We start from the raw sequence: 68,569 nt of genomic DNA on the forward strand, positions 1-68,569 counted from the left end.
CTCCAAAAAAATATTCCAAAAAGTCCAATTTGAAATGAGTTGATTGTTTTAGAGACAAAAATAATGTTATAATCTATTTTTAAATGATCTAAATGAAGGTTTTATGGACAAATAACTCCAAAAAGTCCTATATGCTGAACAGAGTTCATAGTTTTAGAAACAAAATGATGATTAAATGATCACGCATTGATGTTTTACATGGTCAAATTTCAAAAATGTGTTTTTTGAATGAGCTACAAGAGTTTGGTTGTTTTTTTTTAAGGACACAACCGCCACAGAAAGTTCCACGAGGGTCGATAGCCACCCCTCATCGGCTAACTTCCACGACTTCACTGTCACTTTCTGACACCCCACCAAGAGCTGTCACTCACCCACTGACTCCCTCCTGCTCATCCCCACCTTTCTTCGTCTGTCCGTCAAACGCTAAGAGCGCCCCCTCCATCTGTTATCATCTTCCTTCTTCCCTGAGTGCCAGGGGGGGTCGACGGGGGCTGTCCGCAGGCTGGTCATCCCGTTAGAGGCCCATTAAGAGTCCCCGGGCTCTCTGCTGGGGTCATCCATATCAATACCTGCATGTGATGGACACAGGGCCCCGCCACACACTGCGCCGCCTGCGGGGGCCTCCTGGCAGGGGCCACTCCGATGCGGACCTCCTGTCAGTGCACCCGTGCACCGACGTGGACAAAGCAGCGTTTGAAAAGGCACACTTCCTTGTTGTGTCGGCGCCTTTGACGCCATCGCTCGTCCCCTCTGGAGCACATCTGGCCTGCCGGGTCTGCGGACGGCATGCCGCTTCCTCTGGACCCCTGGGAGAGAAAGATGAGGAGAAAGTGGTTGAGGAATGGAGAATGCTTCTAATTATGCTTCCAGGATATTCACTCACTGTAGCAGCTTGTTCTCCATGGTTGAGACTTTCTACAACATGTTGGAGTGTGTCTGTGGACATTTTTGTCCATTTGTGAGGTCAGAGGTCACTTACCTTAAACCTAAACTTCTTCTACACTAAACTTAAACAAGCATTCCTACTGTATATGTCAGTGTTTCTCATTATTTTGATTGAAATACCATGCATCGCTCTATCTGTACAAACCACTGTATGAATTGCTGGCACCGACATTCTGCATAAAATCACCTGATTTTAATTTTGTAATAATTTAAAAAATAATTGTTTAATTTTTTTTTAATAATTTAATTTAATAATAATTTTTAAAAAATTGCTAGTTTATTTGACCTGGACAGGAATTAGCATTGCTGCTAATGCACCAGTCTATTTTTCATCTGCAATTTTCAGTATCAAAAGCTTTTTTTCCAGGCGATTATTATTATTATTAGTAGCAAATATATATGAATAAAATAGCTGAAATAACAGCTACTTTAAACAATTTCCAAGTTAAGTTCGCTCACGGCCATGCTGACACCTCACCAGGGAAAATATATTATTATAAAAATATTAAAAAATTTCAAACAATTACAAGAAAAGTATTACCAGAAAAAGTTCATAATTTTTTGTTTATCATCTTTTTTCTGCTTTTTTGTTATTCCACTACTTCTTTAAAAATGACTTGATTAAGAGGTGCATCGCATTTTGCTATAAAGGTATAAAGCTTGTTTCCATCAAGACGTGTCCTTTGCTGACATGGCTATAAAGCGTAAAAATCACCTATTAGTATAATAAGCTGTTATCTGATTGTTGTTTTTTATAATAATATGCGTGGTTTGATTTAATAAGCACTTTAGAGGCCAACTACCCACTCCTGAAATCATTTAAGCTCTGGTAATACATCACCAATACCCTCATTTCTTCATATGTTTTTGCTAACAAAATGTTTAGCCTCTTCCTCCTTGTTATCCATCATCACCACAGGAAGTTTAAAACAAACATGTCACGTGCGTCCATCTGTCTTGATGTTAGCGGAGAATAGAGGTCTGTTTCCTCATTAGCAGCTTATTAACAGCCGCTGCCCAGCAGAGAGCACTCTCCCTGGAGGACTGGGGGGGGTGTGGGGGGGCTCTGAAGGTGCTAGTGGTGGATGATGGTGGAGGGGTGGGACATTTGAATGCCAGAGAGAGGCTTTTGTTTCCTGCTCTGGCCACATAGACCGGCCTCCTGTCCGGGCCTTTCCAGGGGGGGGCTGTGTTATGCGTGGTCGGGATAAGGACAGGCAGAGTGGAGGGATGGCAAGAGGAGGAGAAGAGAGGATGGATGGAGAGTTGACTGGAGGTCATCCATCAAAGCAGCTGTCAATTTTATAACCCCCTGGAGAGACGCACGGGGAGAGGGGGGCGGGGGGCAAATAGGCCACACAAACACAGGTATTAGATTTCTTTAGACAATTCATTTTTTTGCACTTTTTAGAACGCTAAACATGAGTAACAAATTATTACTATTACTAGTAATACTTTTTATGATAATAATAATAACGGGGCTGCATGGTGGTCGAGTGGTTAGCGTGCAGACCTCACAGCTAGGAGACAAGGGTTCAATTCCACCCTCGGCCATCTCTGTGTGGAGTTTGCATGTTCTTCCCATGCATGCGTGGGTTTTCTCCGGGTACTCCGGTTTCCTCCCACATTCCAAAAACATGCTAGGTTAATTAGCGACTCCAAATTGTCCATAGGTATGAATGTGAGTGTGAATGGTTGTTTGTCTATATTTGCCCTGTGATTGGCTGGCAACCAGTAGACAGCTGGGATAGGCTCCAGCACCCCTGTGATCCTCGTGAGGCAAAGGGGTAGAAAATGAATGAATGAATGAGTTAGTATGTTCTCTGTAGGCGGCATTATGAATTATCCTTACTGACCTTTTTTTAAGTATTGGACTGAGGTTATTTTTAGTGGGCAAAAATGTTCTAAAAATGTGTGAACATAGTGTTAATTTTGCTGGTGGATTTTTAAAGCAAAATGTCTCGTGTCGCCCATTAGCAAGAACACAAAAAAGTAAATCTCTGAGCTGCAGTTTCTCTTCAAATTAACACATCTGTTCACGTGTGTGCCAAACCCGACATGTGTTGACCTCGGGCCCAAGTCGGACCTTGCACGTCTCCTGGTATTTGTTTGCTTTGACGAGGTGCGAGGTCCGCATCTCGCACCCGGGTGAGCGACCATCTGTCAGCCTCGCATGCAATAGGAGAGCTGATTAATAAACGCAACATGACAAAAGGACACGTACAGTAGCACAAATACTCACACGTACGCATAGTACACACACATACATACACACCATCATGGCCAGCTTCCCATGCCGCGCTCGTTTTTAACAAGGAGAACAGCAGCAAGCGGCCAGTTAAGCGTCTCTTTATGCAGCGGTGCTGGTATTTACAGTAGGAGTCAGGCTGAGCTCTGCCAGGCAGCTGCTTAGCAGAGGGCCCGAGTAGACGCCGCCAGCTGCCGGACTGAGAGCCGGTAGTTAAAGCTGTCCTCCAGAGGCGGGAAGGGAAGGCGTTTAGAAGGATCACCTCCGCCGCAGGGTTGGCCGAGGAGCTCGCGGCAAAAATGAGCATCTTGGGATGACAAGTTGGCTGTCTGAATAGTCAACTTGTAATCGGAATCCTAATTAAACTAAGGTAGCTCATAAATGCAAGAAAATTAGGATTGTTAGAAATTTGATTTCTCCCACAAGTCAAACCTAAACCAAACCTTTTATTAAAAAAAAAAAAAACATAAAAACAAAAAAACCTTAAACTGTATTATGGAAAGCAGGAAGTGAACAAATGTAACAGTTACTGATTGTAAAAGTACCAGATGGAGGGGTAGGATTTAATAAGCTTTGCTTCTTCCTACTCCTTTTGGACATGTGGAACTGGGAACTGATTATGTGATGCATTCAATTGTAATCTGATGCATGTTCAAATGAAATTCAACCATTACCATTACTATTACCATAAAAAACGACCTCACTCTGCCAGATCCCCTGACTTCAAGTTTATGTTCCCCCGCTTTCTAGATCTTCCAGATTCTGCACCACTTTCTGCAGTTTTTCCATAAACTTCCTGTTTCCGACCCAAATGGTCTGTTTAATTGACTCCTCCCCCGGCTCTCCTTTAGATACGCCCACTACGCTGTGATTGGTCACACTCCCAAGCGCCCCGGAGGACTTCAGGATACGTAGGGTGCAGTCTGGATTGCATTGACATCAGTAGAACTCAGTGTTAGAAAAAACTCTGCCGAACCATCCAAAACTTCTTTCAGGGCTCATTTCCAAATGTACTAACCGCTTTGGCATTGTTTAACCAAAAAATAAAACATTGTAACAAGATTTATAGGTTAAAAAAGTGCAAAAAGCATCATTGGTCCACTTTAAAAAAACATTTAGAAGGTCGTAAGAGTCATTTGAAAGTTGTTGAAGCACATTTAAAGCGTATTACAGCTAGAATTCCAGCTAGGCTTGGTCATTGTTATTCATTCATTCATTCATTCATTTTCTACCGCTTTTCCTCATGAGGGTCGCGGGGGGTGCTGGAGCCTATCCCAGCTGTCTTCGAGCAAGAGGCGGGGTACACCCTGGACTGGTGGCCAGCCAATCACAGGGCACATATAGACAAACAACCATTCACACTCACATTCATACCTATGGACAATTTGGAGTCGCCAATTAACCTAGCATGTTTTTGGAATGTGGGAGAAACCCGGAGTAGGGTGGAATTGAACCTCCAAGCGTGCTAACCACTCGACCGCCGTGCAAAAAGTAGTACTAGTAATAGCAACTTAACATGTTCACAAATGGCAACGTGGTTCAGCCTTAGCAGACGGTCTGTGCTCTACTAAGTGCTCACCCCTACATGCCGCCTCCTCCCTGCAGACCACCTTACCCAGCCTGCTTTGCAGTGCCAGAGGCGCCAGCCACGTCGTGTCCCGCTGCAACCTCCCACCGTCCCGCTTGAAGAGCGTGAAATCGCCATGATTAATAATTATAATTATCGAGCAAACGTGCCAGCTGCTCTGTGGCAACGAGCACGTCTGACTTATGGTTCTGTAAATGCAAACAGTCATTGTCCATATTCAGAGAGGAAAGGCCGGGGGAAGGGGAGTATGTGGGGGGGGGGGGGGGGGCTTTGGAAGCTCGCCTTCCAAATATGATTTTATCTTCGGAAGTCATTGTCCCTCCTCCCTCTCCTTCCTCGCGGCCATTTGTCTCTTGTTGGGCCCTAGCGCTCACCTAGTCTGCGCTCCACGCAGCGTGGCGTTTTGATCTCAGTGGGCTTCAAAGCCGTCTGGGGCCGCGGGGCTTCCTGCATTGTGCCTGCAGACGGCCTCTCGTTGGCTTTGTTGCAAGCATGGCCTTCAAGTGCCGAGGTGTAAGCCCACAAAGCCAGTGAAGCGGGCCGCCTCGTTAGGAGAAGTCATCAATTAGCTGCTATGAGTGAATTATCCGGAGCTATTAGTAAGCTTGCTGGAAAGCATCCAGCAAGCTTATCGCTACATAAACAACACTGACATGAAGTTAGTGTTACCTGTGTGTGTGTGTGTGTGTGTTTTTGCAGATGTGTCTGTCGTTGACAGAAGCAGACTACACATTAGCTCGCCCATTAATCACCATCAACTCACATCCACTTGCAAGCTCACATGTCTCTCCACACGCCCACCCGACCAGTTGTGACAGCTACTGGCCGCCAACCTGTCCACAGCCTAATCTCATTAGGGTCCTTCTGGCACGCCGGACGCCTCTGCTGAGGGATGCTGCGTGATGGAGTGAAGTAGACAAGGCGTTCAAGCGTATAATGGATGTCTAAATCATCTGGCTGAAACCTCCAATGCTCATTTAAAGCCGCGCTAGCATGCAGGGGAATGTAGCGGTGCATTGATTGTCTACTAAAAGCTATAAACACAGTGACTGTTTAGGTTTTAATTCACCTTTCTGGGAAAGATTAATTAATCTAAGTATTAATTCATTCATTCATTTTGTACCGCTTATCCTCACGAGGGTCGCGGGGGGTGCTGGAACCTATACCAGCTGTCTTCGTGCGGGAGGCGGGGTACACCCTGGACTGGTGGCCAGCCAATCACAGGGCACATATAGACAAACAACCATTCACACTCACATTCATACCTATGGACAATTTGGAGTCACTAATTAACCTAGCATGTTTTTGGAATGTGGGAGGAAACCGGAGTACCCGGAGAAAACCCACACATGCACGGGGAGAACATGCAAACTCCACACAGACATGACCGAGGGTGGAATTGAACCCAGGTCTCAGTTCCAAATGTGAAATTTGTAAATAGTTAATGGTGTTATATTAGTAAATAAATAGTTATTTTCATGTAAAACAACAATTTTTGTGTTGTTTATGCTGGAGCCTATCCCAGCTGTCTTCAGGCGAGAGGCGGGGTACACCCTGGGCTGGTGGCCAGCCAATCACAGGGCACATAGAGACAAACAACCATTCACACTCACATTCATACCTATGGACAATTTGGAGTCTTCCAATTAACCTAGCATGTTTTTTTGGAATGTGGGAAGAAACCGGAGAACCCGGAGAAAAACCCACGCATGCACGGGGAAAACATGCAAACTCCACACATGGGTGGAATTGAATAACCTAAGTATTCGACAGGAATTATGGGTTTCTTGAAATTGTGGGTTGAATTCTGAGTTGTCCGTTCACCACAACATTGGACTTTTGAAGGACTACTCTTTCCTTTTAACTCAGTCTGCACTTTCCTAAAAAGGTTGGATTCTGAGTAGTTGACCACTGAACTGTTGGGAGTTTTGAGAGTTCGCTACACAAGTGTTCGTCCTAAATAATCAGCTGATGTTAACGACTCTGCTCAGCTTTTTGTTTGGGTTCTGGATTATTGTTCTTTTGGATGACAGTTTCCGAAAGTAATGGAAAAAGGACACACAAAAATCACTCAGGAAACGAGAGAAATGCCAAATAAATTTACCTAGCCCCGACTTTTGGATCAGATTTTCCAGGAAATATTAGGTCAAATTCTGAGTTGTATGACTGCTGAACCATCAGGAATTTCAGGGGTTTTTCAGGTTTTGTTATTTTCTTCAACTTTTTTCACAAATTTTCCCTGAAATTTGGGGTCGAATTTTAAGTTGCGCATCGACCAAACCATTGTAACATCAAGTATCTTGCAGGTTCTGGGTTTTATTTGACATTTTCATTAGATTTTCCTTGAAATCTTAGGTCAAGTTATGAGTCGTCTAGCTGCTAAATCAGTAGATTTGTTGTGGTTTTGGTTATTATTTCGGAATTTGAGCTTGAAGTTCGAGTTGTCTGACTGCCATACTAAAAATAGTCCACTGATACAGAACTGACCAAATTATAAAAGTGTAAAACATTTGGGAATTTTTTACCAAGTTTCTAGATTCGTGTTCATCTTTATAACCGAATTTTCCTTGAAATGATAAGTCTGATTGTCCAACCGCCAAACTGTCCGAATTCCGAAGTTGGTGGTGACACCTGTGCGCCAGTCGTCCGCAGGCCTGTCCCACTCTGTCAGTGTTGCAGTGCAGTGTTGTACCTGTCAGCCTGGTTGCAGATGGGCTTTGGCTCCCCCAGGTATGGGGGCTAAACAGCCGTCATTAATCACCACATAAAGCCTCCCCAGCGGGAGATGCCCCAGGTTAGAGCACATCAAGAAATAAATTGGCTGAAAAATGGCTCCGGACGAACGTACCGTCCCCAGAGGAGGAGGCGAGGAAGAGGTAACGGAGCCACGTCCGATGCCGAGCAAATCATCTGTCAGCTACTGAGTCCATGTCTGAATTCTCACAGCGTTGAGCGTCATCCTGCAGGACAAACAATCAACAAACAAAACAGTTTGCGTTCAGGTTTTGCACATTAATTTTCTTTATTTATGTATGCGCATATATGAATGTATGTGAGACGCTATGTAAGAAAAACCCTACTGTGCTTCCTGACAAATACACCACACAGTGGCTCTGTATTAGACCCTGTTTCGGGTCGTGGGGGTATGCTGGAGCCTATCCCAGCTGACTTCAGGCGAGAGGTGTTTTTGGAATGTGGGAGGAAACCGGAAAATGTCAGAAATATCAGCAGAACATGCAAACTCCACACAGAGATCTCCTGAATGTGTGGCCAGCACGCTAACCACTAGTCCACTGTGCGGCCCTCTATCAACTATAAAATGCATCATTCATTTCATTCATTCATTTTCTACCGCTTTTCCTCACGAACGTCGCAGGGGGTGCTGAAGCCTATCCCAGCTGTCTTCGGGAGAGAGGCGGGGTACACCCTGGACCGATCACCAACCAATCACAGTTTATGTTGTAGCATGGTTGTTTGGCCAAATATATACAGTATGGCTAAATTTGTCGCGGGGGTGCTGGAGCCTATCCCAGCTGTCTTCGGGAGAGAGGCGGGGTACACCCTGGACCGATCACCAACCAATCACAGTTTATGTTGTAGCATGGTTGTTTGGCTAAATATATACAGTGTGGCTAAATTTGTCGCGGGGGTGCTGGAGCCTATCCCAGCTGTCTTCAGGCGAGAGGCGGGGTACACCCTGGACTGGTCGCCATCCAATCACAGGGCACATATAGACAAACAACCATTCACACTCACATTCATACCTATGGACAATTTGGAGTCGCCAATTAACCAAGCGTGTTTTTGGAATGTGGGAGGAAACCGGAGTACCCGGAAAAAACCCACGCATGCACGGGGGAGAACATGCAAACTCCACACAGAGATGGCCGAGGGTGGAAATGAACCCTGGTCTCCTAGCTGTGAGGTCTGCGCGCGCACTCATCCGCCGTGCCGCCTAAAATGCATCATAATGATCATAAATCATTATGATGTAAGGAATCATCATTCCCTCACAGTGATGTGTTCATGGTCAATTTTGAGCCCTCAAAGAAATCCATACTAATCTTCTAGTGGAGGTCCTGACCCAATCAAAGTAAAGCACAACCTCCGGTTTTGGGGCCAATAACAAATGAAAAGCTAAATTGGGACACCGATCAGCAGAGGAAATACGCCTGTCGTCTTTAAGCACTTAATCAATCAATCACAACCGTGTCATGTGACTTGTGTAGATATCATAAAGGCTGCTGCACAAAACAAAACAGAGGTAGCGATGAGAAAAAAAAAGACATGAAAAGTGGAATGCGGCCAAAGACAGGTGGAGGTCAAGGACATGTTGTGGTCCAGACCTATCCACCTCCAGAGTCTCCCGTCTGTGGCTGTCCAGTCTGATGATTAATGAGTAGAAGTGAACTGCTGCTCTGTTGACCCCCATCCCACCTTTCACAGCGGCACCTGAGGGCCTCAAGCACATGTCAATACGAGCCGATACGCCATCCCGATCCTCACATCCTCATGCAATTATTGATAATCTGGGATTTTAAGATGTTATTCACGTTATAAGCTACAACTGCCCAATCAAATTTCATCAACAATATGTTCATTATGACGGTTATACTGGAATGTTTACAAGCTGTAATGCCGAGAGCTGTTTATAATATTTTGGTGACCTTCATTCATTCATTTCTACAGCTTATTCTCATGAGGGTCGCGGGGGTGCTGGAGCCTATCCCAGCTGTCTTCGGGCGAGAGGCATGGTACACCCTGGACCGATGGCCAGCCTATCACAGTTTATGTTGTAGCATCGTTGTTTGGCTAAATATATACAGTATGGCTAAATTTGTCACAGGGGTGCTGGAGCCTATCCCAGCTGTCTTCGGGCAAGAGGCATGGTACACCCTGGACCGGTGGCCAGCCAATCACAGTTTATGTTGTAGCATTGTTGTTTGGCTAAATATATACAGTGTGGCTAAATTTGTCGTGGGGGTGCTGGAGCCTATCCCAGCTGTCTTCGGGCGAGAGGCGGGGTACACCCTGGACCGGTGGCCAGCCAATCACAGTTTATGTTGTAGCATTGTTGTTTGGCTAAATATATACAGTGTGGCTAAATTTGTCGCGGGGGTGCTGGAGCCTATCCCAGCTTTCCTCGGGAGAGAGGCGGGGTACACCCTGGACCGATCACCAATCAATCACAGTTTATGTTGTAGCATCGTTGTTTGGCTAAATATATACAGTATGGCTAAATTTGTCGTGGGGGTGCTGGAGCCTATCCCAGCCGTCTTCGGGAGAGAGGCGGGGTACACCCTGGATTGATCACCAACCAATCACAGTTTATGTTGTAGCATCATTGTTTGGCTAAATATATAGTGTGGCTAAATTTGTCGCGGGGGGGCTGGAGCCTATCCCAGCTGTCTTCGGGCGAGAGGCATGGTACACCCTAGACCGGTCACCAACCAATCACAGTTTATGTTGTAGCATCATTGTTTGGCTAAATATATAGTGTGGCTAAATTTGTCGCGGGGGTTGCTGGAGCCTATCCCAGCTGTCTTCGGGAGAGAGGCGGGGTACACCCTGGACCAATCACCAATCAATCACAGTTTATGTTGTAGCATCGTTGTTTGGCTAAATATATACAGTGTGGCTAAATTTGTCGCGGGGGTGCTGGAGCCTATCCCAGCTGTCTTCGGGCGAGAGGCGGGGTACACCATGGACCGGTCACCAACCAATCACAGTTCATGTTGTAGCATCATTGTTTGGCTAAATATATATAGTGTGGCTAAATTTGTCGCGGGGGTGCTGGAGCCTATCCCAGCTGTCTTCGGGAGAGAGGCGGGGTACACCCTGGACCAATCACCAATCAATCACAGTTTATGTTGTAGCATCGTTGTTTGGCTAAATATAGACAGTGTGGCTAAATTTGTCGTGGGGGGGCTGGAGCCTATCCCAGCTGTCTTCGGGCGAGAGGCGGGGTACACCCTGGACTGGTGGCCAGCCAATCACAGGGCACATATAGACAAACAACCATTCACACTCACATTCATACCTATGGACAATTTGGAGTCGCCAATTAACCTAGCATGTTTTTGGAATGTGGGAGGAAACCGGAGTACCCGGAGAAAACCCACACATACACGGGGAGAACATGGAATCGAACTCGGGTCTCCTAGTTGTGTGGCCTGCATGCGAACCACTTGTTGGCCGTGCAGCCATTTTAGTGACCTGTTATGGCAAAATATACATACATAATAACGCACGCACTGGGAAAACAAGCAAACTCCACACAGAGAATCGAACCCAGGTCTTCAAGATCTCCTGACTGTGTGGCCATCATTCTAGCCACTCGCCCACCGTGCGGTGTCAATAAAAATGTAACAAAAATAATATAAAGTAAAAGACAAATAAACAAACAAAAATTGTTTGTCACGATAACAACAAAGATTGTTAAAAACAAAGATAGTCACTCCTACGACCCCAAATCAGGTATGAATAGAGTTTAACAACAAGCAAATCTGGGTGATAACAACTGTGTAGTTGGCTTGAAAGGTGTAATAAATAGATGAGGGTCTGTCAGTGCACATCCCGTGTGACATGCTGTTAAAAGAAGGCCATTATGTCATTTTACAAAAAAAAAGAAAGAGGGAGAGCAGCCAGGTTAAGTAAAGCTCCTCCATTCTTCTTCTTCTCCCCATCAGCCGAACGGTGGGTGTCACTGGGAGATGTGTGCACAATGGAGGTGATCTCTCTGATCTCAGCGCTCCTTTTGTGCTCGCTCGGATTATTAATGTTCATCTAGGAGAGAAGCCACGGCCTCTGCCTCTCTGTCATTTGGCTTTGCCTTCTCCCGTCTCTCTGCTCCGTCTTTTTGTTGCTGAGTTTCAGCACTACAACTTCTCAGGCCTCTTTCGGGCTGCACATGCTCACTGCCTGTATGTCATTTACTCTACTGTATATTTGTAACGTAGCTATATCTGATAGCACTGAGTGTGTGTTTAGTTAAAACCACAACATAAACATTGTACACTCCAACCTCTTAAATTGCATCTGAGTTTATGAAGTGTGGGGAAAAACATTTTTTGGAGTGCAATGCATATGATTTGTTAAAATCATGAAAAAGTAATGTTCTCTTTTCTTTAAGTTAACTTCTTTTTACACTTGCACACGATAAATGAAAATAAACTCAATACTTCCAAACAAGCAGGAAGAGGTTTCACTCTGTGCATTGATTAAGCCCCTAAACCAGGGGTTTCCAAAAACATGCTAGGTTAATTGACGACTCCAAATTGTCCATAGGCATGAATGTGAGTGTGAATGGTTGTTTGTCTATATGTGCCCTGTGATTGGCTGGCCACCAGTTCAGGATGTACCCCGCCTCTCGCCCGAAGACAGCTGGGATAGGCTCCAGCACCCCCTGCGACCCTCGTGAGGATAAGCGGTAGAAAATGAATAAATGAATGAATTCAAAATGGCGCACGTTCACAGAAAGCCATCGCAAAAAGAAATGCTGCTCGATAATACAGTTGAAAAGCCAGCATTTCAAGAAATACTGCAAACATTCGACAGACGGTAAGAACTGCCTGTGAGAAAATACATTGCGTCATCATTCATTGTGTCTGCTTTCTACCGACACGAGACTTCCATTGGTACATTCCTGTACCGACATTCACAGACTTCCCGCTCATTCCCATGTAAGGTCTTTGTACTTTGAAGGTGTGTCGGCCGCTCTCATTTATCAGGCCTTCTGTGGGCCCGCTGCCCCATGCCTTGCTGTGCGATGCTCACGGGGTCAGGCTTCCCTCACAGTGGACTCAGACTAATTATTAACTCGCACGGATTGTCCAACAGTCCTCTGCTCCTCTGGGACAGCTGAAAGTGTCACAAGGAAAAAGGTCATTGACCACGGGGGCAACAGGCCGATGCTGGAAAATGACATTGCTTTCTCAACTCAGGAAGACATTTGCGTTGGTTGGATGGCATGACTAGGCAAGTACGGTAAGGTACGATACAATATGATTACAAAGACCAAAAATAACATAAGAAACCAGGGGTGGGCAAACTCCGGCCCGGGGGCCACGTGCGGCCCACCAAGTGTTTGAATCCGGCCCGCCAGTTGCTTTCTAAGTATTTCAACTTTTAACATACAAAAAAAAAAAATAAAAAAAAAGTAACATTAAATGACATAGTTTGATGTGGTCTGATAGTATTACACTTTAAAATTAGACAAATAATTCAAAGAAAGGACTGCACGGCAATCAAGATAGTAAAATAACATGAGAAATGTCTTTGTAAACCCAGAAAAAAACATATCTTTTAATTTAAAAAATCATAATAATTTTAAAGCTGCAATATTTCTGAAAAAAAACTGGATTGTTATTAATTTTGCAAAATAAAAATTAAAAACCCCATAAATAAATATATACAAACAAATATATGTATATAAAGAGAGAATGCTATATTTTTAATCAAATTTTTAACTTAAAAATAATGTACTTCATGTCGTTGAATGTTGATATAATATGCCCAAAAACATAATCAGCATTAATAACGATCACCGACCCTTCAGGCTAAATGGCCTAAGTGCAAAATGGCTGTGCAATAAATAAAACATAATAAATTCAAATCAAGATGATCATTAAAGTGTAGGTGACTTTCAAAGGGCCTCACCAGCATGCTCGACCCCCCCCCCGTGTGTGACATAACTTGGGAAAAAGTGTCTTCCCTTCCTGGGAAGATGAGAATGTGGATGTTCTCTACATAAAAATCCAGCAGCGCTAACTGAAGCTAATTTATGCTGCCGTCGAGGCATTGTGTGCGCAAAGCGTCCTCAAAAAGAAATTACGCGAGTCGTCTCCAAAGTGCCTCTATATCATATTCGGTGGCGTTGAGGTGGCGAGGGAAGGAAGGGAGGGGGCGCCAGAGGCCGGTGGGTGGTCTGACACAGAAAGGTTAAATATGGTTCAAGCGTGGGCGCTCTCAAAGGGCCGCACTGTTAAAAAAACTAAGTTATGTGCGCCGTACGTCAGGAAAATTGACAATACCGCCACAGCGAGGCACACAGAGAGCGCTGGCCCACGTCTGAACTTCATGCTTGAGTCTCCAAATGGAGGCCAAAGTCACAACATCACTTGTTTTTGCTGGATTTATTGACGGTCCATCAAAGGGGCTGGCCAGAGCAGAGGTGTAAAATCAGCACAATGACCAAGTATAATGGAGATATTCACTTCTTTTCTTTGTGGCCCCCCAACTCTGGTGATAAACTTGAACTCTTCCCTGACACCCAAAATGAACGTAAACAAAAATAAAATCTTAATAAATCTTATGTGTTGGGAACACAAAGTGATGAAGTGAAATGTCGTTCATTGATCATTTATCACTACTTTATATTACGGCGTCAATCATTTTTATTATGTGGAAATAAAGTAAAAATGGGAGCAAAAAGGTGCTCTTATAGCAGGGGCCTCAAACACGCGGCCCGCGGGCCAAATGTGGCCCGCCGGACACTAGTTTGAGGCCCCGGCCTTGATATGAAAGTTTAATGTTAGTGCAGCCCGTTGATATGGATGCTGTATGGTATCATGTACCCAGAAAAAATTATTACATTTGATTAACGTTCATGTTAAAGGTTAAATAACTGTTAATAGTTATCCTCCCTATCCGTGTGGAAGTGGTAAGTTTTTGGCTATTTAAGTTTAAAGGAAATAACTTGAAGGCTACCGTTTAGGTCGCTAGCTCTCTAGTTTGCGAGTTAGCATGTGTCTCAAGACCCTGCAGTTGCGCAATATGTTGTGAATAAAAAGAGTATAAAGGTGACTATAGTCATGTTTTGTCATGTCTACAGGGCTCTAATAATGCTTTGTTCATTTTAATCTGAAAAAAATAATTTGTCTACCCACCAACTATATGTGGTTTTTATTATTTGCTGTTTTATTATTATTATAATTATATTTATTTATTACTGATTGATTGTTTTGATTTTTGATTTTTTATTCTTGGTTGGTTTATTTATTTTTCATCTTATTTTGTGCAGAAAAATAAAAATTAAGATATTTGAGAACAGTGGAATGTTTTATCAGAGCTTTTATTGTAGAAAATCGGAACCAAAGCACTGAATATATTTTTCAGTTTTTAATAAATGCGTTTTTTTTTTGTTTTTTTTGGAAAACCTGATGCGGCCCAGCCTTGCCCAGACCCTAGCTCCAGTGGCCCCCAGGTAAATTGAATTTGAGACCCCTGTCTTATAGGTATCGTTAATAAAATTCCTACCCTAAGGTCTCACTTTCCTATGAAACGGCACTATTTTTGTTCAAGATCCTACTAAGTTAGTAGTAGAGTGGTTGCTTGCATCGTACCAACCCAAACTCATGGCGGTTTTGATTTAAGTGGATAAACAACAACAAAAAAAATAATAATAAAAAATAAAAAAAATAAGTGGATAAACAAGCGCCTTGAGACATCACCATGGTAACAGCAGAAACACTGTTGGCCGGTGTGTGAAGGACAAGAGTCAGTATCAACACAGCTCTATCTCAGTGTTTAGTGTTAAAAGAATGTTCGTATTAGATGGATAAGGAAGGGAAGACAGGATGGGAAGATGCTCCAAAGCCGTGGAGGGGGAGGTCAAAGGTCCCCACACCCCTGCTGCAGCCCTGGTGACGACGTTTGATGTCAGTCACGTAAAGCTTTCAGAAATAGATGCAAAAAACACAAAACGACAACAAAGGTGACACAGTTGGAGTATGCAGAGTCATGAAGATGACGAGAAAAGTATAGGAGGACATCGGCATCCGTCCGTTCATCAGTGAGACACTGAGAGAACATACGATGAAGAAGAAGAAGGTTCAAAGCCAGCGCGGTGGATTCCAAGATGGTGTCTCCACAGGATGTCACAAACCCACCATTAGCATGACAATGCAAAGTGCATTATCATCAAAAGCTAGCGTCACCATTATCATGAAAAATGGAAATCATATCATCAGGGTCAAAGATGAAAGGAATCGGCTTTTATGGAGGTGGAAGGATGTCCGTCAAGTCACCGTACAGCTGGACCCAATAAATCCCAGCCGTGCTAGTGTTGCATTCAAAACCGCTGGGAAGTCGGGAATATCCCGCTTGTACCACTTGTAGCATCTCAGCTTTGTAATACAAGTGATAAAACATGCTAACTTTTTTTTCCACGTTTTTTTCTCTGTGAATATTTTGAATTTATTCTAAGGTGATGAAAAAGTGATGTACTTTTTTTTAAGTTAACTTCTTTTTACACTTTGTACACGATAAATGAAAATAAACTCAATATCGCCTCTCGCCCTCCAAAACAAGCAGGAAGAGGTTTCACTCATTGGCATTGGTTCAGCACCTAGACCAAGGGGGTGGGCAAACTACAGTCACATGACCACATGTGGCCCACCAAGCATTTGAATCCGGCCCGCCGGTTGCTTTCTAAGTATTTCAACTTTTAACATACAAAATGGCAACATGACTTGCAAGTCGAATGTCTTATTTAGTAAAAAAAAAACAAAAAACACAAAACTGTAAAATTAATTTGCGTGAAAAAGCATGCTAATTTTTTTTTCCACGTTTTTTCTCTGTGAATATTTTGAATTTATTCTCATATTATAACTTGTTTTGTTTGTGCGACCAAAGTTGCACCAAGAATCCATGACGCAATTCAGTATCTTTCATTTTTGGGTTTTTATACTTATACGAAAATGTTACTAAAATATGGAATTAATCACTATTTTATGATGCAGCAGTTTGACCCCGGAACAGACCAACTGTGATTTCCTATGGGAAAATGTATCCCAAATACAAAAGGGTGCCGCCAGTGTTTTGTGTGACCTAATCCGAGGTCCCAAATGTCCAACTTTCTTGAACCCGGCATCCCGTACAAGAGCGCACCAATAAATGAGCCCCCCCTCTCCCCTCCTTGTTTTCAGACTGATGAGAGCGGCTGAGAAGCGTCTTGTCCGTCATGCTCCTCATGCGACAGAGCAGGAATGTTGTTTTATTTGTACTTAGCTGAACAGAAAAGTCAGACTTGTGTTATCGCTGGCACAATGAGAGGCGGGGAGAGAGCAGCCTTTCGGGCCCTTTCTTGTTTTCCATTTGAGGCCAAACAGGCCGAAGCCATTGTTGTCCTTTCTGCTAATTAAGCTGTTAGAGAGAGGGGCTGGTCTGACAGGGTCCCGCTTGGCAGGGAGGCAAAGAGTCAATGGGCCCAGAGTGAACAGGAGACATTTATAGGCTCCCTTAAGTCATTGTTTACCCCGCGGAGGAGCCTTTTCAGGGCCGTCCGCCTCTGTCTCGGTGACCTGTACAATGAGAAGAATGCCACTCTGAGAGCCCAGAGACGAGCACAAAGGGCCGCCGGGGAGAAGGAGGATTTCACGGCGCTGGGATGAATCCGGACGCTGCCAAGATTCCAGGGATCACACTTGATGGTCCCTCAGCTACACCTTGTTTGTGTCTTCACATGGTGGAGAGTAGATAGTCGCAAACACAGGGAGGTCCTACTGTCAATAAATGATAGCCAACATGCATAAAGCATAACAACTGTGATTTTTCTCTGAGGATAAGCAGTATAGAAAATGGATGGATGGATGGATGGTTATAATGACAAATGAGTTGAGACCCAATCAACAGCGCCTCTACTGGTTGCAGCCAAGGAGTGTGCTCCATTTTGTCACTAGGTGCTGTCCGCCTTGATTAGGTTCTGCATGTGGGGGCTAACCATAAAAAAATGCCCAGTTGTCCCTGGTTTATCACGGTGAATTGATTCCAGAGATATGTTGAACAGCTCGGAGGAACTCAAAGAGTCACTGCTCCTTCACATCCGGAGGAGCAAGTTGAGGTTCCTCAGGTATCTAGTCCAGATTCCGGGCATGCCCAGCTGGGAAAGGCATGCTAACCATCAAAAACTGTCCAACCAAGGACACGCTGGAGGGATTATGTGTCACAGCTGGCCTGGGAACACTTTGGTGTCCTCATGGTGGACCTGGAAGACGTGGTTGGAGACCTGGAAGTCCGGACTTCCCTGCTGAGACTGCTTCTCCCGCGACCCAGACCCAGATGAGGGGAAGAAAATGGATGGATGGATGGATGGATGGATGTATTATTGGTGACATGCTGACAACCAGAAACTGTCAGACGCCATGAGCCAACTTTGTGTGCACTCAGACAGTAGGCGGGGCGTCCACACTAAACCGAGAAGCCACGCTTACGGTGGTCCCACCTTAAGTTTCTTCCCTGCATTTGATCAGGAAGTCAATACAAATCAATGCAAATTCAGTGACTCATTCATTTTCGACCGCTTATCCTCACGAGGGTCGCGGGGGGTGCTGGAGCCTATCCCAGCTGTCTTCGGGCGAGAGGCGAGGTACACCCTGGATCGGTCACCAACCAATCACAGTTTATGTTGTAGCATCGTTGTTTGGCTAAATATATACATTCATTCATTCATTCATTTTCTACCGCTTTTTCCTCACGAGGGTCGTGGCGGTGCTGGAGCCTATCCCAGCTGTCTTCGGGCGAGAGGCGGGGTACACCCTGGACCGATCACCAACCAATCACAGTTTATGTTGTAGCATCGTTGTTTGGCCAAATATATACAGTATGGCTAAATTTGTCGCGAGGGTGCTGGAGCCTATCCCAGCTGTCTTCATGAGAGAGGCAGGGTACACCTTGGACCGATTACCAACCAATCACAGTTTATGTTGTAGCATCGTTGTTTGGCTAAATATATACAGTATGGCTAAATTTGTCGCGGGGGTGCTGGAGCCTATCCCAACTGTCTTCAGGCGAGAGGCGGGGTACACCCTGGACTGGTGTCCAGGCTAGCCAATCACAGGGCACATATAGACAAACAACCATTCACACTCACATTCATACTTATGGACAATTTGGAGTCGCCAATTAATCTAGCATGTTTTTGGAATGTGGGAGGAAACCGGAGTACCCGGAGAAAACCCACACATGCACGGGGAGAACATGCAAACTCCACACAGAGATGGCCGAAGGTGGAATTGAACTCAGGTCTCCTAGCTGTGAGGCCCGCGCGCTAACCACTTTTCCACCGTGCAGCCCTAACACAGTTTATATTGTGAGCAAAAGCTCCAAAAGCCCCCGTGTGTGTTTAAGTGTGTGTTTGTGTTGTGTTTGCATGACCGCTCCATCTGATGATCATCCAAACGTCTCCGTGTGTCTTCTTGGACTGCATTCACGCCTTCCTCTCTTTCCGAGTTCCGCCCCCGAGATGAATTTGTCATCTTTGCCGCAAACTTTTCGCGTCTCCAATTCCAGGAAGTTGAATCAGTTTGTGCTAACACCACCTGTTCATCTCTCGTCACGGCGCCAACTTTCCTCTCCTCGCCTTGTCATCACGTCATGCAAAGTGTCAGCGCCGTGGTTACAACAGCAGCCCAATTATACACTCGTTTATGTGTTTGTCAGGGGCTTCAAACGGGTGCTGCTTTCTCGGGGCGGCCATATTGGCGAGGTCAGACGCGGCGTCTTTATTACCGAGCAGCCCATCCCTCTCTCTCAGATGAACACCCAAGGAAAGGAAGTGACAAAAAAAGCGTGTAGAATGATAATAATTAAAAAAAGATGACAACTTTGTTCTCTATAACGGTTTGGCTGGGCCGCTGCGTCCGGCTGCTCTGCGGAGCGCGGCAGCATGTGTTTCAGGGATTGTTCTGGAAGGGGGAGCGCAGAAACAGCAGGGAGCAGAAGACAAACAGGCAATTCGTGACTCATTAAACACGGCGGCGGTGGCCAGCACTGTGGAGGGGTGTGAGGACCCCTGTTCCAACTGGGCGATAAAACTCCACCCCCCCCTTCTGTACCAGCTGGAGCGGGCATCTGTCAGCAGCACGCCGCGTCGTGCCACGCCACGCCGCCGATTACAAGCAACAAGGCCGATCTGAGTGGACGTCGAACGCTACTTTTAAAACGACGTAACATTGTCGCCACTGGCTTGCAGGACCGCTGATGGTCTCAATGTTGTTAAGTCTGCCTTCAATCTGTCTTAGCTGGGCGGAAACGAGCCAATCAAGTCGGTTTCTGGCCTGATTTCCAGAGAGCCAGGTGGTCCACCTTAGAGTCTCCCAACAGGCTTTGTGGGTTCTAACTTGATGCGCTAAGAATCCTTTATGTTGACTTACTTGGACTGCATGAGAAGGTTGGGGAGCTTTCTTGAACCACATGGTCATTTATCAACAGCTGTATTGCACAACACAGCAGCAACAGAACCAATGTTGCAATATTGGTGGCGTAAACTAGAAAATGTTTGCTTGGAAGTATGTTATGCTTATTGTGCATCTTCCAAAATATTGTTAATGTTAATTAAAATAATAATTTAATTATTATAATTAAAATAATATTTTAATTATTTATATTATTATATTATATTTTTAGATTATTATAATATTTTTAGATTATTATTATTATATTAAAATAATTAAAATAATTCAGCAAAATATTGCATGGCAAGTTCCTCCATGGCTGCACAACGGTTGAGTGGTTAGCTTGCAGACCACACAGGTAGGAGACCCGAGTTCAATTCCACCCTCGGCCATCTCTGTGTGGGTTTGCATGTTCTTCCCATGCGTGGGTTTTCTCCGGGTACTCCGGTTTCCTCCCAGATTCCAAAAACATGCTAGGTTAATTGGCAACTCCAAATTGTCCACAGGTATGAATGTGAGTGTGAATGGTTGTTTGTCTATATGTGCCCTGTGATTGGCAGGCGACCAGTCCAGGGTGTACCCCGCCTCTTGCCCGAAGAAAGCTGGGATAGGCTCCAGCACCCCTGCGACCCTCGTGAGGATGTCCACCAACTTCCATGTGTTTCCACAGTGATACATTTCAGAAAATTCCTGGAATCCGCCCCAAATGGGTTCTTCGTTGGTCCATGCAACAACTTTCACTCCATAATGCAAACCCAACCCAAGAAACCAACTCAAAACGCCGTGGATGCAATGTCATCAGAATCTTCTGTCGCTTTCCAAAGCTCCACATCAGCACAAGTTTGTAACGAGAGAAAAGTTTGCTCTCGGTAGACTTTAATGACGAGTTTAAAGGCCTAATTAGAGGCCGTCGGCAGATAAGGGCATGAAATATAAATAAGCTGGAGATGCTGCCCAGAGCTCCACGCCGTGACGGTCCACATCGTCTCGGCTGTGAATGTTTAATAAGAATGTGAGGCTAAGCATGAGCCATGAAGAAGACGGAAAGCCTGCCAAAGGGGCGATGTAAAAAGACACAAAAAAAAAGCGGTCAACACTCGATGAAGGGACGACATTAATGCAACGCTGTGTGGGACTGAGGGATTGGGAGTTGTGATGAAGCGTCCCCGCTCCTCGTCGGTGGAAGCCGAGGTTGTAATTCTGACTTTACGGCTCCCTGCGCTCGTATCTGCGGAATATGAAAACATCAGCATATGGCTGCAGACAGCACCGAGGCTAAAGAGTCAATTTCCCTCAAGCAACATTGGGACGGGGGTGACATTCGCTTCCATACTGCCCCCTCGGCCCGGTGTTAAAAAAAAAAAAAAAAAGAACGAGACGGCGATGCAGAGAAAGGACAGATGGTGAGACCCGCTCAGGAGGAGAGAGATTCGGAGTGTTTCAAAGATGATTTTCTTGCACCAGCGGGTCACGGCGTGGTCGACGCGCACTTGACAGGAGTTTCATGTGGCGAGCAGGAAGGCAAAATCTGTCCATCAGCTGCCAAAAGGTTCCGGCTCTGCTCGGGTCCTGGGAGCGCTCTTAGAAACCCGCTGTTCCACACCCATGAATTGAAGCATTTACGGCCTTGCTTAAAATGAGCACTTTCTGGCTCATGCTGCACGTGTGTGTGTGTGTGTGGCAGATGGGATGCAATATGGCACACCTACGCCCGGACAGATGTGGCACAGCACATAACACCGAGTCGAGAGAGGACTGGGAAGCTCTGAAACATCTGGACCTGTGGCAACCTTCACCATTAGCTAACTTCAATAATTTGGATTTGGATTTGTCGCTGGTCTGGATTAAAACCACATTCACACTTTTTAAAAACATATTAGTACTACAGCCACATTTTATAACACTCAATATTTCAACATGACGTGGTTAGCATGCAGGCCTCACAGCTTAGGAGACCCGAGTTCAATTCCACCCTCGGTTTGCAGGTTCTCCCCGTGCATGCGTGGGTTTTCTCCGGGTACTCCGGTTTCCTCCCACATTCCAAAAACATGCTAGGTTAATTGGCCACTCCAAATTGTCCATAGGTATGAATGTGAGTGTGAATGGTTGTTTGTCTATATGTGCCCTGTGATTGGCTGGCCACCAGTCCAGGGTTTTCCCCCGCCTCTCGCCCTAAGACAGCTGGGATAGGCTCCAGCCCCCCTCCCCGCAACCCTCATGAGGATAAGCGGTAGAAAATGAATGAATGAATGAATATTTCCCATGCCGTCCATTGTTAGCTACCTCATATTAACCTGTTTTCTCGCGCTATAATGCACAGAAAAGGGAAAGAAATATGTGTTCATGTTTCACACAGATTCACAGGCTTGTGAAAGATGGGCAAATGTTTTTTAAAAAAGCACACCTTAGCGAAAAACAGCTAGGTGGTAGAAGTGTATTTTATAAGAACTCGACCTGCGTCTCTCCCATTGGAAAACAGGAAGTGAAAAGGCATCTCGCTGTGTTACGCAAAGGAGGTTAGGAAATGAATGGAAATTGTATTGAAATTTAATTGTATTGACTGTAATTGAAACTGTTCAGTTGACAATGTGATAATCGTATTAATTGCATTCGCATGACGGTCACATGGTTCGAATCTCCACTTGGGCATCATACCAAAAACATGCTAGGTTAATTGACGACTCCAAATTGTCCATAGGTATGAATGTGAGTGTGAATGGTTGTTTGTCTATATGTGCCCTGTGATTGGCTGGCCACCAGTCAGGGTGTACACCAGGGTGTACCCCGCCTCTCGCCCTAAGACAGCTGGGATAGGCTCCAGCACCCCCCCCCCGACCCTTGTGAGGATACACGGTCGAAAATGAATGAATGAATGAATATTTCAACATGTTCCAAGTTAGATTTTAACCATAAAGCCAGGTAAAAACACCCTCGAAGGACCAGGGAGGAGTCATCCCTCTACAGTAGGATGCGTCTTCATCACCCGGCCCCACTCTGAAAGACAGTTAAAGAGTCCCACCTACCTCAGTGAGACCTGTCAATCACGTCCCCTCGTGGAATGGAGTGCGGAGGCCCGGCCCAACATGGGCTTGTCATGGCCGGCTGCACAGTGGAACATTCCCACCCCTCGGGGGCCATCCCGGGTCGGGACAGACTGGGACCAGTGTGAGAAATAGCAGGGATGGCCAGTCAAGAGACACATCGGAAAGATGAGAAAAAAAATAAGATTCAGATCGGGTTTTAAAGTTGCATTACTGGCTCGGGATACAAAGAGCCTCATATTTCAGATGATGAATGGATGCATGGTGCTGAAGAGGAAGTGTTCCTTTAATTTAACTTTGCAAAAGTTTGTGACAGCAGTTTAATGACTGGGAAGAAATTTCCCCCCCCAAAAAAAAGATTTGACTGTGATGAAGCTATTTTGTCTCCCACCTGCCGAGGCTGAGATAGAAAAATGTTCTTGGGTGCAGCAAGTTTCTCTTGATAGTTTTCAAAGAAGCAAAGAAAAAAAAAGTTAATCACACGAAGGAGCTTGGAAAGCCCAATTAGACAATCACAGCACAATTCCACAGTAGGGCAAGCAACTAATTAGCCAGCTTGCATTTTGTTTTCTTGCATCTTTAAACACAGAAATGGGATGGTAGCGCCAGGTGGGATTAAATATTAATATGAGTCTATGGTGGCTTACTGCATGGAAAAGAAAGGTGTCGCATATAAGCTTATATTTACAGATAATAGAATCACATGATGTCATGATGTGCTATATATATCGCTATATGGACAGTTACTATGGTACACAAAATGTCATTGTATGGTCATATCACCTCGTACTTCGGTAAAAAATAAAATTTTTTCGACAAAAAATAAAAAAATTAAAAATTAAAAAAACAAAACAAAAATTATTGAGGTGGAAGCCATACAGGTAGTGTATGTAATGGTAATGGTAATGGTTTAATTTCATTTGAACATGCATCCGATTACAATTGAATGCATCACATAATCAGTTCACAGTTCCACATGTCCAAAAGGAGTAGGAAGAAGCAAAGCTTATTAAATCCTACCCCTCCATCTGGTACTTTTACAATCAGTAACTGTTACATTTGTTCACTTCCTGCTTTCCATAATACAGTTTAAGGTTTTTTGTTTTTGTTTTTTTTTAAATACAAATACTTCTTAAAAGGACTGATTTTCCCACCACCGTGAGACCCTGAAAAACCTGTTGTTTTTCTCATTTGCAATAGAAAATAACAGAAATCAGTAACTGTTACATTTGTTCACTTCCTGCTTTCCATAATACAGATTAAGGTTTTTTGTTTTTGTTTTTTTTTTAAATACAAATACTTCTTAAAAGGACTGATTTTCCCACCACCGTGGTACCCTGAAAAACCTGTTGTTTTTCTTATTTGCGATAGAAAATAACAGAAATCAGTAACTGTTACATTTGTTCACTTCCTGCTTTCCATAATACAGTTTAAGGATGTTTTTTTGTTTTTTGTTTTAAATAGAAATACTTCTTAAAAGGACTGATTTTCCCACCACCGTGATACCCTGAAAAACCTGTTGTTTTTCTTATTTGCGATACAAAATAACAGAAATGCATGTTTTTGACATTTACTATCATGAAAAATGCATTGTCCAAATAAAGGCATCTTCTCTAATAGACGGGCTCCTCGTATTCTCTGCATGGCAGCATGCAAAAGTGACAAATGCTTTCTCCCTCAGTGTGTGTGACAACTGAGCACTTTAATTGTATATTTTCATGTATTTTTTTTGTGAAAACCTGACTTTATGCATATATTCTTTACTGCACAGCCTTAGGTCCCATGACAAAAATACCAGCGTGAACGCTGAACACACCAAAGTGCAAAGTACCGAACCACAAATGCGTAAAATGGGACCCAAGCAACAGTTTGCTTTGTTTGCACCGCTCCTTGATAGAACTCCCACACTACTCGCGTCTGCATCCGAGCTGCAGGGAGGGACGCTCTCTCTGTCTCACGCCTCTTTGAATAATTAGTGATGTGTGTCAATATTGCGGCCCATAGTAACCATATGGTGGGTGCAGGCAGACAGGCCATTGTTGGGAGCTGTGAAATATTGTGTATCCCTGCGAGGGCTGGAGCCAGCGGAGGCAGGAAGTGTTGTCGGGACTGACAGGGACATTGTGCGCCTGAATGGGCTGGCCCTCGGTGGCAGGGAGCACCGCGGACCCAGACAGAAAGTCTTGACCCTGGCGAGAAAAGGCCGATTAGGCATGGTGCTGCAGGCCTCTCCTTCATCCACCCCCGTCGCCACCACCTACACCCCTCCTACCCCCTTACACTCCTCACAACAAGGCCACTTAACTCTGCTACGCCTTTTGACTGCAAAGATAAAAACACTCATATATTCATGTCAGCGGTGGAGAGCTCAGTGATGGGAATGTGTGTGTATAATATTGCGCCACGGTGAACCGAACAAACACTTCTTGAGTTCCGCCTAATAGAATAGAGCTAAGTAGATAGTTTTTTTTTCCTCTCTCTGATCAAAGCTAATTAAAAGTGCTGTGCCGCGCACAGATTGGAAATGATGCTGCACAGTCGTCGCATTGCCGCAGTATAATCAGACACAGCCATCAGTTCAGAGGTAATGGGACGCAGGCCAACATTAGTCGGCCACATTAGCAAGCTGTGGAGTGCGGCAATGCCGCGCCGCAATGCAAATATGCCACTCGGCAAACATTTATATCCGACAAATGCTTTACATTGTGGAGGAGGAAAGCGTCGTAAAGACGGCAAAAAGTTAACGGTTCACCAAATATGATCTAGCATGGGAATCCACTTTAGTAGTAACTAAAGCAGGGTTTCCCAAGCTGAGGGTCAGGACCCAAAAGTGGGTCGCAGGTCCTTTTTGGGGGGTGTTTTTTCACCCCTCAAGCAGCCGACTCTTGGTAAATTGCTTTTTGATTCATGTTTGTTGAAATAAATGTGCTCATCTGTGCATCATTATGTACAGTATAAGTCTATATGTTATTGGAAAATATCATATTTCATATACATTTATATATACATTTTAAATGTATATATATTTTTTAAAATATGTGATCATTATCAGTGTGTATATGCACCCTGCGAATGGCTGGCAACCAGTCCAGGGTGTACCCCGCCTCTTGCCAAAAGTCAGCTGGGATAGGCTCCAGCATACCCTTACGACCCTAATGAAGATTAAGGGGCATTGAAAATGGATGGATGGATGCTATCGTTACAGGTACAATTTTAAAAATAATAATATAATTTATTCATTGGCACCTTTGTAAAAAATTTAAGGTCATTAATAAAAGATCAATAACATTAAAATAAATAACTGTAAAATTGTGGTACTATTAGCAAAAATAATTGTGTAAAAAATCTAATAAATTAGCATAACAATCTTTAGTCCTATTTTATGTATTGATATATTTTTATAAATTTATTGGGTTGCAAAAAATTTACCTTTACGTTACTGTATCACTGTGTCAATCGTAATAATAAATAAAAGCGTGTCATGTCCATTTGCACTAAATATAGTTCTATGTCTTATGAAGGCCTATAATATCCACTAAATATTTTACATTTGTACTCCTCTTGATCTCAAAACGAAGCTTGCTTTTTGGTGCTCGGCATCCTTCCCTTCTTTCATCCCGTTCTCTCTCTCTCCCTCTGCCAATTATCTCCCCGTCAGTCTGTCACACTTTGTAGTACAATAAAGGCGTCCTAAATTGATGCCCATCCTGCCTTTATCCCCTTGATAAAGCACAACAATTAAGGCTCATGTCTCTTTGCTCAGGCTCCTTTGATAGCAAACACAAAAAAAAAGCTGTGACCAGGAGGAGAGGTGACGGAGGCTTGCTCTCATTGTCCATTTTTATCCCCCCCCCAAAAAAAAATACATGTGTAAAAACAAGCACTTCACCCACAAAGTGACTGAAATTGAACCACATTTACCGGCAGATAGAAAAGTCATAGTTAAAGTGAATTGAGCAGTTCTGATAGTAGTTCAGGGCGGCACGGCGGTCGAGCAGACCTCACAGCTAGGAGACCAGGGTTCAATTCCACCCTCGGCCATCTCTGTGTGGAGTTTGCATGTTCTCCCCGTGCATGCGTGGGTTTTCTCCGGGTACTACGGTTTCCTCCCACATTCCAAAAACATGCTAGGTTAATTGGTGACTCCAAATTGTCCATAGGTATGAATGTGAGTGTGAATGGTTGTTTGTCTATATGTGCCCTGTGATTGGCTGGCCACCAGTCCAGGGTGTACCCCGCCTCTCGCCCGAAGACAGCTGGGATAGGCTCCAGCGCCCCCCCGCGACCCTCGTGAGGAAAAAGCGGTAGAAAATGAATGAATGAATGATAGTAGTTCATAGTCTCTCTACCAACTGAAAGAGAGACATGGTCTCCAATATGTCCTGGGTCTTCCTGGGGCCTCCTTACCAAATGCCTGAGCCACTTCATCTGGCAATACAATGTGCTTTACATAAATACCATATCCAATATTACATTAAAATGTCCAATATTGGGCACATTTAAACTGTACAGGGGATTATTACAGTTTGTTGCTGCATGCTAGCTATATGCCATGTTTTGTTTGCATTTCTATGTATAATCTATGCAATAAATACCTATATTTGAGGTAAAAACAGGGGGTTTGACACAGACTTCCGATCAAACGAGGTGGACACAATGAGACAGCATTACCGTGGCTTCTCTAAGTGTTCCACAAAGATGAGTTGACTGACATAAACAATGCGTCCTAGTAAGGACTTCCTTTAAAAAAAGGTGGAGTCAGCTCTTCTGGAAGAAGAGTGATTTCTCACCTTTGACCTCCACTTGCAAACAAACACGCCCCTTGGTTTTTTACGACCCATTCAGAACAGCTCCCAAGCTAAATTGATGGGTCGCCAATCGCTACGGCAACAAGGCGAAACAGAAGGTTGCAGGCTTGTTAGAGGTACCAAAAAATGTCAAGTGAAGGTACACTTGCAATGAATATACCGTACATGAGATGTGCAACAGGGACAAAAGGCGAGAAGGGAGGAAAATGAAATTAAATCATTAGTGAGTAGAAGACAAAACAAGCTTTTTAAACACCCAGCTGGATGCTAACAACATTTCTTTAGTGTAAAGGTGTTCAAACGTTTACCACTGATGGCTCCTGTAGTGTTAAATGAAAGATTTTAATTATTTTATAAGGGGTAGGTAATTAGGAATAATATTATTAGTGTTATTACTATTAACATTTTTACACCATTTTCCTTTTGGGACTTTTTAAAATACTTTTATTGTGCAATAAGCCTATAAAAAATGAGTTGTGACCCCCAGGCATCACTTTGGACACCATACTGGTTTAGTTTATATGCTAGGACTACGTTAAAAAGCCGTAGCGTTTCAGTATGTGGAATCAAACTATGGAATGGATTGAGTAAGGAAATCAAACAATGTACAACGATGAGCCAATTCAAGAAACAATACAAGCAGTTGATGTTTGCTAAATACAAGGATGAAGACTCTTGAACCAGTCATGATGTGCTATATATATCACTATATTGACACTTACTATGGTACCCATTATGTCATTGTAGGGTCACATCACCTCGTACTTCGGTACGAGGTACATTATTTAAAAAATATATATATATTCATTCATTTTCTACCGCTTTTTCCTCACGAGGGTCGCGGGGGTGCTGGAGCCTATCCCAGCTGCCTTCAGGCGAAAGGCGGGGTACACCCTGGACTGATCGCCAGCCAATCACAGGGCACATATAGACAAACAACCATTCACACTCACATTCATACCTATGGACAATTTGGAGTCACCAATTAACCTAGCATGTTTTTGGAATGTGGGAGGAAACCGGAGTACCCGGAGAAAACCCACGCGTGCACGGGGAGAACATGCCAACTCCACACAGAGATGCCCGAGGGTGGAATTGAACCTTGGTCTCCTAGCTGTGAGGTCTGCCGTGCCGCCCTATATATATATTATATAAAAATATTAATATGAGTCTATGGTGGCTTATTGCATGGAAAAGAAAGGTGTCGCATATAAGCTTATATTTACAGATAATAGAACCACATGAAGTCATGATGTGCTATATATATCACTATATGGTACACATATGGTACACATCACTATGGTACACATAATGTCATTGTATGGTCATATCACCTCGTACTTCGGTACGGGACAAAAAATTAAAAAAATTAAAAAAATAAAAAACAACTGTATTATGAAAGCAGGAAGTGAATAAATGTAACAGTTACTGATTGTAAAAGTACCAGATGGAGGGGTAGGATTTAATAAGCTTTGCTTCTTCCTACTCCTTTTGGACATGTGGAACTGTGAACTGATTTATGTGATGCATTCATTTGTAATCTGATGCATGTTCAAATGAAATAAAACCATTACCATTACCATAGTGAGTTACTTCTGCTCAATGCCACAAAACTATAGGGTTATGCAGAATTATACTATTTATACTAGTATACAGTTCATGTTTACTTCAACGGTAGTGTAAATTGCCAGTCGCGTTCACTGCTTCGGTTCACATGGTAGTTCATACTGTGAAGGCCGGGCTGCGTCTCCCTCCAGGACGGAGCGAGAGCGTGAGTGAACAAGCGTCTCCGTGCTCCGTGTTACCTGGGAGGCGGCGCCTTGCCACTCAGTTATGTTGCACGGACAAAAGTCCTGACAGCAGAAGTGTGGAGAGAGTGATGAGACCCCCCGCTGCTGCTGCTGCTGCTGCCGTGCCAACTAAACCTGAGCTTCAGAGACTCCTTTCTTGGCTTGGCTTTTCATGTTTCCTGGCCCCAAAGGCCCCGGTGCCTCCAGGGCCTCCGTGCCTATAGTTTACTAACATGCTGCCGTGGTAGGACTAGTTACATATTATTTCAGTATGATTGAAACAATAAGTTGGTGATGGGAACTTGGATTGGACTGGTACTTTTTCAACATGTTACAAAACTTCCTTTGAGGTGGTGCATTATTCACAATGTGTACATTTATGCCAGGGGTATCCAAAGTGTGGTCCAGGGGCCATGTGTGGCCCTTAGCTTGTTTTTATTGGCCAACGACACATTGTAGAAATACAATTTAACAGAAAAAATACTAATTAATAAGAAAAATAAAGCAAAAAATATAAAAATGTAAAAAAATAAACTGATATATTGATATAATATTGATGATTCATCCGCATGCTTTGCTTTGCTGGAGTTTGGACGCCCTGATTTATACCCTATCCAACATTTTGGAGCCAGTTGCATTAAGTTCTGAAAGCGATGAGGTGTAAAGTTGGTCTAAAACTGTCATTGTTTATAAAAAGGTGGTCGAAATATTGATATCAAGTATACCAAAATGGTTCTAATTTTGCATATTTAACCTGGTAAGCTCACTGCAGTTCCTGATCCGTCCTTTGACTAACAACACAAAAATCCTAGCCTATACTGCCACCGTGTGGTTAGTAGTGGCAATGGGTTTTCCAGTGATTTGATAAAAGTATTTTCACATTGTTGCCACTAGAGGGAGCCCTCTTATCAACGCTATTAATCCCAGGCTGTAAAAAACTATAAGGTTAATTTGAATCTCTATTTAAAGTGAGTAAGTTTTCATATTAGTGCTCTTAAAAAACAAAACAGACTTCTCACAGACTGCCACAAGATGGTGCTGTGCTTCTCTTTATATATTCTATACTTCCTAAATGTCATTCCTAATCCCCTGGATGGAGCCAGATATGAGGGGATGTCCCGGATCACCTGGTCCAACAGCCAGCCAAATCCAGAAGTGAGAGTAAGGTTATTTCAGGCTGTGCAGCTTTTATGTTCTTATCTGTTTGCCCACCACTTGTCCTTGTCTTCCTCTTTATGGCTGTGTCAATAACGCCATGTTGATATATCTACTTGTGTCTGCGTGTGTGTTGTAGGAAGGTTAAAAAGCATTCTGTGACTATCTGGTCCACGGAAATTCCCAGAGAAACAATGATCATATAAGATGGAAATGTACACCAATTGGACACATCATTAGGTACGCCTGTTAGCGTGAGTTGTGTAAAAAAAACACTCTGCTTTTGCAAAGGTAATTAATGTGGTTGTGGAATTGCATTGCATCATATTACTGACATATTTGGATCTTCCAATAAAGGACCCCGCCCTGAGGTTCCTTCCTGCCCGACCCCCTTAAAAGACACCCACCCCTCCTCTCCAGCGGAGAAGAACTTGTCAAAGGATTAGAAAGCGCTGCAAGAAATGCCCGCGTCCTATTTGTGCTCCTCTGTAGGCAGATGGTGTTTCCATCATGTCAACAGCTGTGTAAACGCTCCGAGTCAGTTTCAACTCATTGAGGTATAAAGCGTGTGCTTGCTTAAAGCAGGTAAAACCACCATCAAGCGAGAGGGTGAATATATATAACGTGCTTAAAAACACAGCAGATAGGTCTTATCTTTACAGCGTTTGTGAAAGCGTGCTCAAGCTTAATGAGAGTCGGGAGTAAGTATGATTCGGTGTGTATACAACAGCTTCTATACTGTGAAACAATGGCTGAGTAAACAGTCATATTTACACTAGAAAACGGCAGGCTGCTACAGTGGAGCAATGCTACAATGTAAGAGTGCCCTCGACATGACATGAGAGCGTGTAAACAATCCAGTTGAACTATTTTTCAATTTCCTCCAAGATGGCTGACAGGGAAATTGAGTGATTGCAAATAAGATCCTTATTGCAGGGGCTACTTTAAGGGAAGAACAAAAAAAGTTAACCAAACATTAGTGTGGATTACCTGTAAGAGTTGAAAGAATCATCCGTGAAGGGTTAAAGTTGTTAAGGTGACACCTGGAAAGGAAACAATACATTTAGTCCATTATGATTTCCATTAAAGCGGACCTATTATGCTCATTTTTTGGCCTTTTGTATTGAGTTGTGGATTCCTATAGAGCAGCTGCACACAATAACCAGCACAGACAGTTTTCTAGTTCGTACAGAATCTGCACCTATTCAGCTGTATCCAAAGTACATCCAAAGAAATACTTTTTATTAGGCATTGCTAGCAATGTAAACAGAGAAGCAGAGCTTGTGGAAGAACAGAGAGCTTATCTGGCAATCTTACTGACACGCCCATATAAGGACGTCCGCTCCTCCGTGATATCACAAAGGAGCAGTTTTACCACGCCTTTTGAAACCGAGCGTTTTGAGCCATTCCAAATTTCTCTCAGGGCTCACTTACAAATGCGCAAACCTCACCACCGTGCCCCCCCCCCATTTAAGTATGAAATTTGAAAAGAAATGACGAGTTGGTACGATATATTGATGTTTCCATTTCCAGTCATCCAGTTTCTCACTAGGGGGTATGCTGGAGCCAAGGACGGGGAGAAGCAGGGTACACCCTGGACTGGTTGCCAGCCAGTCAACGGGTTTCATTTTCATTTATTTTGAGATTAATTCATTCATTTATCATCATCCCAGTACTATTGCAAACAAGACACCCCTATTGTTTACAAATTCCGGGTATAAATGAGTCAAATCGTAGTTTTTGCTTTCTTACTTATTTTGCTATCAATTGTGTATAATAAAAAGGAATAGGAGAATAATAGTACTATTTAGTTGATATTACATTGTCACATTATTTACAAATTGTTAAATTGATCACAAATTAATTTGCTGTAATAATGATCTAATAATGATGATCAACAAATTAATAGCCATTTAATGATTGTATGAATTGTATGAGAAATGCCACCGGGACCCAAGACTGCTTTGCTACGCCCCTGCTGGAACCTAGCTAGTTTCCTGAGTTCGTTGAAAACAGAAACACCATTCTAAATGTCACAAACTTGACTTTTACTACCTTCCGTCGTCTTTGATGTGAATGAAAATGTGTTGAGTTAAAATGTTTTTTCAAGCGACAAAAACAAGCAGTGTTAGGTGTATGGCCAACCCCGGCGGCGGGACACAAATGCATGCTGTGACGTCAGCACGGCTGTTAGCTGAGTTCCAAGATGGCGGAGGTGAGCGGGCTGAGGAGCAGAAATCACTTCGAGCCCAACTGTAAAAGCCGAGTCGCCGAGAAAGGTAAACACTCTTCATACAGCCGTTCGGGTTGAGCTCGCGAACTGTGTGGCGTGCGAAGCCGGGAGTGGGGAGTCTAAACTCGAATACGGACTTGTTCGGGTTTGTCTTTGTCACGAACAGACTCGCGCTCCCGTTAGCCTCCAATGCAGCGCGGCGTCCACTCAAGGAAAACACGCCGCTAATGCGGACTAACTAACTAGCATAATCCGGATAGCTCCTGTGTTAGTTAAAAAAACAAACACACATTCAAGTGAAAACCGGAAACACGAGCCCAAAGCGGGAACGCCTGTCGCCTGTCAACTGCCACTTTCACCTGGGCACCACTCAGCAGTCGTCCGCCCGGGCTGTGCACCCCTTCCGGGGGGCGGCAGTGGTACCTTTGTACGGTTTCCTCTGGATGAAGTTATCCGACAACACACAAACAAGACTCGGCGTTAAACCCCACGGTTCTACAAATGGAGCCGGGTATTTTTAAATGGCCTATTATTAGTGCACTCGCAGAGCATCCATGTGACGAGGCTAATGTTTTCCTGCTCCGTGATCCCTGGTGGGGCTCAGCTTGGCTACTTAACAATATATTAGTGTAGTGTGTTTTTGTTTTGTTTTTTGTCCAAAACAAACACTTGTATAATAAGTTACATTATACATGATAGCCATTGCATGCACCTGCACGTGCAAGTATATCCAAGCTTCTTATCATAAAATAATCTAAAGGGGTGGGATTAACTAAGCCTTGCTTCTTCCTGCTCCTTTTTAGATATGGATTGTGCAAGTGTAAACATGTTTCATGTAACCTGTTAAGCATGTTAGAATTATTATATTATTATTACTGAGGGCAAATATGAATGGCACAAATGACGATTGGCAAAAATGTGAGGTAACCATCACCATGGGGATTTGGACTGAGTTTCTTGGGAGATTGGTGTGGTGAAATCCTAGACTAGAGGCTTGCCGGAAAGCGTGAAAACTGATCTTGAAATACATGAGTGATGTGATTTTGAGCAGTGTGTTGAGAAAAGTGGCACATTATTTATTCAGAATGTTTTGGAACTATCCTGGGAAAATTCAATTATGCTACCATGATAATATACAAGGATATGATGCACCAAAATCAATACTTGTATAATAGTGTCCAGGTAGTGACTGGTCTTGGCGTGGAATCTCTTAAAATGCATAGAGATGATGATGTCAACTTTCATACGAACATGCTGACATGATCTGCTGCTGCTGCTCTTATTGTGCACTTTGTCCTCTTGATTGCTACACTGGCTACCATTGGACATTTGCCCCGCGTGTGTCCAGAGAGGCCAGGAACAGGTGGATCTTTTGGTGGTGGATTACTGTGGGGTTTTTAGAGTGCTTTCACTTCCTGTAGTTTGCTTTCTGTGGACCCAATCAGTTGTAGTCACTGCTCTCGTCTCTTATTTGTGGAAATCATGTAAACGGCGAGGATGTTGCCGTGGCGCCGACTGGACAGATTTGCATTGCAAACCGTGCTAAGCGCACTGCAACCACGCTGCCAAACATCCAAGTGGTTAACGTTTAAAATAAACACGTGGCTTCATCACACAAAGAATGACTTCACGGGATGATGATTTCAGAGCAAATGTCAGCGATTGCACAAACGTGTTTTAGTCCAATGTGGGTTTAAATTCCAGGAATGTTGGTATTTAACGGTCTACACAGGCTCCTTTGTAAGTAGGCAATATTACCTTATCTCGGGATTGTAAGGAACACCTAATTAACGGCAGTTGTTGCTGTGGCCTTCACCCACATATTAATGCTGTGTTTTTTCCGCCATTTACTGAGCAGCGTTTCAAACCCTGCTGGAGAAGCTTTAGCAAGAATCTTCATTGTTGAGATGTTTATGCAAGCAACTTTTCCCTTTTTATTCCACAACAAGAGGCACAGCAAACGGAAGGGTTGCTTTTTCCGAGCCAGTAAGTCAAGTGGTTAACGTTTAAAATAAACACGTGGCTTAATCACACAAAGAATGACTTCACAGGATGGTGATTTTCGAGTAAATGTCAGCGATTGCACAAACTTGTTTTAGTCCAATGTGGGTTTAAATTCCAGGTATGTTGGTATTTAACGGTCTACACAAGCTCCTTTGTAAGTAGGCAATATTACCTTATCTCGGGATTGTAAGGAACACCTAATTAACGTCAGTTGTCGCTGTTAAATGGTTCCCTTCGCCACATATTAATAATGCTGTGCTCTATCCACCATTTATGAGCAGCATTTCAAACCCTGCTGGAGAAGCTTTAGCAAGAATCTTCAGTGTTGAGACGTTTATGCTAGCAACTTTTCCCTTTTTGTTCCACAACAAGAGGAAGGGTTGCTTTGTCCGAGCCAGTAACTCCCGAGTGGTCCATCACTCGCAAAACAATGTGAGAAACTGTCCATATTTAGAGTGGCGACAAGAGAGGAGCCAGCACCGGGATTAAGAAGTTCTAGCTGGTGCTGCCCGGTATGGTTTTAAAGAAATTGATGCGTGACGGAGTGACGGTGCCTCGTGTGTAAGGAACACACTCATCCTGTGCTGACCTTTTTTAGTGTGTTCGCGGAAAAGCAGGCCAGTTAACATCTGCTCAGCGCTACCAGAAGATAAGACTTGAAGGGGGGGGGCTAATTTTAGTTCCCCCTCCTTTTTCCAGTTGAGCTGATGAGTTGGACACACGCTATCGTACATTATCGAGAATTAACGTAGCATACTCTTGTGTCGTGTGTGTGTGTGTCTCGCTGACATTGAGCGGTGATTTAAAAAGTACGGTACTCTTAAATGACGGACATTTGCAAGCAGAGCGACGCAACCGTCAGAGAATGGGACGGAGTCTTTCGGTGAAGGATTTGAATTATTTAAAGTCATAATGAGCGGGAGTTCCTGCAGTTACGGTGAGTGGTCGTTTTGCTGATGCACTTAAACGTAATTTGTCTGTGCTGTGGGGAAACTATGATGCGCATTTGAATGAATGGCTAATCCACTGAATTATATCAACGGGGCACCCACGGCACTCATGGTGGGTTTTAGGGAATGAGCAAGGGTTTTAACTTTGTGGTAACAATTGTAAACACTGCCCTCGCTCTCTGTGGTCTGGTGTCCTTTTTGCTGGCCCTGTGTGATTTCCAGGGCACTGCTATTTTTGAGCATGACCTAGATCGCTGCACCATGGTGGATAAAGGAATCGAGCACAGCAAAGAAGACGGGGATGTTCCTCTGACGTCTATAGTTTTGGTCCAAGGAGGAGAGTTTACTGCCTCGTCCAATTCATCAAACCTTGCTTTCTTTGCTTTGTCCTGGTGTGTCACCAGGCCCGAGGGTCGAAGATGTCCCGATTGTGCGACACAGTCGGAAGTCTCTCACGAGACCAGGGGACCTGGACGATGACTTGCTTACCGGGGAGATGAACTCCAACCGGGGCACGGGGGTGAGCCTCACCCCTTCGCCAGATGAAGGCATTCAGGATTTACTGGTGAGACCTTCAGCCTCATAAATGGCCCACTTTTCACTCGTGCACGTTGCTAAGCGTATTCTTTATTAAGTAAACGTTACAAGATGTCCAATGGTTGTAAACGTACCGCATTCAGGTTGAAGACGTGGAGGACAAGGCCCAGCCTGTCCAGATCCTCCTGGCCAATGAGGAGGAGCACAGCTTTGAACTGGACGCCGCCGCCTTGGAGCAGATCCTGCTGCAGGACCACGTGAAGGACCTTAATGTGGTGGTGGTGTCGGTGGCTGGTGCGTTCCGCAAAGGCAAGTCCTTCCTGCTGGACTTCATGCTGCGATACATGCACAATCAGGTGAGGACACAAGTATGTACTATATAATGTACTATATATGTATACAATAGTATTTGCATTAATTACCATTGACATTTCTCATCTTGTTCCCATCGCTCGGCAGCAAAGCGAAGAGTGGATGGGCGGCAACGACGAGCCCTTGACCGGCTTCACTTGGAGAGGAGGCTGCGAGAGGGAGACCACGGGGATCCAGGTCTGGAGCGAAGTCTTTGTGGTGGACAGGCCAGACGGCAGCCAGGTAGGACTTAATATTTGAGGAGGTGCGATTCGACGAGGTGCGTCATTACGACCGTCCCATTCCTAGGTGGCCGTCCTCCTGGTGGACACCCAGGGAGCCTTCGACAGCCAGTCCACCATCAAGGACTGCGCCACAGTGTTTGCCCTCAGCACGATGACCAGCTCTATGCAGGTTTGTCATGGAACTAAACAAGAACATTTAAAGGAACATGCTTGAATTCACGTGTGTTCATTCCTTGTCAGGTGTACAATCTCTCGCAGAACATTCAGGAGGACGACTTGCAGCATCTTCAGGTTTTTGTCACCTTCTACATAATAAACGTTCTGAGTTTGATCATTTGTCTTCATCTCCGTTTGTTTTTGTCTCGATGTAGCTCTTCACAGAATATGGCCGCCTCGCCATGGAAGAGATCTACTTGAAACCTTTCCAGGTATCCGCAACTTACGTACAAATAGCTGACTTGTATTCTCGTTTTTGGTGAAATATTTGCTTTGTTTGTCAGTCCCTCATGTTCCTGATTCGCGACTGGAGTTTCCCCTACGAACACAGCTACGGCCTGGAAGGAGGCGACGCCTTCCTGGAAAAACGACTTCAGGTGAGTCATCACAACAGGAAGATCTTGAAACATTAAGTGATGGGCGTGATGTCACATGCTCCCAACAGGTCAAGCAGCACCAACACGAGGAGTTGCAGAACGTCCGGAAGCACATCCACTCCTGCTTCTCTAACATCGGCTGCTTCCTGCTGCCTCACCCGGGCCTCAAGGTGTCCACCAACCCTTACTTTGACGGGCGGCTGAGAGGTGGGAACGTCTTCCAAGTGAACAAGCGTCGACATCTATGGCGCCAAGAGGGGAAACAATTCCATCTTTTCTGTTTTTGTAGACATTGATGGGGATTTTAAGGAGCAGTTGTCCCAGCTGGTGCCTCTCCTCCTGGCGCCCGAGCGGCTTGTGGAGAAAGAGATTGGAGGCAACAAAGTCACGTGTCGAGATCTTGTGGAGTACTTCAAGGTAAGTAAGGAAGGAAGGAAGTAAGGAAGGAAATGTAAACATGTCCCCTCCAATGTCTCTTCAGGCGTACATAAAGATCTACCAAGGTGAAGAGCTTCCACATCCAAAGTCCATGCTGCAGGTTGGTGTCGTTTTCAACTCTTAACCTGTTTGCTTCATACAATCTCAATGTTTTGTTTTTTTTACCGTTTCCAAGGCGACGGCTGAAGCAAACAACCTGACTGCTGTGGCAGGAGCCAAAGACATGTACAGCAAGAACATGGAACAGGTTAGGGTGTTGTTAAAAGCCATTGCATCATTCATTCATTCATTTTCTACCGCTTTTCCTCACGAGGGTCATGGGGGGTGCTGGAGCCTATCCCAGCTGTCTTCGGGCGTGAGGCGGGGTACACCCTGGACTGATGGCCAGCCAATCACAGGGCACATATAGACAAACAACCATTCACACTCACATTCATACCTATGGACAATTTGGAGTCGCCAATTAACCTAGCATGTTTTTGGAATGTGGGAGGAAACCGGAGTACCCGGAGAAAACCCACGCATGCACGGGGAGAACATGCAAACTCCACACAGAGATGGCAGAGGGTGGAATTGAACCCTGGTCTCCTAGCTGTGAGGTCTGCGCGCTAACCACTAGACCGCCCGCCATTGCATCATGTGTTTGACCATAAGTTAGCAATACCTGATATTTAACTGACTGTAATTGAACAAAGACCCGCTCACCTGTTGTTTTCTTGCCAGGTCTGTGGCGGCGACAAGCCCTACATCGCCCCCGCCGACCTGGAGCGCTGCCACGAGGAGTTCCGCGAGCACTCAGTTCGCTACTTCCGCTCGGTGAAGAAGATGGGCGGCGATGAGTTCTGCCAGCGCTACCAGAGCCAGCTGGAAGCCGAGCTGGACGAGGCCTTCGGAAACTTCTGCAAGCACAACGACGGCAAGAACATCTTCTACGCCGCCCGCACGCCCGCCACGCTCTTCGCCGTCATGTTTGTGGCCTACGTGGTGTCTGGCGTGACGGGATTCATCGGCCTGAGCACGCTGGCCGCTCTTGCCAACCTGGTCATGGGGCTGGCGTTGATGTCGCTCTGCATCTGGGCCTACGTCAAGTACTCTGGAGAGTTCCGCGAGGTGGGAACGATGATAGACCTGGTGGCCGAGACGCTGTGGGAACAGGTAAGTGAAGGCGTCATGCGTTTTTTTTTTTTTTTTTTTGGAAGTATTGTTTCATGTTCAGCCCAGTCAGGACCCATGTGACCTGCACATGTGTCCACCCCTCCCCACCCGGCCTGCCATCTTCACTTCCTGTCTTCTTTCTTCCATTTCCTGCCACCAGTACAGTGTTTATGTGGTATTCTTTTCTTTCTTCCTTTCCTTTAATTTTTTGAAATCATCTTTCTTGAGCCTTCTGGATCTTTCCTCCCCTCGCCGTTCTATCTTAACACTCCTCTCCCTCCCCTCCGCTGTGCTTCTCAGGTTTTTTCCAAACTTTGCGAGCGCGTCACGAGGGGCGTGCCGTGGCCCGCCGCCCTGCTGGCGGGAGCGACGCCGGGCCTGTCGGCTCTGTCCCCCCCCAACAACAACCGCTACTACCATCACCACCACAGGAAGAGCCGCTAGACCACCTTGTCTTGTCTTTTGTTCACGTTCAGGCCCGGAAGGTCGTTGGGATTCTGTCTTTGTACCGTCAGCAGGCCCCCCGCGCCCCATCGCAGAATCTCACGGTTCCTATTCGTCTTACTCTCAGTGTGGGGGAAGGATGTCTGCTGCTTTCATGGCATTTTCCCTGTTAGGCTCACTTTGTCTGTTCGGGTCCTTTTTACAGGGGGCGTCTGTGCTGTGCATGCTCCAGCACAACTGCCTGTTTTGTTTGTTTGTTTGTTTGTTTTCCCCTCCAATCTCAGGCCAAGTCCACACATACCGTACTCATCATTTAAAAACACCCTTTCACCACCATAGCTAAAACTGTTATACAAGTCTATCAATTCTACACAAAAGCGTGGGTGGCACAATAACCCATAATAGCAATAAGATTAAAACAGGAATGTTAACAGGCAATTATTTTTTGTAAGGGGGAAAATCTTTAAAAAAAAAACACACAATACAGTATAGGTAAAATACTGAATGTAAAATATTTTTTAAAGTTTTTTTTTTTTTCAATTCTGCATGTAAAAATATTTTTTTAAGTTTTGTACAATACAGTATGCCTGTAAATTAAATCTGTTGATATAAAAAATCTGTAGGTGGAGGTAGAATGTTATACAATATGTACAGTATATAGGTGTAGACAAAAGTACAGTATGTAAATGTTTTTTTATAGCATGTATGTTTTAAAATGTGTATATTAGTATGTAGTAATCACAAAAAATATATATGTAGGTGAAGTTGGAGGGGTGGGAGCAGTACTGTGTGTAAATATGTTAATGTAGCGAGAGACGTGGCCTGGGAGTGTCTCACTATTTGGCAGGAAGTGTTCCTCACTAGCGGGCCTGTGTGCTGTGTGTTGTGCTACAGGTTCTCAAGCCGCTCAGTGAACATTATATGGAAGACAACGTGCGACAGACGGTGGTCAACTCGCTCAAAGCCAGCCTGACAGAGCCCAGCTCGCAGCAACAGCAGCACGCCAAGTTAAAGACGCACTGACGCACCCCCCCCCCCTTCACTCTCCTTACTTCCTTCCTGCCTGTTCAACGTGCGAAACATAGTTCAAGAAACACCAAAGCTGACCTCCCTCCTCATCGTTTTCATTCTCCTTGTTGTGGCCTTTTGCCAAAACCACAACAACCGTCCTGTCCTGTCCATCACGTCTTCTTTGGCGCTTCAGGTTAAGGATGCCACTTCTCTCAAACATGGATGTAAACGTGCTGCCTTCAAGTTCACCCCCCCTTTTTTCCTGCTGTTAATTTGTTTCAAAGCACAACTTTCACCTTTAGCAGAGTCAGGAATCAAGAATGTGAATTGTTTTGACAATGTTACCAAGAATCACTAATAAATACATAAGGTGCGTTTGTATGTATAGTTTAGTCAAACTGGTCGCCCCGCTTATTAGAATTCTATCAAGCTTCCATTTTGTTTTGTTTTTTTAGAGTTGACCACCTTTTTAGTAGTGTGCTAATAATATAAGCTACAAGCTCTTAAGAGGCCAACTCTGCTGCCTTTAACATCGCCCTTAATATTTTTAGTGTTATAGTATAGTTAAATTCATTGTATAAACGCCTATTGTTGACATTTAACACAAAAGTAGTTTTAAAAGCAGTTACACTGGACGTTATCTTATGAGCTAAAGGAAATTAGCTTAGTTTGAAGGCTAACATTTTTGTTTTCAAAATACCTCGTTTTGTCCAAAGTTTAGTCCAAGCACTATTTCTCGCCTCATAAAATTATTTGCAAACATTTATTAAATGCAAGCTGTGGCGTAATTAGCTAAAATTTGTGATCTTTTAGTGCTGCTAGTGTAGCGGTAGCTACTTCCGGTCTCCATGCTAATTAAAGCTAATTTGCCGCACTCTCGTTGAAGAAAAGGCTACCTTTTCCAACTTTGCACCCCACCGGAGAAAAAACTGTTTATCGCTAAAGTGTCAAACTCGTTTTTGCCCTTTAATCGTCGCACTTGTTTGATTCTCAGGAGCTAATAGACGAACGTCAGTCACTTTTAGTTCAATCGGTGATCACGTCGTTACTCAACTCAAGCGCCAGTCTTCGATGTTTATTTTACCCTTCTCTTGTGATTGCATGTTGAAACTGTTAGATATTTAAATAAACTTTGTATACGTTTTCTAGCCAATCAAGGTGACGACGACTTTCTGTTTGGGGTCAGTTTAACAGAACTGCTGTAGATGAGGTTTTTCTTTTGGTTTGTTTTTTGACCGGTTAAACTTGTCCTGTTTGGGAGGACGATAGAAAATTAGCAAAAAGTGATGATTGGGTTGATTTGAGTGGTGGCTGAGAGGTGTGTGATGCCTATCCACATTTTTAAAAACACATTTGTGGTATAATTTATTTTTGAATAAAGTGTTTACCTTAAGAATAAAATCATACAACTCACCCTGCCTTGCCCTTTGTTTCTGTATCACGGGTATCACCAACCACTGTGGGACGATTCATTTTAGGTGCAACAATTAATATATATATATATATATATATACACATAACGTTATAACATTTTTTTTTATAAATGCGTATAAAATGCGTGAAATATTGGTCATTTTATAAAAAAAATCCTTGCAAGTGACAACTCCTTAACTTTCTTAACAACTCACACCATTGTTCACCTGCCAGCCAATCACAGGGCACATATAGACAAACAACCACTCACACTCTCATTCATACCTATGGACAATTTGGAGTCGCCGATTAACCTAGCATGTTTTTGGAATGTGGGAGGAAACCGGAGTACCCGGAGAAAACCGGAACTCGGAATCGAACTTAGGTCTCCTGGCTGTGAGGCCTCCAGAAAAACAAGATCACATTAAATGAGACATAAATTTGACAGAGCTGCATATTACAAATGACCAGTAGAGGGAGGTATTTCTCTAACAAATGCATTCGATCCCAATGTTGTAATATAGAATAACATGATGGATGTATTACCACAAGTGACCATCAGAGGGAGACATTTTCTTACATTTATTGGCTCACAATGCTGTGCTGTACATGATGTATTTACACTGACTGTCTTGTGCCTCCCAGCCTGAAGCATTCTGTACACTAAATGTACTACAATACAGGAAATGCCACCTATTCTATTATGATACAAAAAATAAGCTGGATATTTTTTGTACAGATATATAAAACATTTGATGAAAAACGGTACCAGCATTAATAAGTGGCACATTTCATGTTGCATACATTTGCACACTGTTAAGTAACTGTTCAATGTACATTAAATGGAATATCATGTTCACAAAAAATCATGAGGTAAACATTTATGCTCATAATACTTTTTTAAAGTATTTTTTGTTATGCAAAAACATATTAGATTTATCAGCCCTAATACTGGATAAATACAAATAAATAGGTCAAGACAAAAAAAGTGATTTTGTTCTAGCTGAGGCTCTTATAGATACAATATCATATCCATCTTGTCAATAAGATGTAATTAAATTCTTAAAATTAATTTTTAAAAACCCTGTTTGGTTGCATTCTGGTAAATAACCCGTCAGAAAGAGAGACATTGAGCTTATACTAACGCCATGGTAACAACGCAATGAGTAGTCAACTTATGGAAGGCTGAGGTGGTCTCTCGTAGGGTAGGTAGATCATTTTTATATCCTGGTATACCAGGATATATACCATTCTTCCAATGATAAGAAAATAACTTATCGGTATAAACGATCATTTCAAATGCATTGGTCTCACGTCTCACGTGTGTTAGATGATGGCCCTGAACAGAAAAGAGATGGCGGCTCCGAGTGCCAAGCCCAGCGACATAAAGAAGGCCATGATGGCTCCGGCAGTCTCCGCCTCAGGCTGAGATACATTCCTGTACACAAACACGTTCCAGTGACAAAAACAACTTGAAAAAAGGTCTAAGGTTGTATATAATGAATATTTCAGAACCATGGCTGACCTGCTACTACAACTCTTATTATTATTATTATTAATAATAGAAAAGAGCAGATAAAGTACTATTTTGACTTTATCCACCATGTCGCCCCCTCGTGTCGAGGGCAGAGTGTTACTGCTATCCTTACTTGGGTCCAAAGCACATGCAGAGGGAGGCCAGGTATCCGTTGGAGAAGGAGAAGATCATCATGAAGACCATGTACCAGGCGTCGTGAGCAAACACCACAGGGAGGTAGTGGCGAGGCTGCACGTTACAAAGCATGAAGAGCGGCACAAAGACCACCCGCAGAGCCACCAGGACGGGAAGCCACTTACTGTCCTCGCTGGGCTGAAGCGTGGACACAAACACACAACACACACACACAACACACACACAGTAAAGATGCTGCTGATGGGTTTGATATGAATGACACTCCAGTTCTTCATATTGGGAAACCACCTGCCAGAATGTGATGATCATTAGTGTGTGTTTGTGTGTGTTCAGTACTGACCCATATGCAAAAGGCCGTCAGACTCCTGCCGGCCCAGTCCATCACATTAAAGAGGAGGAAACAAGACACGGGGATGAAGTATGTGTCTGGAGAAACACACACCAGCATTTAGTGTTAGATGCCCGCTATGTATGAAAGTAAGATTTGCACCAAAACATTCTCCCTTGCACTGCATACTTTATCTACACAGTAAAATACGGGCTGCGCAGCTATCCCTGAATCGATAAAACTGGTGGTTTTGACCTGAAAACGCTTCCTGGTGGATAACCTCTGAATGGATAAAAATGAACACACTCCCCCTTTAAGACCGGTGTTTCAAGAGGTGATTGATGGAGTAGTTGAAGGTGCGCTGCGGCGACTCACCCCATCTTCCTCCGTTCGCCACCGTCGACTTGACCTCGACGGTCACCGCCGGGAACATTCCGACAGTTACAGTGAATATGAAGCACTCCAACAAAGCCACCACCCAAATCTTTAGAAGAGGGATGAATGGATCAATGTATGTACACCGTGCATGATTGCTAGCAATAGGAAACATGGCAGTGCTGCAGGAAGGAGATTGATTTACAAAGGTCACAATGGGCGGGTTCTCCCTAAGCCAATCAGGATATCGGCATCGTTACTCCAGCTGGACACGTCTTTTAATGCTCAAATGGGTATAAAACACCCTCTACTAATGGCAGTTTTTAGTTCAATAACAGAGCACCGATAGATTGCTCTAAATCACCACAAGGATGCAGAACACAATGCACATTTATGCACTATTGATGCACAAAAAAATTCAAAATTGCAAAGGTGAACTGCGATGTAGTGAGGAAACATTGTAACAAACAACTTTTTTTATACCTTATTGCAGATTTTCAGCACAGTCACACTAGGTTTGCCGTTGTCCTCCACCAGAATGACCTTTGGCTGCTTCTCGTTAGGTCTCTCTGAAGGACAAACCCACGCTGGTATGAATATGATGACTTGTTGTTCAAAAGATGATCCCACCTTTTTTGACAAAATCCATCTTCTTCTCATCCCCATACAGTCTGGATCGGCTGCTGTCCATGTAGTGCTGGAAGAACTCCTGGTGAGGACAGGTAGAGGTGCAATGAGCACAAGAAAACAATTAATGCATGGAGTCGGAGTGTTTACCATCCTGGGCAGAGTGAGGTAGGAAATAATGGCGATGAGAACAACAAAACAGGCTGTGATGAAGTAGCCAAAGGCGCTGTCCCGCAGGTCCGAGCCAGCTACAAGAAAGACACAAGGGGATGATTCAGTTCTTTAACAAAGTCTTCTTTCCTCGTGATGGAAGGAACACAGCACTCAAAGTGTGATGATGTGAACTTAATGCAGCTTCAATGTCAGTGTAGCGGGGCTGCACGGCGGGTGAGTGGTTAGTGAGCAGACCTCACAGCTAGGAGACCAGCGTTCAATCCCACCCTTGGCCATCTCTGTGTGGAGTTTGCATGTTCTCCCCGTGCATGCGTGGGTTTTCTCCGGGTACTCCGGTTTCCTCCCACATTCCAAAAACATGCTAGGTTAATTGGCGACTCCAAATTGTCCATAGGTATGAATGTGAGTGTGAATGGTTGCTTGTCTCTATGCGCCCTGTGATTGGCTGGCCACCAGTCCCCGCCTCTTGCCTGAAGACAGCTGGGATAGGCTCCAGCACCTGAGACCCTCATGAGGATAAGTGGTAAAAAATGAATGAATGAGTGTAACAATGTGTCTGTACCAGTATGGCTAACGGCTAATGGCTAACGTGACAACCAGGCCAAAGCAGGAGTCATGAAAGAAGAAAGTCGTGCTTAGTCGTAATGTGAGGGAACTCACCACCGTCAGAAGTGTGTCAAAAGTTAAGAGTTATTGCTTTGTTATTACAGAGCGCTGAACTTCTTACTCTTGTCCAACCGGTGTTCTACCCTAAAGGTTCTACTGTATTTACATGGAGATTGAATGTGTCTATTAGCACCATGTGTCGTATTGTGTGCGTCATACTGGCCAGTGCGCAGATCATGGAGAAGGCAGCAAAGGTACCGGCTAAGCCCTGCCCGCTCATGATGGGAGTGGTGTAGGAGGCGGGCAGAATCCCCGCCAGGCCGAAGAGGCTGCCCTGGAGGATCGCTCCGAACGCTGAAGAGGGAGACACAACAAGGAAACACGTTCAGCCGTTTCAAGTCCAAATGTTACCATGACACACATCCAGTTTGTGTCGTACATCAAAGCCAAACAGACCAATAAGAAATGAACTTTCACAACTCTTACTGGCATAATTCCAGTGCACGTTTACATAAAAACTTTAGTCATGGCATGTAGATATCAAAGACTCAGGGTCACGACTTCCTCACCCAATCTAAATCAAACATGGTGCTGTGGCTTGTATGGGGAGCTTATCCCTGCTGCTCCTTATAAATAAACACACGGCGTGAGATGATTACACACACCAGGAGGAAACCACTAATGCTGAGCTTTGTGTTTAAATAAGACGAGAGAACATGCAGAGAATACTATTTGAGGCCGGTGTGGAGTGTTCCATTTACTCCGAGTACAACTTGACTTCAGGTGCATTGGACTCACAGTTGATGAAGACAATCTTGATCATGGTGAGCATGAAGAAGGGCAGCGGGGCCACGTACACCTTCACCAGCAGGGCCGTCAACAGGAACACCACCAGGATGACCGTCAGGCTGCCCGAGATGCGCAACTTCTGAGGGATCCTGCATGAACGTAAGGAGCATTCCAGCATGTGTTTGAGTACAGAGGCCCAGGATCTCCTAATCCTACTAAAATTAAAGCAAACATTCCATAGGCACACAAATACAGCATGGAGACATCATTTCATTTATAGCTGAAAGCAGCAGATCAGGGGGAGGGAAGGAGGGCCACAAGATGTAAGAAAAAAGTTGAACAGAGGGCAAATATATTTATGCTTAGCTTTTAGTTCATTAGCTTATTAGGATGTCCTGAACTACTTTGAATAGATTAAGGGTACATCATCTATAATTGGCCCCCACATCTTCAATAATCCTGGATGATTATTCTTGTTATAAAAACATCTACGTGAAATAACACACATTCTACGTTCCGTGAACCAGGAAGTAGGCGTGTCTGTGTGCATACCTCTGGTGGATGAAGGAGTTGAGGCAGGTGAAGACGAGCAAAGGTACCATGGCGCACAGCGTCATCACGTTGTTGAATGTGGACTCAAAGACGTTACGAGTGCCATCCGCCGTCTGGTTGCTCGTCTGATTGGAGGAGGGCTCGGCGGGCGGGTCCTTCAGCCTGCTGGTGAAGTACTGTGGGGGGAAAAACCACCATTACCGTTACTGTCATTTGTTACATTACAATATTGCTCTGAATTGCAGTGTAATACACTACTTATCCTATCACTTTGAAGTTAATTTCCTGAATGGCTTGAAAGGCAATCATGCTAAATCAAGATGCTATAATCCTTTATTGATGGGTGGAATAAATTAAAACAGACCGTTTAGGTTCAGATTCTGGGAGATCTACAAAGTTTTCCATGCAGGTTATTGTGTGTAGCATCTCTTCAGGAGTCCACGACTCATTACAAAGGATCGAAAAATGAGCATAATAGGTCCCCTTTCACTGATAGTGAACCAGAAATTCCACCGTTTAACTAATTAACCCCTCCATGCTCTGCAGGGATGGACATGCCCATGCAGGATGAAGCCACAGGCCAGCACTGTGTGAGTGAGACCAGGTGGAGTTGGGAGGAACCGCAAACAAACTTCTCTTCTTCTAAAGTAGGTCCCAAGTAGGTCTAAACGAGGTGGCTGACAGACCCCCGACCCACTATCGCTTCCATCTGTGTGGCTTTGGGGATTAGCGCTGACATTAGCGACATTTGTCCTGGAAGGATGTCTTGACTCACCATGGTGGCCGTCATGAAGAAGTTCCACGGTAGGAGGGATCCCAAGCCCAGGATAAAAAAAATGATCCACACGGCCTTGTATCTGGGAAAGTTCACATAGAGACACAAAGTCATTCAGTTTATATCAACAAACAATCTGTAATTAGTTGGGGGTCTTCCAGCAAGGCCGGATACAACGTCTTGATGACAATAGTTTGTCTTACTTGTCTTTGGGTGAGTTGATGGCGGTCATGGTTCATTCTGGTTTGTGTGTGTAGTCTCGTCAGGGATTTTTAGTCAGCAAGGCACCAGCAAACACACAAAAATATATTTTACCAACAACTGCTGCATGTGGCACAACCTGGAAATGTAAACAAGATTGTGAACACATTGACAGAAATAAGAAAAAGGAAAAGTGTAATGCTTGGAGTCCACTGGGCCGGTGCCAGTTGGTGCCAGTTTACGCCAAAGATTATGTGATTGGCGCGTAGTGGCTTGCTGTGGCGCCAAATTAACGTTCGCTCGGCATGTTGCCATATTGCCATTAATTCACCGCCACAGCGAGCCACTACGCTAACACACTAACACTTGGCAGTGGGTGTGCCTGGAGGCGGGTTGTGGGTGGAATACATTAAAACTGACCATTTTCACAGGAAGCACGAAATCCAAAGAACTACAGCTGGAATAGGTGCTGATTCTGGAAGAACTAGAAAGCTTTGTGTGCTGGTTATTGTGTGTAGCTGCTCTATAGGAGTCTGCAACTCAATACAAAAGGCCAAAAAATGAGCATAATCGGTCCCCTTTAATAAAAGGTACTCCAGGGGCACTCCACGTCCTTTTTTTTACGTGTTTACAAAATGTGAATATTTTGATGTAGTTTTCAATACGTCAATAAAGACTAAAACCGCTATATATACTTTAAATTAAAAATAATAATAATAATAATCAGTGTTTTTGAGATGTTTGGGGGGCCCCAGGCAACTGGCTTTGTTGCCTAATGGTAGGCCCATCCCTGACAGTAGCTGGGTATTCCTGGCACCGGTGTGCCACAAAATCGAGTGTTTAGTACTGCTGACGACATAGTGAACCCACTGGGAAGTATTCTGCAGTCAGATCATGTTGATCAGTTGGTATTTTTGAAAAAAAAAAAAAATCTGTAAGGCCATTGAAGAGTAGCTGGTTACACTTGATCATTTGTTCAATATTTGTGCACTGTTGTTTGTTTAGTACAATGAAAGAAGTAGCAGGTTCAACCACTGCTCATGTAACCCGAAGAGAAGGTGCTTGCACTTTATTTGTGATACTAATATTGTATTTATAGTATTTCTATGTTGAAAAACAACGGTAAATGTATCAGGTACTGTTAATTCAACCTGAATTGCACTTTATTTGTATATTTACTTTTATGTTGAAAAAAACAAAAGCAGAAGTAGCAGTTAAACCTGCTCTAATTGCTTGCATTTACTGTACTTTTATTGAAAATGTATTGAATACAGTGAATACAGTCAAACTGTTTGAATTTTTGGCTAAATCATAGCGCTCTTGATGAACCGACACCGTAATTGCAACCACAAATCAGTTTATCAAACATTAACCAACGTCAACACATTGCCACAAAGTAACATCAGAGTGTAATTGAAGCACCACAAACAACCAAAGCATCGATAAACCAACATGCATGCACTCAGCGTCCCTTTTGCGGATTCCTTAAATTAAAATTAAATGAAAAAAAATGAAACAGGTGACCTACATGTACTCACCTGTGGCTTAGCTTATGTAGCTCCTTGATGTTCGTACTAAACTGCAGCCTCTTTTTACCTTTCAGCTGCAGAGAGTGTCGGAATGGGTCCTCCGTCCCGATGACACGCTTGTACATAGACGCTGAACAGGATTTGGCGTGCAAGTTTATTTACGATAAGCTCGGATAATGAGAGCAAACAGGTACTTTGCATGTGAAATGATGGCAGATGGCGCGCAGCAGTGTAAAGACATGAGGACAATACAAAGGAAGAATGCGTCCAAAAACGGTCAACGAAAATTAGGGCTTCCAAGCGTTTCCTTTTTCCTCTCCCAGAAGCAAGTGTGCACCATTTACTACCTGGGACCAAACCCCTTTGCACCTACGTATATATGCAAAAATCACACCACTGTACAATAGCGCCTCTATTTCCTAATATGGGCAAGGCATCAAATGAGCAGAGTAAATAATGTGCAATCTATTACACACTAAGGGTTATTTATTAATGGATCTAGTGGAACAATATGGAGGACCAAAACTGCCAAAATAAAAAATAAATATAAATGGAAATAAAAATTAAAATAAAAAAATATTTATGTAATATTCAATGCAACCATTAATAAGACAAAAGGCCAAGTGTTCTCCACTCAGGCCATGCATATGACAGGATCAGCTCTCCTTCTCGTGTAAGAATGGAACAAAAGACTTCATAGGTCAACAACATCCTCGGTTAGCAACACAGACGCCTGGCAGGTGCACAAGACTTTATTGTTTTGATGAGAGCTACTAAATATTACCCACAGAAAACCTGTTTACCACCTTTTAAATATCCCTTTTTAACATTATTAGAGCCCTATAGACATGAAATAACACCCCTATAGTCACATTTACACTCCTATTACCCACTATAGTAGACATAATAAGAGACAATAAGACATAGAGAACCTGTGTATTACCTTTTAAATCTGATTCTTAACCTTAGAGCCCTCTAGACATGGAATAACACCCCCATAGTTACTACCTTTGCACTCCTATTACCCAATATAGTAGACACAATAAGGGACAATAAGACATAGAGAACCTGTGTATTACCTTTTAAATATCCCTTTTAACATTATTAGAGCCCTCTAGACATGAAATAACACCCCTATAGTCACATTTACACTCCTATTACCCAATATAGTAGACATAATAAGAGACAATAAGACATAAAAAACCTGTGTATTACCTTTTAAATCTGATTCTTAACCTTAGAGCCCCCTAGACATGAAATAACACCCCTATAGTCACATTTACACTCCTATTACCCAATATAGTAGACACAATAATGGACAATAAGACATAGAGAACCTGTGTATTACCTTTTAAATATCCCTTTTAACATTATTAGAGCCCTCTAGACATGAAATAACACCCCTATAGTCACATTTACACTCTTATTACCCAATATAGTAGACATAATAAGAGACAATAAGACATAGAGAACCTGTGTATTACCTTTTAAATCTGATTCTTAACATTAGAGTCCTCTAGACATGAAATAACACCCCTATAGTCACCTTTATGACCGTTTGATCCAATATAGGAGACATAAAAAGAGACAATAAGACATAGAGAACCTGTGTATTACCTTTTAAATCTGATTCTTAACCTTAGAGCCCTCTAGACATGAAATAACACCCCTATAGTCACATTTACACTCCTATTACCCAATATAGTAGACACAATAAGAGACAATAAGGCATAGAGAACCTGTGCATCACCTTTAAATCTGATTCTTAACATTAGAGTCCTCTAGACATGAAATAACACCCCTATAGTCACCTTTACGGCCCTGTGATCCAATATAGGAGACATAATAAGAGACAATAAGACATAGAGAACCTGTGTATTACCTTTTAAATCTGATTCTTAACCTTAGAGCCCTCTAGACTTGAAATAACACCCCTATAGTCACATTTACACTCCTATTACCCAATATAGTAGACATAATGAGAGACAATAAGACATAGAGAACCTGTGTATTACCTTTTAAATCTGATTCTTAACCTTAGAGCCCTCTAGACATGAAATAACACCCCTATAGTTAATTAGCCACTCCAAATTGTCCACAGGTATGAATGTGAGTGTGAATGGTTGTTTGTCTATATGTGCCCTGTGATTGGCTGGCCACCAGTCCAAGGTGTACCCCGCCTCTTGCCTGAAGACAGCTGGGATAGGCTCCAGCACCCCCCGCGACCCTCGTGAGGAAAAAGCGGTAGCGGTAGGGCCAGAGAGCAGGCGATAGCATTTTCCGGGTCCTCTGATTGGTTGATGTCTGACACGGACTATGCAGTATATTATTCATTCATTCATTCATTTTCTACCGCTTATCCTTATGTGAGTGTGAATGGTTGTTTGTCTATATGTGCCCTGTGATTGGCTGGCGACGCCGCCTCTCGCCCGAAGACAGCTGGGATAGGCTCCAGCATCCCCCACGACCCTCATGAGGATTTTCATTCATTCATTCATTTTCTATTGCTTTTCCACACAAGGGTCGCAGGGTGCTGGAGCCTATCCCAGCTGTCTTTGGGCAAGAGGCGGGGTACACCCTGGACCGGTGGCCAGCCAATCACAGGACATTAATTGAAAATCAATTAATAACCGTGCTCGTTAGCTCATGTATGCATCTGTTATGCTCATTTTTCGGCCATTTGTATTGAGTTGTGGACTCCTATAGAGAAGCTACACACAATAACCAGCACGCAAAGCTTTATAGTTCTCCCAGAATCTGCACCTATTCAGCTGTATTTTTTTTATTTTTTTGGTTTCGTGGTTTCCGCAAACTGTGAGCAGTCTGATGAAAACTTATCTCTATAGCAGCCTGGGGACCGTCTCTAAATGTTTTTTTTCTTCGGTTTTTGCATTAATTCAATGCCGACTCCTCAGTAAAAAAAAAAAAAAAAAAAAATAGCTATTGGCTATGCAAGAAGTCGCTAGATGACGTAATTTGTTATTTTGCAATTTTCGGTTCTTTTTATGATAGTGTTTTAGTCAACAATTCATGGGTTTTTATAATAATAATCATGAATAAATTGAATTCTTTAACATGTATGTTCAATAGCTTCACATCTGTGAAGAGTAGGACAACAAAAAATGACATCTTGATTTTGTTTTCTTTGTTTCTCATAAGATTTAAACTCTAAAAAATGATATTTCTTCTTCACTGTTTCAGTTCTATGCCACTGTACTAACATGATAATTCTTATCTTGTTCTTCCATTTCTGCCATTTCCTTTTTCTGCAACTTGATTAAAAAACATAAATCCATCTCTATTTGTTGTTTTGTTTGTCATGATATTACAACTTAAAAAAAATACACTTTTTCCTAAATATTTCAACTTTATGCAACTAAAATGTCATATTGTGCAATGTATTACAGTGTTATTCTGGTAAACTTGCAACTTTTCCCATTAAAATACAACTTTTTTTTAAATAGTTAATTAGCTAAAAATAACTTTATTCTTGTAAAATTACTGCATTTTTGCTGTGTGTGTTTTTTTAAGGCTTTCTTATTAAATTATGAGTTGTAAAAAGTTGTATTAACATATACTAAACTATTAATACAACTTAATAAATGAAAAGGCACTTCCACATCTTTAAGGGTAACTAACTATATGTGTTGTTTTTTTTAAAAAAGCACAAATACTTGATATGTGATTGATTTTTGAGTTTAAGTTTTATTATCAGAACTGAAGAAATGAAAAATAATATAATTGATGAGTTTTGTCGCAGCCATATTTATGTTACATTGTGTATTAAAGTACAGTCATTTGTCTAATTTGACTAATATGTTACAAAAATACATATTAAGGTTGGCAATGGACAGTATTTAACGTGTGTTTTTGGGAGGGAAACAAGTCACTCAAAGTATTGGCATCGGTATCTTCAAAATGACAAAAGAGTGGTATCGGTAACTGGTATCACCCATCATGTCTTAGAATGCCTGTAATAGGACTTCATTTAAAACCGAGGCTCCGCCCACCGCAGGCAATCATTGTAAGGCAAAAGTGCATCACAAAATACATTCCTCATTCTGCTCCACAATATTTAAAACCATTACATTTATACCAAAAGTAAGTATTAAAAGTGGAGAGACCAAACCGTGAAACAATAATTTGTTTACTATAAGATCAGATCAAATCGTTTTTTTTAAATAACGTCTCACGTAGGAAAAATATAGACTTTTGCTCCTTTATAATACACGGGTATAGTTTGATTTCGTTTTCTTGGCTCTTTTAATTTCATTTTCATTGAAAATTTGACTTTTATATTCAAATGGGCTACAAATGGGTTTTTTGCACGTAAAACTTGCTTTGATGATTCTATCAATAATTCTAAGAAGAACTTTTCATAATTTTTGTTAAATTGAATAACTGCATTTCCATTCTTCTCTATAATAATAAATTGATTTTTGTTATTGTCATCAGTATAACTTAATTCTTTACTTCTTACTATACCCGAAGAATCTACAAATAGAGCAAGCATTGGATATTCATATGAAACAATTACCACACATAAAAATGATATGAATATCCGTCTGTACATAATCTGACGTATGGACCAAGACCAAGTGTGAAATATTCCAAAAATATTGGACATGCACTAGAAATAGAACGACTCAGTCACGATGCTCTCCCAGATGTTAAATTTGCCAAACTTTCAGGATAGTGAGCTGATTTTAGATACCACCATAATCTATGAAAAATGTTAGTCATCATTTGTAATCAAAAACTCATTTAAAAATGTTTTGAAACTTAGTACTGGATGTCAAAAAAATATATTTTACATGATATTTTTGGAATAGGGCGAATTTAATTACTCGATTAATTTTATTATCATTTAAATGGATTATTTTTTTGGATATTAAAAATTAAATTTCAAATGTCATAAATTGATATTTGTTTTTAAAATCTATAAAACAGCATTTAATGAAAAAATCATTTTTTTTAAAAGTAGAAAGTAAATGTATTGAACACTCTCGCACTAAAACCATCAAAACATTTTGCAGCAAAAAAACCTGATATTTTAATCTATCTTATCCTTGCTGGCTTCGATTTAAAGGAACAGAATTCAAAAAAAATATTATCTTTAAAATTCAATGATTGAAATTATGTTTATCAATTTTTGTTTACAATATTTTCAAATCTCAAAAAACTAGTACACAATAAAACATTATGAGCATTACTTGACTTAACTTGTTTTGTACATTATCTTTTATTTCTGTGAAAATATTTTCGATCAAATGCTAAAACTCCGCATCTTTATATGCAAAAAAATGTCAAATATTTGCTCTGTATAGTTCTTTCCAATAAATCCAAGATTACATCAAATCTCTGCAATTAACCCACATTTTAAATCGATGAAAATTCATCAAGTAATTTCATCATTTTAGCAAAAACAATATCGCAAAAAGTCCCATTGTGTTCTATTCAAAAATTTGATTAAAAAAAAACAATATTTGTGTATACGCATTAGTATAGTGGTTTGCAAATCAAATGTTGTGATTGACTTACATTGTAAAAAATGACACATCTTCAATAATGTATCTTGTAATAAGTGTTTTTATTTTGCAAATTCATACAACACAAAGAAAAATTATTGCGGAATCTAGAAAGACATCAAGTTAATCAAATTCTGAAATGTCATATTTATTATATAAAACCGATTGTAATCTCTTTTTTCGATTAAATTTGATCTGTTAGTGAAATAGGTTAAGATTCTTGTTTTAATAAATATTCCGTGCACTAGTTACATAGAAAACTCATTTGATCACTAGGGATCTTTTTTATTTCTCAGACTGAATTTCAACTTTAGTCAAATGATTTACTATTGATAACAGAAATCGGTATATACTATAGTAAATTCATATATAATAAATCTTGTGAAAAAATGATATTTTTAATTCCTTTGAAAGAGGTTTTTTTACACTTCAAATTCAAATCATCACTAATTTAAGTATAACAAATAGTGTTTATACCCATATTTCTGAAAAAACACTAATTGTTCTGTTTCATATTTCTTTCAATTTCAAAAAGTAAAGGGAGTCAACAGAACTACTCATCACAGGCTGCAAAATTATTCTGTATTCATTAAAAATTAGGTGAAAAATGTTAAATATTATCATCATTAAAAATTTTCAAATAAATGTAATTATGTTTCAAAATTTTGAGATGCTATGAGCTTTTTCTTAGATTTGAAATTTAACGATAAAAACAATAATTCATTAAGAGAATTTTTAATTCATGTCATTTAGTTTGAAAATTGAAAATATTTAGAATTATTAAAGGTATATTCAAATTGATGCATCAATTCTAACTTTTGCAAATTCAGATTTTACAAAAATGATTGAATTATCATAAAAATTTCATTATTGAGTGTTCTCATCTTCTAGTTGGTTAAAATAGCTCTTTTGATAAAATGATAGATTTTTAATACTTTATACATAAATTTGTTCTGTTAGTGGAATGAAAACCTATCATAGTTTTAATTTAGTGTTTATATGTAAGATTAAACAATTTTTTTTTTTAAAGAGCTCTCTTACAAAAGGTAGAAATTTAAAGAATTATGACTTGTGTTGGGCTATTAGTGTCAGAATTGCTGTGTGAAGAAGAATAATTTGATTTCGTTGGACTCATGAGGTTTATCAATATTTTTCTTGCATATTTGGTTAAATTAAAAAATAAAGAATATACAAAAAACCCAACTTTCAAATTAATCAAGGAATAATGGTCTTATTGGGCATTTAAATATAAATATTCTAATTTATGAAGAGATGAGAGACGTATCATCATTTTAATGATAAGCAGACCACGACAAAAACATTACATTTTTGAAATGTCTGTCTGAAAATACTCAATGATTTATAATATAAAGACATTTTTATTAATCTTTCTAAATTTATTGTGTATCGTGCGAGAGCGTGCGAGAGCGTGCGAGAGCGTGCGAGAGCGTGCGAGAGCGTGCGAGAGCGTGCGAGAGCGTGCGAGAGCGTGCGAGAGCGTGCGAGAGCGTGCGAGAGCGTGAGGGAGCGTGAGGGAGCGTGAGGGAGCGTGAGGGAGCGTGAGGGAGCGTGAGAGAGCGTGAAAGAGCGTGAGAGAGCGTGGGAGAGCGTGGAAGAGCGTGGAAGAGCGTGAGAGAGCGTGGGAGAGCGTGGGAGAGCGTGAGAGAGCGTGAAGGAGCGTGAGAGAGCGTGGGAGAGCGTGGGAGAGCGTGGGAGAGCGTGGGAGAGCGTGGGAGAGCGTGAGAGAGCGTGAGAGAGCGTGAGAGAGCGTGGGAGAGCGTGGGAGAGCGTGGGAGAGCGTGGGAGAGCGTGGGAGAGCGTGGGAGAGCGTGGGAGAGCGTGGAAGAGCGTGAGAGAGCGTGAGGGAGCGTGAGGGAGCGTGAGGGAGCGTGGGAGAGCGTGGGAGAGCGTGGGAGAGCGTGGGAGAGCGTGGGAGAGCGTGGGAGAGCGTGGGAGAGCGTGGGAGAGCGTGGGAGAGCGTGGGAGAGCGTGAGAGAGCGTGAGAGAGCGTATGAGAGCGTATGAGAGCGTATGAGAGCGTGAGGGAGCGTGGGGGAGCGTGGGGGAGCGTGGGGGAGCGTGGGAGAGCGTGGAGGAGCGTGTGAGAGCGTGTGAGAGCGTGGGGGAGCGTGGGGGAGCGTGGGGGAGCGTGGGGGAGCGTGTGAGAGCGTGAGAGAGCGTGAGAGAGCGTATGAGAGCGTATGAGAGCGTGAGGGAGCGTGGGGGAGCGTGGGGGAGCGTGGGGGAGCGGGGGGGGAGCGTGGGGGAGCGGGGGGGAGCGTGGGGGAGCGTGGGGGAGCGTGGGGGAGCGTGGGGGAGCGTGGGGGGCGTGGGGGAGCGTGAGGGAGCACTAACTCAAACCACCAAAGTTTTTTTCCCCGCAGGAAAAATGGTGAAACAAAGGGCACACAAAAAACTGAATAACAACAGCTCTTGTGTTTGCCATGGTGTCAAAAACTGCAAACTTGGCAAAAAAATGTGCAAAATGTTGTGACAAGTGTGATGATTTTTTTTTTGCACGTTTAAAAAAAACAAGAGGTCTTGTGTGTGTGTGTGTGTCATAATCAAAGCACTAACTTTAAAAACACTTGTGTGACAAATCTAAAAATAACACTAACTCAATCTCCAAAGTTTTTTTCACCGCAGGAAAAATGGTAAAACAAAGGGCACACAAAAAACTGAATAACAACAGCTTTTGTGTTTGCCATGGTGTCAAAAACAAAAATCATAAACTGCAAACTTGACCAAAAAAAAGCAAAAAATGTGCAAAATGTTGTGACAAGTGTGATGATTTTTTTTGCACGTTTTAAAAAAACAAGAGGTCTTGCGTGTGTGTGTCATAATCAAAGCACTAACTTTAAAAACACTTGTGTGACAAATCTAAAAAAACACTAAATCACCAAAGTTTTTTTTCCCCCCAGGAAAAATGGTAAAACAAAACGACAGCTCTTGTTTGCTATGGTGTCAAAAATCAAAAACTGCAAACTTGACAAATAAAAAAGCAAAAATGTGCAAAACGTTGTGACAAGTGTAAAAGGTTTACTACTGTGAAACAAAACTTCATCATGAGGCCTTGTGTTTTGCCAAATGTACAAGAAATGACCGAGTATAACGATGCAGGATTGTGAACGGACAAAAAGTGCCTTGAAAGTTGACTATATTGATACTGTGTGATACTATTGAATGCAGGTGAAAGAACAGTGATAAATATTGATTAATAAACCCTGGCTACAGACTGCCAAGAGAACACTATGGACCACAATGTGTCTTTATTCTGTTATACCAGACAGACACCCAACATAAACACCAACACTGTGACCTCTGACCTCACATGTGTTCTTCCGGGCTCACCTTCTTAAGACACAGGATCACATGATTAATAATGCATTTCTGCTTCCTTTGCTGCGACATCACGGGGGCTTTGTTGTCTTTTACTGCTAAAACGGGAGAACATGGATGAGACAAAGATACCAGACATCAATCAAATCAATTCACTGACTTTACCTCTCATGTTGCCCTCAGAGTCTCCATCCTACTTGGATGACGGACAGCACCAATATGAAGTCACTTGTGTGTTGTTCAGCTTACAAAACACGACACTCACAGAAATGCAGTCTTTCATTTTTTTTTATCTCCAAGGCGTCTGAACACTTGGTGCCAGGCAACACCTCCAGTGTATCCAAGCTAGAAAGAGATCTTGTTCCCGAAAGACTTTTCACGTACTTGTTAAACAAGTTTATCACAGTCCACCACTTTGTGTGTTAAATGCCCACATACAGTACACGGTTTACACCATTGAAGTACATTAAGCAAAAATAAGCAAATCTTGTTATAAAGGGAGATAAAATCCAAACCTACGTACCTGTGTGGAAAAGTGTGAAAAAGTGCCCCCTCCCGGAGTGAAAGTAATTGAGTTCAATCAGTGAGAAAAAGGTTACAACACAATTTCTAAAGCTTTGGGACTCCAGAGAACCACAGCGAGAGCCATTATCCACAATTCAAATCAAAAATTTTGGTGCTGCAGATTGCTCAAATGCTTCTTTTTCGTGTGAAAATAAAACTCCTGAGACCATCCAATAGTCGACCGTTTGGCATCGATCAATAATAAATAGAACGCAAACAGCATTGTGTCGTGGGATGTGACGTCACAAAAACTACCTCTTTAAATAAACTGAGCGTATACACACCTACACAGACTCAACATATATACTGTATATCTATATATATTTAGATATCTTTTCATTAATTCTATTGACGTGAGTTGGGTAGATTAAAGTGCATTAAAATGACTGAAAACAAAAATGGAACCAGACGAAATTGAAACAACACTGGAACCTCCAAAGTTCTAAAAAAATATATTGCTAAAAAAAAAGGAATGTTCTGCTTTTTGAGCGATCGCCATAATAAAAAAAATCCTGCAGTATCTAAGAAACCCACTAGAGGCCAGTATTGCTCCACCGACATCTTTCTTCTACTGCTCCATTATTTTCCATTTTATTTTTTTTACTTTACGGCTACATTTTGACACATGAAGATTAAATAAAAAAATATTAAAATGAGTTAAAACACCTTAAAAAACCTAAACAGGTATACATTTATATAAGCATAAATGTATTTTCTTTTAAAATTATTCTTTTTTTCCTTGTAAAGAAGTAGCAGTTACGCAAAAAAAGTGTTTTTAAATATCTCTGCCTGGTAAATGTCTTTTGGCGTATCGTGCGAGAGCGTGCGAGAGCATGCGAGAGCGTGAGGGAGCGTGAGGGAGCGTGAGGGAGCGTGAGGGAGCGTGAGAGAGCGTGAGAGAGCGTGAGAGAGCCTGAGAGAGCGTGGGAGAGCGTGGGAGAGCGTGGGAGAGCGTGGGAGAGCGTGGAAGAGCGTGAGAGAGCGTGGAAGAGCGTGAGAGAGCGTGAGAGAGCGTGAGAGAGCGTGAGAGAGCGTGAGAGAGCGTGAGAGAGCGTGGAAGAGCGTGAGAGAGCGTGAGGGAGCGTGAGGGAGCGTGAGGGAGCGTGAGAGAGCGTGGAAGAGCGTGGGAGAGCGTGAGAGAGCGTGGGAGAGCGTATGAGAGCGTGAGGGAGCGTGAGGGAGCGTGAGGGAGCGTGGGGGAGCGTGGGAGAGCGTGGGAGAGCGTGGGGGAGCGTGTGAGAGCGTGTGAGAGCGTGAGGGAGCGTGTGAGAGCGTGTGAGAGCGTGAGAGAGCGTGTGAGAGCGTGAGAGAGCGTGAGGGAGCGTGAGGGAGCGTGAGGGAGCGTGAGGGAGCGTGGGGGAGCTTGGGAGAGCGTGGGGGAGCTTGGGAGAGCGTGGGGGAGCTTGGGAGAGCGTGGGGGAGCGTGGGGGAGCGTGTGAGAGCGTGTGAGAGCGTGTTGGAGCGTGTTGGAGCGTGGGGGAGCGTGGGGGAGCGTGGGGGAGCGTGGGGGAGCGTGGGGGAGCGTGGGGGAGCGTGGGGGAGCGTGGGGGAGCGTGGGGGAGCGTGGGGGAGCGTGAGGGAGCACGAACTCAATCACCAAAGTTTTTTTCCCCCGCAGGAAAAATGGTGAAACAAAGGGCACACAAAAAACTGAATAACAACAGCTCTTGTGTTTGCCATGGTGTCAAAAACTGCAAACTTGGCAAAAAAATGTGCAAAATGTTGTGACAAGTGTGATGATTTTTTTTTTTGCACGTTTAAAAAAAACAAGAGGTCTTGTGTGTGTGTGTCATAATCAAAGCACTAACTTTAAAAACACTTGTGTGACAAATCTAAAAATAACACTAACTCAATCTCCAAAGTTTTTTTCACTGCAGGAAAAATGGTAAAACAAAGGGCACACAAAAAACTGAATAACGACAGCTCTTGTGTTTGCCATGGTGTCAAAAACAAAAATCATAAACTGCAAACTTGACCAAAAAAAAGCAAAAAATGTGCAAAATGTTGTGACAAGTGTGAGGATTTTTTTTGCACGTTTTAAAAAAACAAGAGGTCTTGCGTGTGTGTGTCATAATCAAAGCACTAACTTTAAAAACACTTGTGTGACAAATCTAAAAAAACACTAAATCACCAAAGTTTTTTTTCCCCCCAGGAAAAATGGTAAAACAAAACGACAGCTCTTGTTTGCTATGGTGTCAAAAATCAAAAACTGCAAACTTGACAAATAAAAAAGCAAAAATGTGCAAAACGTTGTGACAAGTGTAAAAGGTTTACTACTGTGAAACAAAACTTCATCATGAGGCCTTGTGTTTTGCCAAATGTACAAGAAATGACCGAGTATAACGATGCAGGATTGTGAACGGACAAAAAGTGCCTTGAAAGTTGACTATATTGATACTGTGTGATACTATTGAATGCAGGTGAAAGAACAGTGATAAATATTGATTAATAAACCCTGGCTACAGACTGCCAGGAGAACACTATGGACCACAATGTGTCTTTATTCTGTTATACCAGACAGACACCCAACATAAACACCAACACTGTGACCTCTGACCTCACATGTGTTCTTCCGGGCTCACCTTCTTAAGACACAGGATCACATGATTAATAATGCATTTCTGCTTCCTTTGCTGCGACATCACGGGGGCTTTGTTGTCTTTTACTGCTAAAACGGGAGAACATGGATGAGACAAAGATACCAGACATCAATCAAATCAATTCACTGACTTTACCTCTCATGTTGCCGTCCGAGTCTCCATCCTACTTGGATGACGGACAGCACCAACATGAAGTCACTTGTGTGTTGTTCAGCTTACAAAACACGACACTCACAGAAATGCAGTCTTTCATTTTTTATCTCCAAGGCGTCTGAACACTTGGTGCCAGGCAACACCTCCAGTGTATCCAAGCTAGAAAGAGATCTTGTTCCCGAAAGACTTTTCACGTACTTGTTAAACAAGTTTATCACAGTCCACCACTTTGTGTGTTAAATGCCCACATACAGTACACGGTTTACACCATTGAAGTACATTAAGCAAAAATAAGCAAATCTTGTTATAAAGGGAGATAAAAATCCAAACCTACGTACCTGTGTGGAAAAGTGTGAAAAAGTGCCCCCTCCCGGAGTGAAAGTAATTGAGTTCAATCAGTGAGAAAAAGGTTACAACACAATTTCTAAAGCTTTGGGACTCCAGAGAACCACAGCGAGAGCCATTATCCACAATTCAAATCAAAAATTTTGGTGCTGCAGATTGCTCAAATGCTTCTTTTTCGTGTGAAAATAAAACTCCTGAGACCATCCAATAGTCGACCGTTTGGCATCGATCAATAATAAATAGAACGCAAACAGCATTGTGTCGTGGGATGTGACGTCACAAAAACTACCTCTTTAAATAAACTGAGCGTATACACACCTACACAGACTCAACATATATACTGTATATCTATATATATTTAGATATCTTTTCATTAATTCTATTGACGTGAGTTGGGTAGATTAAAGTGCATTAAAATGACTGAAAACAAAAATGGAACCAGACGGAATTGAAACAACACTGGAACCTCCAAAGTTCTAAAAAAATATATTGCTAAAAAAAAAAGGAATGTTCTGCTTTTTGAGCGATCGCCATAATAAAAAAAAATCCTGCAGTATCTAAGAAACCCACTAGAGGCCAGTATTGCTCCACCGACATCTTTCTTCTACTGCTCCATTATTTTCCATTTTATTTTTTTTACTTTACGGCTACATTTTGACACATGAAGATTAAATAAAAAAAATATTAAAATGAGTTAAAACACCTTAAAAAACCTAAGCAGGTATACATTTATATAAGCATAAACGTATTTTCTTTTAAAATTATTCTTTTTTTCCTTGTAAAGAAGTAGCAGTTACGCAAAAAAAGTGTTTTTAAATATCTCTGCCTGGTAAATGTCTTTTGGCGTATCGTGCGAGAGCGTGCGAGAGCGTGCGAGAGCGTGCGAGAGCGTGCGAGAGCGTGCGAGAGCGTGCGAGAGCGTGCGAGAGCGTGCGAGAGCGTGCGAGAGCGTGCGAGAGCGTGCGAGAGCGTGCGAGAGCGTGCGAGAGCGTGCGAGAGCGTGCGAGAGCGTGCGAGAGCGTGCGGGAGCGTGCGGGAGCGTGAGGGAGCGTGAGGGAGCGTGAGAGAGCGTGAGGGAGCGTGAGGGAGCGTGAGAGAGCGTGGGAGAGCGTGGGAGAGCGTGGGAGAGCGTGGGAGAGCGTGGGAGAGCGTGGGAGAGCGTGGGAGAGCGTGGGAGAGCGTGGGAGAGCGTGGGAGAGCGTGAGAGAGCGTGAGAGAGCGTGGGAGAGCGTATGAGAGCGTATGAGAGCGTGAGGGAGCGTGAGAGAGCGTGGGAGAGCGTGAGAGAGCGTATGAGAGCGTGAGGGAGCGTGAGGGAGCGTGAGGGAGCGTGAGGGAGCGTGGGACAGCGTGGGGGAGCGTGGGGGAGCGTGGGGGAGCGTGGGGGAGCGTGTGAGAGCGTGGGGGAGCGTGTGAGAGCGTGAGAGAGCGTGAGAGAGCGTGAGGGAGCGTGTGAGAGCGTGGGAGAGCGTGTGAGAGCGTGAGGGAGCGTGTGAGAGCGTGTGAGAGCGTGAGAGAGCGTGAGAGAGCGTGAGGGAGCGTGAGGGAGCGTGAGGGAGCGTGGGAGAGCGTGGGGGAGCGTGGGGGAGCGTGTGGGAGCGTGTTGGAGCGTGGGGGAGCGTGAGGGAGCGTGGGGGAGCGTGGGGGAGCGTGGGGGAGCGTGGGGGAGCGTGGGGGAGCGTGGGGGAGCGTGGGGGAGCGTGGGGGAGCGTGGCGGAGCGTGGGGGAGCGTGGGGGAGCGTGGGGGAGCGTGGGGGAGCGTGGGGGAGCGTGAGGGAGCACTAACTCAATCACCAAAGTTTTTTTCCCCCGCAGGAAAAATGGTGAAACAAAGGGCACACAAAAAACTGAATAACAACAGCTCTTGTGTTTGCCATGGTGTCAAAAACTGCAAACTTGGCAAAAAAATGTGCAAAATGTTGTGACAAGTGTGATGATTTTTTTTTTTGCACGTTTAAAAAAAACAAGAGGTCTTGTGTGTGTGTCATAATCAAAGCACTAACTTTAAAAACACTTGTGTGACAAATCTAAAAATAACACTAACTCAATCTGCAAAGTTTTTTTCACCGCAGGAAAAATGGTAAAACAAAGGGCACACAAAAAACTGAATAACGACAGCTCTTGTGTTTGCCAAGGTGTCAAAAACAAAAATCATAAACCGCAAACTTGACCAAAAAAAGCAAAAAATGTGCAAAATGTTGTGACAAGTGTGATGATTTTTTTTGCACGTTTTAAAAAAACAAGAGGTCTTGCGTGTGTGTGTCATAATCAAAGCACTAACTTTAAAAACACTTGTGTGACAAATCTAAAAAAACACTAAATCACCAAAGTTTTTTTTCCCCCCAGGAAAAATGGTAAAACAAAACGACAGCTCTTGTTTGCTATGGTGTCAAAAATCAAAAACTGCAAACTTGACAAATAAAAAAGCAAAAATGTGCAAACCGTTGTGACAAGTGTAAAAGGTTTACTACTGTGAAACAAAACTTCATCATGAGGCCTTGTGTTTTGCCAAATGTACAAGAAATGACCGAGTATAACGATGCAGGATTGTGAACGGACAAAAAGTGCCTTGAAAGTTGACTATATTGATACTGTGTGATACTATTGAATGCAGGTGAAAGAACAGGGATAAATATTGATTAATAAACCCTGGCTACAAAGTGCCAGGAGAACACTATGGACCACAATGTGTCTTTATTCTGTTATACCAGACAGACACCCAACATAAACACCAACACTGTGACCTCTGACCTCACATGTGTTCTTCCGGGCTCACCTTCTTAAGACACAGGATCACATGATTAATAATGCATTTCTGCTTCCTTTGCTGCGACATCACGTGGGCTTTGTTGTCTTTTACTGCTAAAACGGGAGAACATGGATGAGACAAAGATACCAGACATCAATCAAATCAATTCACTGACTTTACCTCTCATGTTGCCCTCAGAGTCTCCATCCTACTTGGATGACGGACAGCACCAACATGAAGTCACTTGTGTGTTGTTCAGCTTACAAAACACGACACTCACAGAAATGCAGTCTTTCATTTTTTATCTCCAAGGCGTCTGAACGCTTGGTGCCAGGCAACACCTCCAGTGTATCCAAGCTAGAAAGAGATCTTGTTCCCGAAAGACTTTTCACGTACTTGTTAAACAAGTTTATCACAGTCCACCACTTTGTGTGTTAAATGCCCACATACAGTACACGGTTTACACCATTGAAGTACATTAAGCAAAAATAAGCAAATCTTGTTATAAAGGGAGATAAAATCCAAACCTACGTACCTGTGTGGAAAAGTGTGAAAAAGTGCCCCCTCCCGGAGTGAAAGTAATTGAGTTCAATCAGTGAGAAAAAGGTTACAACACAATTTCTAAAGCTTTGGGACTCCAGAGAACCACAGCGAGAGCCATTATCCACAATTCAAATCAAAAATTTTGGTGCTGCAGATTGCTCAAATGCTTCTTTTTCGTGTGAAAATAAAACTCCTGAGACCATCCAATAGTCGACCGTTTGGCATCGATCAATAATAAATAGAACGCAAACAGCATTGTGTCGTGGGATGTGACGTCACAAAAACTACCTCTTTAAATAAACTGAGCGTATACACACCTACACAGACTCAACATATATACTGTATATCTACTATATATATTTAGATATCTTTTCATTAATTCTATTGACGTGAGTTGGGTAGATTAAAGTGCATTAAAATGACTGAAAACAAAAATGGAACCAGACGGAATTGAAACAACACTGGAACCTCCAAAGTTCTAAAAAAAATATTGCTAAAAAAAAGGAATGTTCTGCTTTTTGAGCGATCGCCATAATAAAAAAATTCTGCAGTATCTAAGAAACCCACTAGAGGCCAGTATTGCTCCACCGACATCTTTCTTCTACTGCTCCATTATTTTCCATTTTATTTTTTTTACTTTACGGCTACATTTTGACACATGAAGATTAAAAAAAATTCTGAAAATGAGTTAAAACATTGCCTGTACAGTTAAAGACTTTTATGATAGTTTGACTCTGGAACACATAGTTTTCATGATTTCTTATTAGAAAACTAGCTTTTCAAAGCTAGCTGTGATCGACTTTGGAGGTTCCATTGGGCTGATCCAGCCAACGTGTTTTGCAACATTTTCTTCAATGCCAGCAGACGTAATAATAATAATAATAATAATAAAAACATACAGCTTTAACACGGTGTCAGGCCTTTGATGAAATGTCCATAGCTATCATGGATGTATATATACAATCACCACATACAGTAACCTCGTTTTGGTGGATAATCTACTGCTTTTCAACAGAATGACGCTAAGTGAAAGTGCATGTATGTACACTACTGGTGGACACCTAGCTTAGCTTGGCTATTATTGTTAAATCAAAACCTGTTTTCATTTAAGACAGTTGAATCACTTAAGGACAGGAAGTGTGTTGGCACGTGTGGTGAGAAGGATGGAAGGAAAAAAAGAGGGGGGGAGGGTGCTGGGCAGCCTTAAAACATGTAGGTGAGCATCGCTGAGGCCGGGGCGGGCCTGGGGGTGGTGGCAACGTAAGGCAAGCGGACAGCGTGCAGGCCACTCCATGCGTGAGGAGTAAAATAAACAAGTGCACTTTCATGAAAATCAAAGTTACAAAATCATAAGCATGGCATGTTTTTTCTTTTTATAGGTGGGGGGGGGGGTCATAGAACTTAAGTTGTCACTAAGCTACAGCATAAAACCACTTTTGGTCGTCTTTCTCCACAATATATGGGATTTCCTCAAATAGTGGCCTCCGGTCTAATAGATGCCGTACCCAAATTAATCGCTGATTAATCACAGATTAATAATTAATTCGTAATAGCTGATTAATTTAAAAAGGTGGCTGTAGTCACTTTGACTTGAAAGCAGACCCATCCATTAACTGCATCTGTTTGCTTCATATTAATTTGGGTAGGCCATCTGTTACTTATCGTGATCGATTAACTTGAGCTTCAGATTAATCGACAATGAAATTGATCATAGTTTTCTGCAGTTCTAATTTTCAATTTCTGAATAAAAAGGTGGAAATAAAGTGTTTTATAAAAACAGATTAATCAATTAATCGGGAAAAAATCAATTAATCGCACTAGAATTTCTTCATTAAAATTAATAGCATCAAGAAAAATGCCATGAAAGTAACCTCAGGGTCAAATATAGAATATATATGAATTCTATATACCTGTGGGGAAATCGAACATTAAATAATATTTTTCTACTAATTGGATCGAATTAGCAGCTATTTGAGGAAATGCATGAATTCAAGTACTATTATGTTCGAATCCAGTGGGCTGTTTATCCAGGTCAACAACACATGAGGTAGCGTCAACAACAACAAGAAGAAGAAAATAAATACACTGCTATTGTTTTTTTTTTTACCAACCGCTATGTTGTGACAGTCACTCGCCACTAGAGAGCAGCAAAATCACAGCAAGAAGAGGCCGCAATGCAGCCTCATTTAAAAAGTGCCTCATTCTATGGAGGACCAAAACTGCCAAAATAATAAATAAATAAAAGTGGAAATAAAAACAAAAATGAAAAAAATGAAAAAAATAAATATAAATGGAAATAAAAACAAAAATATTTTTTTTTAATTTTTGAATCTTGTTTTTTATTTTTGTATTTATTTTTGCTGTCATTTATTTATTTATTTATGTATATATTTTTTTATTTTTGTTCTTATTTCCATTTATATTTATTTTTTGTATTTAATTGGTTATTTTTTTTCATTTTTGTTTTTATTTTCACTTTTATTTATTTATTTATTATTTTGGCAGTTTTGGTCCTCAGAAATGCAGAAGGAAAAACTATTCAAATGAAGGGGCGGTCCTAAGTGTGTCTTGGGTTGAACTGTTCGCCTACTGGTTGATCGACATGTGAGTGCGAAAATCGACTAGGTATGCCTGCAAACAGCCACAGCAAGAGGAAGTCACCACACCACTCTCGTCCGAAGTTGAAGCTTGTGAAAGCAGAAAGTAAAGAAAGAGTCAACACACCTGAACTGGAATTAAGTAAAAGCGTAACACATCAGCTGTTTCATACTTACCACGTTCCAAATCATCCAAACGATTGGCAGCGTCCCTGAGAAGCTTGGACACCGACTTCCTGGTGGACCCCGCCATTATTGTCCCGGTAAAGCTACGTTCACACCGACGCCGAATCGATGGCGAATTAAATCGGCGAGCAAAGCGGCGGCAAAGCGTAACAAAGCTTAATGAAAGCGTAAAGACCGTAATACAGCGTAAGAAAGGTTTGAGCAATTCGGGACAT

The 68,569-nt window shown here is 42.8% G+C and overlaps 2 protein-coding genes and 2 long non-coding RNA genes across 8 annotated transcripts; 2 read left to right on the top strand and 2 right to left on the bottom strand.

The window, feature by feature from the left end:
- Window positions 1-386: 386 nt before the first annotated feature.
- Window positions 387-33,558, bottom strand: LOC131108273 (uncharacterized). Its single transcript, XR_013630456.1, has 5 exons — window positions 33,405-33,558; window positions 31,739-31,791; window positions 22,978-23,108; window positions 7,630-7,741; window positions 387-806 (listed from the first exon to the last, which is right to left on the bottom strand). It is a non-coding gene; the product is annotated as an uncharacterized LOC131108273 (long non-coding RNA).
- LOC131108263 (atlastin-2) lies at window positions 32,902-42,136 on the top strand. 5 transcript variants are annotated; one of them, XM_058059178.2, is made up of 14 exons: window positions 32,902-33,027; window positions 36,340-36,500; window positions 36,616-36,828; window positions 36,932-37,066; window positions 37,133-37,237; window positions 37,309-37,359; window positions 37,440-37,496; window positions 37,569-37,661; window positions 37,730-37,868; window positions 37,951-38,078; window positions 38,143-38,199; window positions 38,275-38,346; window positions 38,823-39,254; window positions 40,593-42,136. In XM_058059178.2, exons 1-14 carry the CDS (start codon window positions 32,955-32,957, stop codon window positions 40,719-40,721), a joined length of 1,845 nt encoding a protein of 614 aa, XP_057915161.2. In that variant the 5' UTR covers window positions 32,902-32,954; the 3' UTR covers window positions 40,722-42,136. The 5 variants fall into 5 exon arrangements, with proteins under 5 accessions (XP_057915161.2, XP_078655501.1, XP_057915159.2 ...); XM_078799375.1 differs by having other exon boundaries at window positions 36,616-36,827; window positions 36,928-37,066; XM_058059176.2 differs by lacking the exon at window positions 40,593-42,136 and adding an exon at window positions 39,555-40,308.
- Window positions 42,137-43,027: 891 nt separating this feature from the next.
- On the bottom strand, window positions 43,028-48,440 carry LOC131108267 (equilibrative nucleoside transporter 1-like). Its single transcript, XM_078799351.1, has 12 exons — window positions 48,224-48,440; window positions 48,021-48,102; window positions 47,246-47,421; window positions 46,703-46,842; window positions 46,124-46,258; window positions 45,275-45,372; window positions 45,128-45,206; window positions 44,981-45,066; window positions 44,498-44,606; window positions 44,135-44,220; window positions 43,772-43,971; window positions 43,028-43,560 (listed from the first exon to the last, which is right to left on the bottom strand). Exons 1-12 carry the CDS (start codon window positions 48,250-48,252, stop codon window positions 43,449-43,451), a joined length of 1,332 nt encoding a protein of 443 aa, XP_078655477.1. The 5' UTR covers window positions 48,253-48,440; the 3' UTR covers window positions 43,028-43,448.
- On the top strand, window positions 46,465-47,854 carry LOC131108272 (uncharacterized). Its single transcript, XR_013630448.1, has 3 exons — window positions 46,465-46,687; window positions 46,776-46,852; window positions 47,792-47,854. It is a non-coding gene; the product is annotated as an uncharacterized LOC131108272 (long non-coding RNA).
- Window positions 48,441-68,569: the final 20,129 nt, after the last annotated feature.

The sequence above is a fragment of the Doryrhamphus excisus genome, linkage group LG20 (genome assembly GCF_037039965.1).
Source record: "Doryrhamphus excisus strain RoL-2023G ecotype Guam linkage group LG20, RoL_Dexc_Guam_v1.1, whole genome shotgun sequence".
Classification (NCBI taxonomy): Eukaryota; Metazoa; Chordata; class Actinopteri; order Syngnathiformes; family Syngnathidae; genus Doryrhamphus; species Doryrhamphus excisus.

Coding starts and splice junctions, on each gene's coding strand:
- LOC131108263 (XM_078799374.1), top strand. CDS start 32,955: ATGGCGGAGGTGAGCGGGCTGAGGAGCAGAAATCACTTCGAGCCCAAC. Junction 33,028..36,339: donor AAGCCGAGTCGCCGAGAAAG/GTAAACACTCTT, acceptor GTGTGTCACCAG/GCCCGAGGGTCGAAGATGTC. Junction 36,501..36,615: donor AAGGCATTCAGGATTTACTG/GTGAGACCTTCA, acceptor TACCGCATTCAG/GTTGAAGACGTGGAGGACAA.
- LOC131108267 (XM_078799351.1), bottom strand. CDS start 48,252: ATGACCGCCATCAACTCACCCAAAGACAA. Junction 47,422..48,020: donor TCTTCATGACGGCCACCATG/GTGAGTCAAGAC, acceptor TTCCCCCCACAG/TACTTCACCAGCAGGCTGAA. Junction 46,843..47,245: donor AACTCCTTCATCCACCAGAG/GTATGCACACAG, acceptor ACGTTCATGCAG/GATCCCTCAGAAGTTGCGCA.